The 71,744-nt window shown below is 45.0% G+C and overlaps 1 protein-coding gene across 4 annotated transcripts; it reads left to right on the forward strand.

Moving 5' to 3' along the window:
• The first annotated feature begins 441 nt into the window (after positions 1-441).
• On the forward strand, positions 442-31,701 carry RPAP3 (RNA polymerase II associated protein 3). Of its 4 annotated transcripts, none has more exons than XM_080938829.1 (17): positions 442-509; positions 2,702-2,869; positions 4,529-4,669; positions 5,696-5,818; positions 8,066-8,193; positions 11,601-11,722; positions 12,521-12,591; positions 14,698-14,823; positions 16,907-17,034; positions 21,774-21,895; positions 24,094-24,164; positions 24,275-24,376; positions 26,394-26,614; positions 27,625-27,811; positions 28,654-28,751; positions 29,066-29,166; positions 31,444-31,701. In XM_080938829.1, exons 2-17 carry the CDS (start codon positions 2,714-2,716, stop codon positions 31,527-31,529), a joined length of 1,983 nt encoding a protein of 660 aa, XP_080794955.1. In that variant the 5' UTR covers positions 442-509; positions 2,702-2,713; the 3' UTR covers positions 31,530-31,701. The 4 variants fall into 4 exon arrangements, with proteins under 4 accessions (XP_080794955.1, XP_080794956.1, XP_080794957.1 ...); XM_080938830.1 differs by lacking the exon at positions 442-509 and adding an exon at positions 601-729; XM_080938831.1 differs by lacking the exon at positions 442-509 and adding an exon at positions 616-748.
• Positions 31,702-71,744: the final 40,043 nt, after the last annotated feature.

Genomic DNA, 71,744 nt, shown 5'->3' on the forward strand with positions numbered 1-71,744 from the left:
GTCTTTCTTTTAGATAAGACAGGGTCTGTCTAAAGACAGACACAAGCCTGATATCCACAGATACTCTTACAAAAAGGAAAACGGTTAGTAACAAAAAAGGCACACGGAACCCTTACAGGGGAAAGAGCAGAGTTACCAGCGTAGACGGCTCTTAGAAGTTACAGTAACTTTCTCCTAGGATCCTCAGAGGCTACAAACATCTGGTTAGTGAAAAGCAGGGCAGCTGTCAGAGACACAATCGAGGGGGAGTCAAACGCTTTATGTTTTTGAGGTCAGAATACGCCAGGATGGGCGCACTTTTGGGGATCCTCAAGCTTAGTTTAGAAGAGGGTAAAGCATCAGCCTGCGTCCGCAGCAAGCAGAGCTAGAGCAGCCGGGCGCCTGAGGCGAACCTTCTGCGCACGCTCGAGCGGCGCGCAGGGCCTTGTGGGAAGACGCAGACCTCCGGCGGTGGTGTGGGACGGCACGCTTCTCCCCTGCGCCGTTAAGGGTGGTGGCGGCCGGGTTGGGTGAGCAGGCTTCGCCGTTACCTCCGGCTGCTGGGGTGCTTGGGGCGCGGGGCGGGTCCGGGAGCAGCGGCGGGGCCGGTTCCCGAGTGCGCCCTCCGCGCGCCGCCCAGGGTTCGGCCTGAGCCGGCTCTGCGTCCGGGCTCGGGCCGTCCGCGGTGGCCGGACCTCCGGAGCCACGGTCCGGAGAGGGCGGCGGACTGGCCGCCTCCTTCAGGCCAGGGTGGGCAGGCTTGCCTTGGGTACGAAATGTGAAAGTGTTTCCCCAGGCCCTGGAAGCTTTTGGTTGGCTGTGGAAAGCACCCTGTCCCGTCAGCATGGACTGCCTTAGGACCAGGGGGTGGGTGGGTGGGTGGGTGGAAGGAGAGCTGTAGCCCAGGCTGTCCTGCAATTCGCTGTGTAGTAGACCAGGCTGGTCGGAAACCGCATGCCTCTGCCTCCCTCCCGAGTTCCAGGATTGAAGGCATGCAGTTTAAGGGTTTCGTTTGGCAGGTGTACTGGTCTGTGTCCAGCAAAGCATTATCCTAGATTTGTTGATGAAGGAAATGCATGCGTATAACCAATATTGACTCTGCGTGAAGCTTAAACTGTGTTGTTGAGGCGGAGTCAGAAGATCCGTTTACACTTACAACAGCCTCTTTTTACTGGGAAAAAAAGCTATTATAACTCCCTCCTCCAAGTTTTCCTATCTTAAGGTACCTTTTCGTCTGTCTGACTCTGTGCCCCCCCCCCCCGCTGTCATCAGGGTTGAATTCGGCATCTTTCACTTGTTGGCAAATGCTATGTCCTAGCCCTTTAAAAATTCTTCCTAGGGTCTGCTAAGTTGTCATGTTGACCTTAATTTGTGAGGCACCCTCTGCCTCCTGAAACGCTGGAATCATAAGCCAACTGTGCCCCGCTGTATGTTCATGTGTCTCCAATGGATTGAGTCTTAACATTATTAAAGACAGAGTTATATTTATGTCCCATGTAATGTGATTAATTTAACTCATTTCTATCCTTAGAAAATTCTGTGACTATTCTTAATCTTTTTATGACCTAATGTCTTGAAATGCTCGCCTGGCATTTTGCATTGCTAACCTTTCCCAGACAGCATGTTAATGTTCTCAGGCCATGGGTGACAGCCCTCATATCCCCCCAGATCCTTAGGTACTGATGCCTAGTTTTTCTGACCTCTTCCTGTTCCCTAAGACTGCCATTCTTCAGGTTCTGCCCAGTTTCTACTAGTACTGTATCTAAGCGTGTTCCATTGCAAATGAGTTTCTACCTTTGTAATGGTGTCACCCCACCCCCCAGTTATCTCTAGTCTTTTATCTACCTACTTGATATCTTCTGATGGCCCCTAAACACTGTATTCCACACACTTTTGTCCCCTCCCACAATGTGAATTTTTTCCTTTTAAAATTGCATTTCTTTTTTCAATGGTGCACAGTATCAGAGGACAACTTTGTGGAGTCAGTTTTTCCTTTGCACCTTTGGGTACCAGAGATTGTGTGGGTACCGCCAAGCCTTACGTTGTCAGGCTCGAGTGGTTAGCACTTTAGTCAGGAGCCCTGCCTTTACGGTCCCTCAGAATTGGATTTATTGACTTAAAACCATTTTACCAATTTCTACCAAGCAGAAATCTAGAACATCATTTGTCTTTCTCTTCTCAGTGTCTCAACCTAATCAGCAATCAGGTTATTATTATTTTTTAAAGATTTGCTAATTTATTATCTATGAGTACACTGTAGCTGTCTTTGGATACACCAGAAGAGGGCATCAGATCCCATTTTTGTGAGTCACCATGTGGTTGCTGGGAATTGAACTCAGGACCCCTCGAAGAGCAGTCAGTGCTCTTAACCACTGAGCCACCTCTCCAGCCCTAGGTTATTTTTTTATATTATCAGTTAATACCTTTATGTGGCTTTTAGAATGACAGCCAACATCCCATGGCCTGGTGTGTTAGTCTGTCCCTCGCCTTCTGACTCCTTTGTTCCTCCTGTTTTCTTTTCCTCCCTGCTCCTCACTTGACGGCGCACTCTGACCCTGAGCCTTTTGATCCTATTGGGCTCACAGGCATACGCCATCGCTCCAGGTTTAAATGAAGTTCTCTATTTAACAGTATGCCTGAGTGATGGCGGTTTGATAGGGATGTACCCCCTCTTAAATAGAAGCACCTGCCGTTCTGATTCTCGAAACTCTGTGTGCCCAAGACTCTGCGGGACATGATGACTTCCACAAGTAAGGCGGTCGAATTGCAGCTCCAGGTGAAGCACAATGCAGAGGAGCTGCAGGACTTCATGAGGGACTTAGCACACTGGGAAGAGGACATGAAGCAGAAGGACCAGGACCTGAGGAGGCAGAGCGGCGTCCCCGAGGAGGTGAGCGGAGGGTCTCTGCTCATACATGGGGAAGAACCTACTCACCATCACTGTGTGTGCTCGTACAGTGTACATGTGCAAATGCACACTCCCCAGCATGCCACACCGCGTGCTTACAGGTCAAAGGACAACTCCCCGGGGTTGGTTCTCTTTAGTGGGCTCCAGGAATTGAACTTGAGTCAACAGGCTTGCAGCAAGCGCTTTGACCTGCCGAGTTGTGTTATCGTTAAATTTAAAATATAGAAACATTTAAAAATAATTCAGGGCCCTGAAAAATGTGCTGTGAAGTCTCAAAGTTGCCTGTAATACTGTAGTTGAACAGTGGAGGAAGAAGGATCTAGGTTTGTTAGGTGGTGGTAGCGCACACCTTTCATCCCAGCACTTGGGAGGCAGAAGCAGGCACAGCTCTGTAAGTTTGAGGCCAGCCTGGTCTATAGAGCAAGTTCCTGGATAGCCAAGGCTACCAGGACTCGTAGAAAGTTTGACTCTAGCCTGGGCTATATAAGATCTTGGTAACAAAAACATAAAAATGCTGAGATTAGAGTGTAATTGTAAACATTTTCAGAGATTCTGCTTCCTACTAAGCTTTGAATACTTGTGTGCTAACCTATCATGCGATGTTCCAAGTTTTGGTGGGTATTTAGTGAAAGGATGGTCATGAGATAGTACTTAAAGGTTAAAAAGTAATCTTAAAATATAGGCATGTCTATATCTGAAGATAACACAATCACATATTTAATAATTTATAAACAGTATTGGCTTTAAAATGCAGATACGACTAAGGTTACACTATTCTTATTAAGCGGTGTGTTGAAATCTGGCTAGGTTTCTATGTTTTGTGTAGCCATTGGAGACAAGCTTGGCTGCCTTTGAACTTTTCTGCTCATTCACCATACGAACTGAAAAATGAGGTAGTTTTTGAAGTTTGAATTTATAGTTGTAACTTTAAAGGCACAATTCAGATTTCAAGTTAATACTTTTCTTGTGACGACTGAACAACCTGCAGCATTTATCGATAATGAATTGAACTGATAAACATAATCACTACTTTTTGTGGGAGGCTCTGGGTGTTGATGTGTCCATGTGCCCGTGTGACACTTTTGGAGGTGCCTTCCTCTGTTGCTCAGCTCCTTATGTTTGCAGACAATGTCTTTCAATGAATTGACATACCTGTAGGCTCCTGGGATCTGCTGTCTCTGTTTCCTGTTGGGATTACAGGGCGTGTGGCCATGCGTGGCCTTTACCTGGGCGCCGGGGATTCAAACTCAGCTCCTTTCGCTTTCACAGCAAGTGCTCTTATCCATTGAGCTGTGTCTCTAGTCCCCATAATCAATATTATAAGATGAGTCTCTTGAAAATTAAATTGAAAGAATTTCTTATCTGAAAACATTTAGTGGCAAGTAGTGGTGGTCCAGCCTTTAATCCCAGCTCAATAGCAGAGGTAGGTGACCTCTGAGTTCAAGGCCAGCCTGGTCTGCAGAGTGAGTTCCAGGACAGCCAGGAAACCCTGTCTTGGAAAACCAAAAGAAAATATTATTTCAAACATGGTTAATTATACAGAAGTAACAGAGCAAAATGATAAAGTTGATTTCTTGATTTATTGATTGATTGATTGATTTATAATTTCTTTGTCTTTTTTTCCCATGCTCCCCTGTCTAGAATTTACCTCCTATTCGAAATGGGAATTTTAGGAAAAAGAAGAAAGGTAAAGCTAAAGATTCTTCCAAAAAAACCAAAGAAGAAAACAAAAAAAACAGAATAAAATCTTTCGATTATGATGCCTGGGCCAAACTTGATGTGGTAAGTTTATCTAATTATGTACTTTTTAGTAGTTAGATAAAAACTTCTTGGAGTTAGCTACTAGTCACAGGTGACATGAAAAACAACCATGTCCTTAGGACCAATGCTTTCCTTACCCTGTTTTTATGGTGGGAAAGGGGTTCATATGTAGTCCAAGCTAGCTCTGAACTTGTGATCCTCTTGCGTCAGCCTCAGGAGTGCCGACCTACAGACAGATATGTATGTACCACCACATCAGCTGAAAGTAGGTGTCCTAATGTGCTTCTCCATCACTAATAAAACACTGACCAAAATCTATTTAAGGAAGGACTTATTAACATCATACAGGTTAGCAACTCCATAAGAAAGCAGAACAGGAGCTCAGCCAGAACCTGGAGGAGGAAACTGAGGCAGAGAGGAACATGGCTTACTGACTTGCTTTTGAAAGCTTGCTTAGACTGCTTTCTTATACAACTCTGGACCACCTGCCCAAAATTGTACTTCCCATAGTGTGCTGGGCCCTCTGAGGTTACTAAGAACAATTACCTCTACAGAATAGCCTACAGGACAGTCTGATGAAGGCATTTCTTAAATGAGTTTCCTTCTTTCCAGATGAGTGCCCCAGAATGTCAGTCACTCACAATGTAATCTTTAAACAGTCGTGGGTAGGGCCAGAGAGATGGTGACTTGGCCATTGAGGGCACTGGCTGCTCATGCACAGGGCATGGGCATGTACCCAGCACCTGCCTGGCTCACAACTGTAATTCCAGTTCCAGGTGGTCTGATGTCCTTCTCACTTCCACAGACATCTGCATGTGCACACATGCATGTACTCAGACATGCATGTGTGCTCTCCCTCTGTCTCACTGTCTCATTCTCTCTCACACGCACCACTAAAATCTTTTTTTAAAGGTCCTGTGTAAGAGCTAGATGTGGTGCACAGCTGACTCTAGCCCCTAACTGTAGGAGGTAATTTGGCTTCTGTTCACATCCTAACAGTTTAAGCCCCATCGAGGGTGACTGAACACTGTCTGCTCATGCTTGCAGGACAGTATTCTTGATGAGCTTGATAAAGAAGACAGCACCCACGAGTCTGTGTCCCAGGAGTCGGAGTCAGACGAAGATGGCATTCGTGTGGATTCCCAGAAGGCTCTTGTTCTAAAAGAAAAGGTACTTTAGGTTAGTTTTGGGTTCCTTCAGGGAGGAAGGCTGTGCATAAAATCAAGTGAATTCTAAAATTCTTAGCATCGTTCTAGAGATCTTGACACTTAAGTTGTTGTTGGCTCTCTCCTTACTGAGTGGCGGTGTAGGCAGGAGCATATTCTTTAGAGCCAGATTAATTACCTGGTTCTATCTGTGACAAGTTCTTTAAACTTTCTGTAACTCACTTTCTTAGCTGTTCAAAGGGAACAGAGTGTTGCTAACCCTCGGCGGTTGGTGTTTAGTGACCTGATTCTCCGTGCTTGCACAGCACCTGGATCATCCATGCTATTAGTGGTATTTGGAAGTAACGATGTGTGCGACTGTTGGTGTCAACCTTACCTCCCACTTCTCTGTGTCACGGGCCATCTCTGGCCACCTTTTGTAATGTTCAGTATACATCAGTTCTTCTTTAGAGAGGCAGGCTTTAATAAAAATATTTTAGCACAGGCTTAAGGAGAAGCATGAAGAAAAAGAGGGGGTTCTCGGGAGGAGAGACACAATCCAGAACCTGCATATGTGCTCACCAGTCAGACGCTGGGTTTTGGTGGTTTTGAAGGTGTCTTTGAAGGATTGCTAAGAACCTTAGCTGAGATGGCAAGGTGGTTCCAGAGGGCCCTGAGGAAGTGCTGCTGACAAGGGAGAGAATGGGCCACGCAGGGATGCAGGCAGGTCGAGCATCTCCACTGTAAGCAGAGCAGTGGTCGGTGTCACAGGTAGTTAATACTAGTGGATTCTCAGGGAAGCTACAAGGGATCCATTGTAGGGAATCCTGTCTGGGGAAGGAATCAGACCCCATCCAAGGTCATATACGTTCAGACTTTTCGTGTAGGCCATTGCTATCTTAACAGAAGAGGATATTATTTTTATATTAGTAACCTTCACAGCAAGTGTTAATTGCCCTAGCATTTTTGCCTCCCAGGTAGCAAAAACATCTCTTATTCAGAGACTCTGGGGTAAAAGGTTCTGTTTGCTTCTCATGTATCAGTACTTTTCTTTCCTGTATTTCTGTCTTGTGTCCCCTGTGAGAATGTAATTTTTTAATCTTCAGGGTTTCTGATGCTAAACAGGGACATGGAGGGGTTTTTTTCTGCAGGGACCAGAAGTGTTACCTATGTTTCCTAAGTGGGACATGAGAGGGTCTGAGCTTGTAGCTTGGTGGGTTGTCACTTGAAAGCAGACTAGAGGAGGAATGTCATTACTTGAGACATCCAACTGTCTGAAACTAAAAAAACACAGAGAATTGCTGTTCCTGAGATCAGGACACACAGTGGCAGGGCCTGTGGTCCTGAGAACTGTGATGTTGGTGACTCATTAAAGCAATAGTAGCATCTGGCAGTTTCGAGGACTAGGACACACTGTCCTGGCTGTTGGTAAACACACGGCCTCCTTTAATAACGCATAGGCTCTCGGCACAGTAGGAAGAGCCACAGGTCTTCTAGTCCGTGTGCTTTTATCATCCTTAACAGAGCCCCTGGACTAAAAGGACCACAGTGCTGTTAATATCAGAGCTATGAAAACCGGAGGAACAGTTTTGAGAAGTGGAAAACAGCTTGAGCTTATAATCACTGACACAGCACCAGTGCCTTGAAGAGGACAGTGGGACAAGCCCAGATGTGAGGGATGGCAGTGAGCGCTGACAGGCAGACATGGGGAGGGTCTCTAGTACCGTGGTGTTGCTGTGAGTGCTGCTGCCTTGGCAGCCTACACCTAGGCTGTCAGGGCCCAGATTACCGACCTTTTAAAAGTCTGTCCTGTTGGTTCTTGCTGGGTGTTTGGTCACCCAAACAGGTGGACAAAATAGTTTTTTTCTATAATTTATGGTCTCTTGACTCCCAGTGTTTTATCACTGTGGTTTGTTGATGGCATGGCTTCCCATAGAAGCACGAGGGCATTGTTCTTGGTCCTGACTCTCCTCATTGTAGAGTGAACTGCTCACAGTCCAGCTCTGAAGTCTCTGTGACCTCTTTCTGAAGTCAGGTGACTTGATGGAGCGTTAGGACACTTAGCAGATGTCGTGTTGTCCCCTGGTCCCTTAGGTTCTGGGAGCAGAATCTAAAATACTGAACGTTTAGCCCTGTATCCTCAGCAGCTCTGAAGGGCTCAGTTTCCCTTTCAGGTTAGATTGTAGTGCCTTTGTTAGGTTTCCATGAGCTGACCCTCCTCTGACAGATGGCTTGGATTGTACCCGTGTTGCTTGATTCTTTTTTCTTTCAGGGCAATAAGTACTTCAAGCAAGGAAAATACGATGAAGCCATTGAATGCTACACGAAAGGCATGGATGCCGACCCCTACAATCCTGTGTTGCCAACAAACAGAGCGTCCGCTTACTTTAGACTGAAAAAGTGAGGGCTGTGTGTGAGCTCTCCTGTGTGTCTACACAAAAGTGAGGGCTGTGTGTGAGCTCTCCTGTGTGTCTACACAAAAGTGAGGGCTGTGTGTGAGCTCTCCTGTGTGTCTGCACAAAAGTGAGGGCTGTGTGTGAGCTCTCCTGTGTCTGCACAAAAGTGAGGGCTGTGTGTGAGCTCTCCTGTGTCTGCACTTTGGGCTTCTTCCTACTTGCTTTGCTTTTGTTTTTGTTTTGAGACAAGGTTTCATTCTGTAACCCTTGCTGTCTGGAACTCTGTGTAGACCTAGGATCCACCTCCCTCTGCCTCCCTATTGTGATCAAGGGCAGCACCAGCATGCCTGCCTGGAGGTTAGCTTTCAAAAGGCCTATAATGAACTGCAGAAGAGATTGAAAGCACACCACATTTCTTTTACTCTGCAAATTCTTATAGGTTACTCCCTTATGGAGTAATTTATTTAATTAACTGTAAACATTTGGGGCTCAGAGTTTGTGTGCTAAGGAGTTTCTCCCATGAAAGTCAAGCACTGATGTTCTTTACCTTATTCATTAGGAAAAGGAAACGGAAGAAGCAGCTGTGTCTGAGGATTCCAGGTTACTGACAAGCGTGTTTGTAGCCTGTTCACTCACTCCCAGCACTAGCAAGGAAGGGAGAGGGAAAGCCAGAGAGAGAAAGGGAGGGAAAAAAAGGAAAGGAAAAACTAATTTGTTAAGTTTTTAGCTGTTCGTTTCTTTGTATTATTCAAATAACTGTATTTGCTATTTACTCTGCAGACCTTTCTATGGTAAACTTAATTATATTCCAGTATTTCCTTATCTTTACATTCTTCCAACTTGTAAGTGCACATTTACTGTTGGGGAACATTACATGCACATGAGCTAACCTAGTACGGGGATTTCTAAAAGACATCAAGAAGGAAGACATTCTTACTGCTTTAGTTATTTGGAAGCAGAAATGGTATTGCACTTTGAGTTTTTCTCTTTTTATTCTTTTTCTTTTCCTTTTTTTTTTTTTTTTTTTTTTTTTGAGACAAGGTTTTATTCTGTGCCTCTAACTGGCATGGAACTCACTGTGTAGATGTGGATGCCTTCACAGAGATCTTCCTGCCTCTGTCTCCTGAGTGCAGGGATTAAAGTATTTATCACCAGGCTTTGAGATTTTCTATTTATTGGAATATGTTAATATCATAAAGTGTTTGATAACTATCATACATATTCCCCGTTTCTAAGTCTGGAGAGTAATATAGCCTGTTGACAGGCTATGAGCCCAGGTTCTCTGGGAAGCAGATGCAGAAGGACCCTGAGTTTAAGGCCTGCCTGAGTAAAGGGTCTGGCTCAGCATAGGCAGGAGTGCTGAGCGCAGCTTGTTCATGCTGAGCTCTTCTGCACACCTTGGTAGGGGATTAAGTTGGCAAAAGCCCATGTAGCCTTATGGGCTGATGGGTAAGTAATTGCCACAGGGCGTTGTACTGCTTTCTGTTTCCATTAGTGTTACAGAGAATGTCTGCTCTGACCCCCCAGCAGTGTGGGTACAGACCTGAGGTCTTAATTGTTTGCTGGGTATAAAGTGGTTTTCTTTTCTTTTCCCTTCTTCCCTTTCCTTCCTCTTTCCCCTTCCCCCTCCCCCCTTTTCTTTTTCTCTTCTTCCCTTTCCCTTTCCCCCTTTACCCTTCCCTCTTTTCTCTTTCCCCTTCTCCCTTTCCCCATATCCCTTTTCCTCTTCCCCATACCCCCTTTCCTCTTCCCCCTTTTCCCCCTTCCCCCTTTCCCCCCTTTTCCCCCTCCCCCCCTTTCCCCTTTCTCTCCCTTTCCCCTTTTCCCCTTTTCTTCCCTTTCCTCTTCCCAATAGGGATTTTAACCCAGGTTGGCCTCTAACTTTTTGTGTAGTCTTGTACCTCTGATCCCCTCTCCCCTCCGCTGCGCCCCCCTTCCCCCCAGCTCCCCAGGATTTCTCTGTGTACCCTGACTGGCCTGGAACTCCCTCTGTAGACCAGGCTAGCCTCGAACTTAGAGATCGCTTGCTTTCCAGCTGTCTCCCTTTCTTTACAGGCGTGCCCCATCCTGCCCAGTTGTGGGGTTGGGACTGAACCTAGGTGTTTGTTATGTTTGCTAGGCAGGCACTCTGCAGATGAGTGACATTCCTGTGTCTGATCCCCTCCCACCCCCACCCCAAACATCTCCTGCAAGCTAACTAGGCTAGCACTTTTTTGTTGTGCTATATGTTAAACCTGTTTTTTGTTTGCTTGCTTTTGTTTTTCCTCTTTTGTGGTTTTGAGATAAGTTCCTATTATGCAGCTGTGTTTGGTTTATTATGCAGACCAGACTGACCTTGAACTCAAAGATCTTGTCAGCCTCCTGCATGCTGGGATTAAAGGCGTGCATGTACCATCATGCCTGGCGTAGCCTATGTATTCTTTAAACCATTAATGAAGTTGGACATCTTTTTATATATGTGGTCTTGTTTTAACATTTTTTTCTGTAAAATGCTGTTTTATATTTTATCTGTTTCCTATTAGCTGTATGTTGATTTTTAAAAATTCTTTATTCTGGAAATGTAACTCTTGACACTTGTTTATTTATGTATTTTGATTTTTTGAAAGTTTCTCTGTGTAGTCCTGTTTATCCTAAAACTATCTCTGTAGACCAGGCTGGCCTCGAACTTAGAGATCTGCCTGCATCTGCTTCCCAAGTGCTGCACCATGAGCAGCTCAGTATTTGTTTATAACAACTGTCTTCTGACAGTTTTGTAGTTTGTCTTTTCTTTTCTTATAGACTCTTGAAATCCCACAAAAAACAGAAATTGCCTGGCGAGGTGACACACACTAATCCCAGCACTCAGGAGGCAGAGGTAGGCAGATATCTGTGAGTTTGGGAATTCAAGGCAAGCCTGCTCTACATGTTGAGTTCCAGGTTAGGCCACCTAGGGTTATATAATGAGACCCTGTCTTTAAAAAAAAAAAAAAGAATCACTGCTTCTGTAGACTGGGTGTGTGTTGAGTAGTAGTGTACTATAGTGACTATACATAGTGTCGTCTGCAGTAGTGCGTGTGCTTCGTGTCGTCTGCAGTAGTGAGTGTGCTTCGTGTCGTCTGCAGTAGTGAGTGTGCTTCGTGTCGTCTGCAGTAGTGAGTGTGCTTCGTGTCGTCTGCAGTAGTGCGTGTGCTTCGTGTCGTCTGCAGTAGTGAGTGTGCTTCCTGTCGTCTGCTGTAGTGAGTATAGTGGAGTACACAGTAGTACAGTGTGTAGCAGCGTGTACAGTAGTTGTGTTTCCAAGTCCTGGATTGTGTTTCCTGCACTGGGGTGGGGGAGGGAAGAGATTATTTTTACCTTTAGTTAAATAAAGGGAGGCGGGAATATGCATGTAATTGGGGAGTAATTCGGCCCTTTGATGGTTTTGAATTACAGATTTGCTGTTGCTGAGTCTGACTGTAATTTGGCAATAGCCTTAAGCAGGAGTTACACCAAGGCTTACGCCAGACGAGGCGCTGCTCGCTTTGCTCTGCAGAAATTGGAGGACGCCAGAAAAGGTATTGCTCCTCTCCAGTCAGCCGGAGGAGTTTCTTCAGAGAATACTGTGCCAGTGTAGGGCTCTTTTCACAGCACGCTTGAACAAAGCTTGCTTTTTTGGCAATTTAAATTTTGTTTTTTTTTTATAATTTAAAGAACTGCAGGATGTGTGTGTGTGCCAGTGAACACCCCGAGGGAGTCAGCTATCTCCTTCTACGGGGTGGGAGGGCCCAGGGGTCAAACTCAGGTTGTCAGGTTTGGCAGTTAGTGCCTGGACCCGCTAAGCCCACCAGCCCCCCCCCCTTTTTTTTTGGAAATTTAAAAGATGTCTTATTTTTGGGAAAGAATGTATTGTTTGCACTGGTCAGACTTTGCTTCAGATTTTGACTTAATTGAACATTGCCACAGCGGGTGGCTTCTGACCTCAGTTCTCATCTGCAAATAAAGGTGACGTCATTTTGGTGGCTGTTGTGAGTCAGGAGGCAAGCCCAGCATTTGTGTTTGTTAGTAAACTGTCTTGTTCTTCATAGCGAGACTTGTGTAATAACTACAGAGTGGGACTGGAACTTATGCTGAGTAGATTTGCTCTGTGCTTTGTGACTGCACAAGCACCGGAGCCGGTGGGACATGGCTGGTGGGACGTGGCCGGTGAAAGGGCTTCCTCGGTGTCTTGTCTGCTCTGGGAGAGAGTGAAAAGTGCTTAGGAGCTTAGTGGCTGTCATCAGTTTATTTACCACACAACAGTTGCTGCAGTGTCACATGTAGCTACTGTCTGGCTTTGTACAGGTCTCAAAAATGCTCTCTCCTGTTTCACTTAGATTATGAGAAAGTGTTAGAGCTGGAACCAGATAACTTCGAAGCAACAAATGAACTCAGGAAAATTGATCAGGTAAATTATAACCATTAAAGCTCATTAGGTTTGACTTTTATATCATGAAGGTGAAAGTTTTTGCTTAGATTTTTGTATATACTTAAGATTTTTAAAAAGTTTATTTTTATGCGTGTGAGTATTTTGCCTGTGTGCTTGTGAGCCTGGTACCTGTGGTAGTGAAGAGAGCATTGGATTTTCTGAAACTAGAGCTATAGGTGGTTGAGGGCTGCGATGTAAGGTCGAGGACTTGAACTTACCCACTAAGCTGTTCATCGGCTCCCTGCCTCCAAATAGATTTCTTTTAGGATTTCACCATATATAGCTGTCTTAGTTAGGGGTTTTATTGCTGTGAGCAGACACCATGACCAAGGCAAGTCTTATAAATAACATTTAATTGAGGCTGGCTTACAGGTTCAGAGGTTCAGTCCATTATCATCAAGACAAGAGCATGGCCTCATCCAGGCAGACATGGTGCAGGAGAAGCTGAGAGTTCTACATCTTCATCCAGAGGAAGCCAGGAACAGACTGAGCATGCTCAGGCAGGAGGAGTGTCTCCAAGCCCAGCCCCAGAGTTACACAATTCCTCCAACAAGGCCACACCTTCTCATAGTGCCACTCCCTGGGCCAAGCATATGCAAACCATCACAATAGATCGGGCTAGCTTCAAACTTAGGATTCCACCATATATAGCCCAGGCTAGCTTCAAACTTTAAGCGATCATCCTGCCTCAGTCATCCAAATATTGGAATTAGACGGAAATTGTATAATTTTATTTCATGTTCTATACAGTTTAACCAAACCATTAAGGCACAGGCAGTGTTAGTGATACCGACCCCTAACTGGGAATCGTTTTTACAAATTGGCTTGTTGACCCACTTAGGAAAAGTGATACTTTAAATTTTTATTTTCTTTGAATTCTATTTACAACTCCATCTAAACATTAAATATAAATGGTATTGCTATATAAGATAAAAATAAAATATGGTTTTAAGAAAAAAGTTGGCTGAGATTTCCAAAACTGTTGCTCATTTTTCCTCCAAGGACAGTTTTTAATTTTTTTTCTTATTTAAAAAAATTTTTTTTAGTTGAAAATAATTTTGAAATTTATTTTATTTTCAATTATGTGCATTTCTGTGTTCATTAAAGGACACAAGATCCTTTGGAACTGGAGTTAGATCTCGGTGGTTGTGGACCACTGATATGGGTGCTGAAAACGGAACCTGGGTCTTCTGTAAAAGCAGCAGTGTGACTAACCACTGAACCGTCTCCAGCCCACTTTGAGTTACTCCCCCGACTGTGTGTGTGCTCTTTACCTCTGTGATCAGTGCCTATGTATTGTCACTCTGCTGTGTAAACTGCATGTTAGTACAAGTACACCTTCCTAACAGTAGAGCAGCCAGCACTGGTTTCCAGTAACCCGAACCCGGGAGGGAGGCGGCAGAGCCCAGGTTTGAGGCCAGCTTGTCCTCCACAGTGAACCTGAGGCCAGTCTGAGAGCAAGTCTCCAAGGGAAAGGGGCAGTAGTCAGTGCTCAACTGTGCCCTGAGTGCGGGTGAGTGCCGGGGTGGAACCTCGCAGGCTCCCGTCCCTCGGCTTCCTCACAGCTGTGGCTGCTGCTCTCATGCGAGTTGTGAAAGAAGTGCCTGTGATTGGGGAATCTGATTCTAAATATCATTTACTGCACATAAGTTGTTGGCTAAAATCTCATCTTCATTATAGTTTCCAAGTGTGTTTTCTTATGTATTAGGTCAAATGATAACCAAACAATAAATCTGGGAGATTTAGAAATGTGATCTCAGTTATCTTATGTTTGAAAAACAGCACCTAGAATGGTGCCTGGACTAGATAGAAATTTGGCAAATATTTGTAGATTAAGTAAACACCACTGTATTTGCTGGATACTGCTTATTCTAACTGAAATAGGGAGAATATTGCATTTGTTTTATGGATATACATATATGTTGCTTTTACTTTACTAAGTAGAAAGAATGAGCTACAATACAAAGTATTCCAATTATTCGAGTGTAGCAGAAATTTTAATGTATTTAGTAGTTTTCATTCAAGTCTAATATAGATGCCTCTTGCGTTACTTGTTTTATTTTAGTTGAGTGCTGTGTCTCCTAGGCTTTAACATCCAAGGAAAACTCACGTCCCACGGAAGCTGCTGCTGTGAGGAAACCAACTGAAGGGGAGAACAGAGTCACTGAAGATCAGCGGGGCAGGCAGAAGGCCATCACAGAGAAAGACCTGGTAATCCATCTGATGGGCTCTATTCCCATGGGTTTCTCATCTGTGCGTCTGTCCACCGATGTGACTCCTGCTTTCTTGTATTTCAGTTAAATTTCTGTCTCTAACTTCAAAAACATCTTTTTGAGTAGGAAGTGGAGGTGAAAAGTACACTAGAACCTCTGGTGGCTACTTTTCAACATTTCAGTTACTGATGCCTTAATATATAAGAATAGTCACCTGCAAAATAACTATAAGAGTGTCTAGGTTTAGGGAACAAACTATATATGTAGGTAATTACAAATCTAACATAGAGACAGTTTATTTTTATAATGTGTTTATAATTCCTATAAGACTTTCTGACTGAAATCTATATATTTTCAACTGAGAAGATTTAATGGGTTTTTTTTGGGAGAAAGTGATCTAATTACATTTTAGTTTAATAGTCAGGCGTGGTGGCATATGGCTTTAATCTTGTCACTCTGAAGGCAGAAGCAGTAGGGTGTGTGAGACGGGTTTGGAAGCAGGTCTGCAGAGTGACTTCCAGGACAACCAGTGCTGCACAGAGAAACCCCGTCTCAAAATGAAGTTAAAGACACGTATTTATTTTATAGTTCATAAACATAAAGTACACGTTTGTTTGCATGTGTGTACGTACCACACACACCAAGTGTTATTCACTGCTGAGACATCTCTCTAGTCCCTAATTTAATGAACTTTTGTGGGTCCACAGAAAACTCCTAAAATGTACTTATGAAATTATTGGTTGTAATTTATTTGACTGATTATAAACAGAGGCTCTGGTTCAATCTAGTCTGACTTACTGGAGCTGGAAGATGGCACACTGGCTAAGACAGGACCTGGGTTCGAGTCCCAGCTCTCATGTCATGCCTCAGAACCATTCGTATTTCTAACTTCGGGGGATCTGACACCCTTTTCTGGTCTCCTTGGGCATTGGGCACACACATGATGCATAGGCAGACATGCATTGAAACACCGTACGCATAAAGTAAAGATAAATCTCAGCATTAAAAATAAAATCTGTTCTATTTAGGTATATTAATGTTACTTAAGAGTAGGCTGTGTAATCTAGTATTGTGTTCTTTCCCAAAAATTGACTTTGGAGCTGGGTATGTTAGTGCATATCTATAATCTCAGCTCTTGGGAGGTGGGGGTTGGAGGACCAGGAGTTCAGAGCCATCTTCAGCCACCTAGTGAGTTTTGAGATGGTCTAGTTATAAGAGACCTTGTCTCAGAAAACCACCCCTGTGGGGGGAATTGAATTTGTAATTTTCTTGTACAGTTTTCCCTTCTCCTCTATTTCCTGCTTCTTCCTTACTCCTTTCTTCTTCTCCTTCCCTCTGCTCCCCTCCCCTTCTATCTCCCTTCTCTCCTCCTCTCCTCTTATTTCTCCTTCTGTCCTCTCCTCTCCCCTCCTTTTCTAGCTTTTGAGTGTTGGAGTCAAAACCAGGGCCTTGCACTCAATAGGAAGCTCTCTGTCTTTAAGCCATATTCCCCCAGGAAGCTCGGCAAACATTTTTTTTGATTAGTTTCTAACGTAGTAAAGACTTAGTGTGATGTCTGGGCCTTTACTGTTTAATTAGATTATTAATGAAGTTGTAGAGTAATTGTAGTGGTTTTGTGTTGAAAAGAGAACACTGTCACTTAAGAAATTTATGCTAATATATTCTAGGTGTCTTATAAACTAGATTTTATTTATTTTTGTATTTTTAAGTGTGTGTGCTTGTGTATGTGTGGTATATATGTGTAGCTGGATATAATTGTGTGAAGGCCAGAGAACATCTTTTTGTTACTCTGTGTGACATTGTTGCTGTTGAGACATGATCTCTTCTTAACATGGAGGCTTGATTGGCTGGACCCGCTGGGGAGGCAAGCCTGAGCTCATGTCTGCTTCCCTGGTTCCGGAAGTCAGAATTGTGGTCCTCGTGATTGCTCAGCACTTCCTGCACTGGGCTGACCCCATCTTGTTCCATTAGCAATGAGAATAGCGTATAAATACCGTCTTAATACCACTGTTTTCTCTACGATCTGAATTGAGGTAATGTTCGGCATGTTTTGACTTTCACACACCTCTTCAAATTAACAGGGCAATGGCTTTTTCAAAGAGGGGAAATATGAGCGAGCAATTGAATGCTACACCCGAGGGATAGCAGCAGACAGCACCAACGCCCTCCTCCCAGCTAACAGAGCCATGGCCTATCTCAAGATCCAGAAGTAAGTTCGCCTATATTTTACTGTAGAGTGCAGCTTTAAATAATTAATTAACAAAGTTGACTTTAGTTGACTTAGTATTTTTGTCATCTATCTTCTTTGTTCAAGTCTTTCCTCTTCTTTCTTCTAGTCTCTGCTTTTTTGTAGTGGTGCTAGTTTAGAGCTCAGAACCTCTCATATGGCAGAGAAGTGCTTTAGTGTTCAGTGCGGAGCCAAGCCCCAGGAGGGATCTCATTACAGTTAATGACAGTGGAATGCAGAGAAGGAATGTGTGTGCGTGTGATACTATATGTATCATGTGAGTGTTACTGACTCTCCATTTTCAATAGAATTGTACAGTGCAAGTATATTGTGTACTGTTTGAAGATCTTTAGTGCATTTATGTGTGAGGGTGGTATGTGCAGAGTCAGAGGACAGGTTACAGAGGTTGGTTCTCTCTTTCTCCCACATTGATTTGGGGATCAAGCCTAGGTTGTCATGTTTATGGGCAAAACCCTTTACTTGCTGAGCCACCTTATTTTTGAGGTAAGGTCACATGTGGACAAGCAGTAGGAGGAATTACTACTGTGATTCTGACACAATAATGAGTGTTAAGGAGGCATGTGTGGTATTATAAGTAATAATGTGTGTTTATTGGTGACAGTCACAGGTCCTGCTTTGACTCGGGTGCTTGACTATCTCTGTAATTGACAGAAAGCACATTTCACTTCAAGATGATTGAAACCAAGGCTGTAATCTATTTCCCTTTTCCGGTTTCACACTCCTCAAAGGATTTCAGGTTAGGAAGGTTACTGAGGAAGACCATGTACATTCAACCTTTTTAAAGCAGCACACACAACTTGAGCGTTGTCTTTTATTAATTAGCCAGGAATGGTTTTCTCATCTCTTGAGAGCTTATGAAAAACTGGATCTTGTAGTTAAACAGTCATGTGTTAGTTCAGTCATTAAGACCCAAAATGGTTTGACTAAATATCAAAAATAATTCCTTTGTAGAGGTGAGGCTGTCTGTGAGTACATTGTGTTGATTTTATTGTTTGTGTTCATAAGAAACTGAGTAATGTGTTAAACTAAAGGAATATGCTGTTCTTACTTGTATTTGTTTTTCTGGTACATGCTTTAGGGTCACACATAGGACCACAAGCCTTCTGCTGCACTTGGAAGGTAGTTTTATATCAGAGGCTAACGTAGAACAAAAGGTGCATGATCTAAAGCTTCAACAACAGTCTTGAGTTCCATAACTGTGTAAAGTTAGATGATGGAGTGAAAGGGGAGAACTTGGGGTGGGGAGGGAACTAGTTCAGTTCCCAGCATGAGAGCCAACTTTGCATCCCTACAACCTACGTAAAAGCTGAGCGTGGTCTGGAAGGCGGATCTCAGGCTGCCAGGCTCGAAGTCTAGTTGGCCGGTGAGCTCCATGTTGAGCAAAAGACTCATGAAGGTGGAGAGTGACCAGAGACCCTCCTGCTGACCTCACGTGTACACTTAGTGACCAGAGACCCTCCTGCTGACCTCACATACACACTTAGTGACCAGAGACACTCCTGCTGACCTCATATGCACACTTAGTGACCAGAGACCCTCCTGCTGACCTCACATACACACTTAGTGACCAGAGACCCTCCTGCTGACCTCACATGCACACTTAGTGACCAGAGACTCTCCTGCTGACCTCACATGCACACTTAGTGACCAGAGACCCTCCTGCAGACCTCACGTGCACACTTAGTGACTAGAGACTCTCCTGCTGACCTCACATACACACTTAATGACCAGAGACCCTCCTGCTGACCTCACGTGCACACTTAGTGACCAGAGACTCTCCTGCTGACCTCACATGCACACTTAGTGACCAGAGACCCTCCTGCTGACCTCACGTGCACACTTAGTGACCAGAGACCCTCCTGCTGACCTCACATACACACTTAGTGACCAGACACCTTCCTGCTGACCTCACGTGCACACTTAGTGGCCAGACACCCTCCTGCTGACCTCACGTGCACACTTAGTGACCAGAGACCCTCCTGCTGACCTCACGTGCACACTTAGTGGCCAGACACCCTCCTGCTGACCTCACGTGCACACTTAGTGACCAGAGACCCTCCTGCTGACCTCACGTGCACACTTAGTGACCAGAGACCCTCCTGCTGACCTCACATACACACTTAGTGACCAGAGACACTCCTGCTGACCTTACATGCACACTTAGTGACCAGAGACCCTCCTGCTGACCTCACGTGTACACTTAGTGACCAGAGACTCTCCTGCTGACCTCACATACACACTTAGTGACCAGAGACCCTCCTGCTGACCTCACGTGCACACTTAGTAACCAGAGACACTCCTGCTGACCTCACATGCACACTTAAGAACATTTACCATACCCACAAAGAGAAAGAAAAAGAAAAATAAAGGCATTCAAGTTGTTAGTGTATAAGAAACATTGTAGTCCTAGTTGGTTTCGGGGAGATAACAAGGTAACACTGAGTTAGTGAGGGAAGGGTCTGGGAGCCAGGAAATTGTGCATTGTGGTTTGGTAAGTAATTAGCTTCAGAAGGCAATGAAATGCTAATTAATAAAGAAGTGGCCAGACTTTTGAGGCCGGGCTTTAGTACTTGAAGAGGGTGGTTTTAGAACAACCCTATTTTTGAGGTTACAGACTGAGATAAAACATAAAAAGAACTCAGTAGTATATTGGGTATGGTGGCACACCTTTAGTCCCAGCACTTGGCAGCAAAGGCAGGCTGGTCTCTGAGTTTGAGGTCAGCCTGGTCTATGGAGTAAGTTTCAAAGCAGAAAGCACTACACAGAGAAACCCTGTCTTGAAAGACCACACCAAACAACATCCAAAACAACTCAGTAGTATTAGATACAGGAAACAGAGTCAGAGTTGGCTCCTCCAAAAGGTAGAATCTTGGTTGCTAGAACTTGAAGTGAGCTATGATTTGGCTCAAAAAGGGAGTCACTTCCTGCTGCCTGGGGATGAGACAGACACTTGGCGGTGAAGGATGTCAGAGCCAGCAGACCTGTGGTTAGAAGAGGAGGTTCCAGGGCTGAAGGCAGAGACTTCACCATTGGCTGAACTATATTTTTTATTAGTTGGTCTTTCCCACCATCTTAAAGGTTTTATAAGTTGAACTTTTCTTAATGTAGCTTACATGTACAGTCCATACTTGATATCTAATGATTTTAAATGAATAATATGAGTCTGTTGACAAACATGCTATCTTGTTAGAGATTTTACATCTTTAGACCAATTGCTAGAATTTTTTTTTCTTTTTGTCTTCCTAAACATTTATCTTTTGAGTTTTTTTTTTTTTTTTTTTTTTTGAATTATAGTATGGGTTTCTAGTTTATGTAGACAGCTAAATTGTGTCGTATTGTGGTAGATGTTAAATGTACAGATAGTAAATGTACAGCTGCTTTTAATAAACATGGCCTTTATGAAAAGAGGGAAAGACATAAAGGGAAACAACAATAAATAAAATCACTGTGGTGGTGCCGAGGGACAGCCCTGTGGGCTACAGACCTGTGGTTGCCTGTGGGAAGACACTGGCAGAGGCCGAGCAGGTGTGAGGACCTGGGGGAAGCTAATGAGCAGCTCTGCCAAGGGAAGCCCTGAGCCGGTGAGCTGAAGGAGAGGGAGTCAGCCATGGTTCTCAGCCCGCAAAGGTCCATATCAGACAGTTACATTACAGTTCCTGACAGCAGGACTACAGTTATGAAGTAGGCATGACATAATCTCATATTCGGGAGTTAGCCTACATGAGGAACTACTGTAGAGTTGCAGAGGCCACTGAGCTAGAGGCTTGTGTCCTGACTGTTCAGAATCAAAGACAAGGGAGTAAGAAAGTCTGTGGTTTATGTGACAAGGTGACAGAGGACCAGAGTCCCTCTGTGCTGTGAAGGATTGGCAACCTGGGAACTGCAGGGCCTGTTCATCTTCACATGAGGGTTGGGGCAGTGGTGCACAGAATTCCACTGCTGGGAGCTCAGACAAGGACACAGTTCCCAGTGTTCTACACAGTGAAGTGAAGAAATCAGAGATTGTGTGTGGTGGTCCCAAGCTTGGCAGGAGGACCAGGCATTCTAGTTTGTTTGGTTGTCTGCTCTATGGCTGTGGCCATCTCTCCTCACTCCCCAGTCTGCGTCTCTTTCCTTCCTTTCCAGACAGCCCGAGGATTTAGTGGGAATGAGAAAATTTGAAAGATCTTTCTCTTTAAAGATTGAGTTTTGGGAATTGTTAATTGAAATTATATATGCTAGGCTGAGGAGGGAGGGTAGCAAGTTCTAAGCCAACGTGGCCCACATAATAAGACTGTTGTCTCAAACAAAACAACAAAAGTCTTTTAGTTTGTATTTTGTCTTCTGTTTCCCTCCTTTCTTTCTTATTCATTTTACTTTGTGTGTGTGTGTGTGTGTGTGTGTGTGTGTGTGTGTGTGTGAGAGAGAGAGAGAGAGAGAGAGAGAGAGAGACAGAAAGAGAGAAAGACAGAGACAGAGAGAGACAGAGAGAGAGACAGAGACAGAGAGAGTCAGAGAAAGAGATGGCATGTGAGGGGAGGTCAGAGGACAACTTGTGACAACCTGGATTTTTCCTTCCACCATGTGGGTCCCAGTAAAGGACTCAGGTGATCAGGCTTGGCACCAAGCACCTTTAGCCACTGAACCATCTTGCCAGTCCCAGGATTCTATTTTCTATAAGCTACATGTTGTCCAGTTAGTAATTTTACTGTGTTCAATAGGTATGAAGAAGCTGAAAGAGACTGCACACAAGCTATCTTACTAGATGGTTCATATTCAAAAGCTTTTGCCAGAAGAGGAACTGCAAGAACATTTTTGGGAAAGATCAATGAGGCCAAGCAAGGTAAGGCTAGAAATCCGACACGTGTGCCTCATGAAGGTGAGAACTGGACCTTCCACAGTGTGCTTGATTATTTATAAGTATGGTTAATCACCAAGTGAATGGAAGGAAAATGTGAATTGTACATGAACAGGGAAAACAAGAAATAGTCAAGAGACTATCAGCAGCTGGGCATCGAGATTAACCTGAAGGCTACAGTGATTTCCTTCTTATTCTTCTGTTTTGGTTTTTGGGACAGGGTCTCCCTTGGAGCCCTGGAACTTAGAGTGTAGACGAGGCTGTCCTTGAACTGTCCTGTCCCCTGAGTGCTGGGGTTAAAGGGGTGCTTCAGCATACCCACCAGGCCTTTGTCATTCCTGAAGTGTGGATTGGTTGGTTGGTTTGTTTTCCCTGCCCTGTGACCTTGTCAGTCTTGAGAGAACTGGCCTGGTTTTACCTGTGTGTTTCCCTCATCGCTTCCATCCCTTGTTCCTTCATCTTTGGTCTCACTTGCTGTTTTCTCTCTTTTAGTTTCCTTTGAAATCTATGCTGGGGGAAAAAGACAAGACAACAACCTATTGCTGGCTAGTTTTATGTAATTGGCAAGCCGGAGTCATTTGGGAATAGGAATTTCCTACTGAGAAAACACCCCTAACCATTTGGCCTGTGGGGCATTTTTTGATTGTTAATTGATATGAGAGAGCCCAGCTTCCTGTGGGTAGTGCCACTCCTGCTGGCCTGGAAGTCCTGGGTGCTCTGTGAAAGCCTCTGTGTGAGCCATGGGGAGCAAACCACTAAGCAGCACCTCCTGTGGCCCCCCCTGGGTTCTGTCCTGACCGCCTCAGTGATGGAGTGTGATCTGAGAGCTGAGAGCGCAAATGAGCCCTGTCATCCCTGAGCTGCTTTTGGTCTTGGGGCTTAGTACAGCAGAGACTCGAAGACAGACGCCTGGGTTTAAACCCAGGCCCTGTGCCTTTTTCTTCCAACTTCCTGACATCGCTGGTTACAGAGTGGATTTCAGGCTTTTTTCTGATATGTACATTTACGTCTGCAAGTTGCTTTCCAAGCCCTGTGTAGCAGCAGCCCAGTGATTCTTATTTTATCAAGTCATGGTAAGGTTGCACAGCACTTTGATAGTCTTACCATGTGAAGTGTCTATTTTCAGCGCTGTGCCACCTGTCTGTCTTCTAATCTGAGTACCAGATGCTAATTGCTGATCTTCCTTTTCCCTTAGCCCCTGGCAACTGCTGTTTTTTGTTAACTTCATTATTTTAGTATTCGAACTGCTCAGCCCTCTCAGTGCTGGGATTTTAGGCATGTGCTGTAACAGTGGGCTAAATTTGGTCATGGTAGGTTTGCTGATTGGTAGGCTCATGGCCGTATTGCTGGCTCTATTTAACTTAGCATGTTTTTAAGCGTTCTGTGTGCTGAGGCTTCATCTCAGCTTCTTCTTAACGTTTTTTAAAAATTTTTATTTTTTTACATTTTATTTCATTGAACATGCATTTACATGCATGCATGTCATAGACACAGGTGGAAGTCAGAGGCCAACTTGTAGAGAATTCATTCTTTCCTCCCACCACGTGGTCCTGGAGGTAGAAAGGATCAGTCAGGCTTGTGGCAGGTGCCTTTACCAGCTTCAGTGTTCAAGAGTCTTACTGTGTAGCATTTGCTGTGTAGACCAGGCTAGGTTTCAACTCACACCAGTCCTGCCAATGCCTCCCAAATACTAGGATTACAGGTGTGTGTGAGCACACCTGCTCTCATTGCCTTTCAAATTCTGAGTAATATTCTGGGACGTGGTCTCTTAGGGGAGTTCTTCCCTCATTTATTCAGTGGTTGTGTGCAGTGCTCCTGAAGTCTCTCTGTGTCATCTGCAAATCAAGGTTCGAGAAAGTTCATGTGCGCAGCTTAACAAACACTTGTTCTTACTATTGCTCCCCTTTCAGTGTCCCACGTAAACCTCGAGGAGGTAGGAGATGTCTGTTGGGTGTGGTGTTGTGCTCTCAACCCCAGCACTTGGGTGACAGAGACAAGGTGACTAGGGTTTGGGTTATCTTTGTATAGCTGGCTCAGGGACAGTCTAGGCTACACAAGAAGCTGTTGCAAAAAGCCAATATTATTAGTGAAGAAAATAAGAGGATTATTAACTAAAGACGTCATGCTTTGAATGCCATAGAAGTCATTTTATTCTTTTGTTATTTTTTTTAAATTCTCACTAGATTTTGAAACTGTTTTACTTCTGGAACCTGGGAATAAACAAGCAGTGACCGAGCTTTCCAGAATTAAAAAGGTAGTGTTTTCTTCACCAAAATACATTGCATTTACTGTCTGACACAGACATTTGTTGGATAATATCATTTACTCAAGTATTTTGATAGATATTTCAAATTTGTTTTCAAGGAACTAATTGAGAAAGGACATTGGGATGATGTCTTTCTTGACTCCACACAGAGACACAACGTGGTGAAACCTGTAAATAATCCTCCTTATGGTGGGTCACCTGTAAGTAAAGTGCTTTCATCTCCTTTTCTCATACTCCATTTAGTATCACTGTGGTTACATTAGTAACATTTAGTATCACCGTTGGTTACATTAGTAACATTTAGTATCACCGTGGTTACATTAGTAACATTTAGTATCACTGTGGTTACATTAGTAACATTTAGTATCACCATGGTTGTGTTAGTAGAATTGGAAGCGAACTCTGAATTAGGAAGTTTAAAATGTATTGAAAACTGTACATATTTAATACTCTTTAATAAGTCCCTCATAATATTTATGACAACATTGGGAAGAATTATTTGTAGAGTTGCTTATGTTTCAGTTACACGGTTTAGCATATTGATCTTACATAATGGAATTTGAATCAGTTTGACATTTTATTACTGTCTCAACTTTGTCCTTAGTCTCTGGAGTTTTGTTTGATATTGGACATTGATGATGTTTTCTGATACGTTTTATTCTATTTGTCTTTCCATTTCTGCAATCTCTGTTGGTTCCTTTTTGGTGTTAGTTTCCTGGGTGAATCTTTCCTTAAGTTACTGATTACTTCATCTACGTTGGTCTGTGCCTGAGCTGACATCCTTGTTTATTTGGGTCCCTTTTATGGTCCTTGATCCTTTTAGGGTAGAAATAAGGTTTTTTTTTTCCTGGCATTTCTGGCGTCTCATTATCTTTGTTCTCCTTATTGAGAGGGCGTCAGCCTGCCGGGTGCAGGGCATAGTGGCATGTTCCCGTGGTTTGGGTGTTTAGTTTTACTATGTCTGTGTGGCATTTGGATTTTAGTTTTCCCCAACTGCTGACAGCAAGAGAAGGTGCGCGGCATCACCATGCTTTGGGTTAGGAAGGCCACTAGGGTATTGGTTGGGGAAAATGTAGCTATAGCATTTTTGTTTCAGAGTTAAGAGTATCAGCATTTAGTAGTGAAGGAGGGAGATGGAAAGCAGAAAAGAGGGTAAAGAATGAAACAGAGTGTTGGAAGATGGGCAGTAGAGAAAACAGTGTGTATTAGCTTTAGAGAAAGGAAGGACAGACAGAAATGCCCTTCCAGTGAGACACACAGTACAGTTGACATAGTACAGAAGTATAAATACTAAGAGAGGCAAAAGTTAAAAACAGTTAAATATTAAAGTGGGGGTCAGTGAGATGGCTTCCCCAGTAAAGGTGCTTCTTACCAAGCTGCCTCTGAGTTCCATCTCTGGGATCTACACAGTGGGAGGCAAGAACTGATTTGTAAGTTGTCTCAGACCTCCCCCTGACCCCTCCTAAGAAGTAAACATAGTAAGAGATTAAAGTAATGCAAATAGAAATGGACAGTTGGCCAGGGACTTGGCGGCAAACGCACCAGCTATGCAGGCTTCTTGAGTTTAGTCCCTGGAGCCCAGGTAGAGCAGGATTTGGTGGTGCCTGTGTGTAGTCCCTGCACCCTGGCAGAAGCTGGCCTGGAGACACAGTACAGCAGCAAGAGAGAGACTGACTGACTGGTGCTTACCTGCTAGGGAATGTTGTTTATTAAGCTGGAAAACCACTCCAGATAGCCAACTCCGTGAGTGTGATTGGGCAGATCTGTAGCCTGGACTGGATTTATCCAGCTGTTGCACACCTGGAGAGTGTGCTTAGAGTTTCACATCGGACTCTCATGCAGCGCTGCCCCTGTCTTCCCTTGCTGTACTTCCTCAGCCCACAGAACCGCTCACTGTCAGGAGGGTCCTGTCCTTCCCCCTTCCCAGCATGGACTTCGTGGACTGCCTGTCTGTCCTTCCTGCTCTTGGCAGTTGACCTTTCACCTTTGTAACTGTTACTGTACGTATACCTTGATTCCCATTTTCAGGTGCCTGGGTAGGCAAATGGCTTTTTATTGTTTTATTATATGTTCCGAAGTCTGTCTGGCTGACAAATCGAATTTACTTTTAACTGGGAATATTAGCTGTAAGAATTTAGCAGTCTTTTTAAATTTGTGACCTTAAAATGGGACAACTTTTAATATATTGATTTAAGTAATCAATTTTAATTGTTTTAGAAAGTACTCAAGAAGGTTTTTATTGAAGATACTGGCAATTTGATAGAGACCATTGAGGCACCAGATGGTTCTGCCGCTGTCCCCAAGACTGATGGAGCAACAGCGGCTGTGGGCACTGGAATCAAGAAGAATTCAAGCCAGGGGGCCTCTTTGCCCGCAGGGGATACTCCAAGAGCTAAAGTGTTGAAAATAGAAACACTCAGTGACACTCCAGCCCCACAGTGAGTAGTTCCTGTTTCTGCCTCTGTACCGATGGTAACTCTGACAGCGGTGTGGTGAGCGCCTCCATCTGCACGGCTAGAGCGCTTAAGGAACAACATCCTCACTCCTTTACCGGAGGGCGTTTACAGCCACTTTAGAGATGAGCAACGTGTTCTGATTCTTGACCAGATTGATTTTGCTCATTTCCTTTTCTAGAGTTTTAGTATGCATCTGCTTTACTGTTGAGAGAGAAGCTGATGGAAGCATCATCATAAGAAATGAATTTAAATGTCACCATTATTATACCCACCAGTACTGAAGACTGTGGGACACTCTTTAAGTATAGGTTAGAACCGAGAGCCAAGAACAAAGAGGAGGGAGGAGGGGCTTAGCCAGGAATGCAGGGAAGGGCGGTGGTGTGAGTGGGTGTCCTGATGTGTCTGTGGACAGCCTTCAGTGGACTATGCCCAGTTGTATTCTAACTCAGAATTATCAATTATTATTACTAATAGTAACAATAACAATATATAGTCCACACAGCTTCCTTACTGGTGACTGGGAGCAGGTGCAGACCCACTGGGCTTGTTTGTGCTTCTGGTTAGTCTTACATTGACACTCAGTAAACACACACAATCTGTATTTTAAACATTGGACTATGGTAGAAGTTCATTTAAGATATTGTATGAATTATTCAGAAGTGCCAAATAAAATGAAGTATTTCTTCTTAAACTATCTTGAAGCTGTGATAACTCAGATTTCTGAAAGGCCGAGTTATTCTAGATAGGGATCAGTCTCTCAAAGAGTGGGCCAGTTCATTACCCAGCAGGTGACTGCTGCTGCTTCATAGAGGGAAGCACACACATGTGCGCACACACACACACGCACACGCACACGCAAGTTGAATGAATTTGACACTGTCAGAAAGCAGATGGCAAACACAGTACTAATGAAGTCTGATGTTACCCATTACTTTTATCGGTTTTGGCTGCTCATTCTCTCGCTGGTTGGCTAACGCTCTGACATATTCCAGTGCACAGGCGGACATGAAGCAGGCTGTGTGTCAGTCTGTGAGCGAGAAGGCTTCTGTGAGGGTAGAGCAGACGCCGGGTCAGTCGGCCACTGCGGTTCTGCCTCCACTTCCTGCCAACTCCTTCCAGCTTGAGTCTGATTTCAGACAGTTGAGAAGTTCCCCAGAGATGCTGTATCAGTATGTAAAGGTGAGTGGGGTGTGTGTAGGGCGAGGGGGGGGCAGTGCTCCAGGATGTAGGTCAGAGAGTAGTTTCTGGTTGGTTCAGCAATGCCACATCTGCCTTTTGTGTACCATAAAATGCCTCTCCCCTGCTGGGGTGCATTGTCCTGGACAGACCGGGAGACCTGATTTTCTTTTTGGGAAGTGAGCTGTGTATGAAATTCCAGGGTCTAAAATGACTTCAAGTCTAACCTCATATTCTGCAGCCTGAGCTTTAGCTTTAGTGTTTGATCTGTGTGCCAGGCAGCCAACGGTGTCGGGCGTTTGTTTCCTGAAAGTGATCATGTGAATGTAGCAGTGATAGATGAATTTAGTCTTTCTCAAGTGCAGTAACATTGCCTTACACTTCCGTAACCCAGTCACTTCAAGTGACACCTCAGGCAAGCCTGCTTTTATCTCTGTAGTTGTAGGTTGCAGCTCTCTCATGAGGGCCCATCTCTTCTGTTTAAATTGTGTACATATGTATGTGTGTGTGTGTTTGTGTGTTTGCACGTATGTGTATAGGTATGAATGTATTGGACCCTCTGGAGCTGGACATAGGGTTGCTGTTATGGGGGTGTTGGGAATTGAACCTGAGCCCTAAACCGGACACACTCCAGCTCTAGGCCTTCCTTGCTCCAGGTAAGAGCCAGAGCTATCTTAGGCCCCTGTCCCTTCCATCTTTCTTTCAGACTCGTGTCTAAGTAAAACCTCACTATCTCATTAAATATTAGTGTTTATTAATTATTCATAATATTTTATTTGAGCATTTTTTATATAACACATGTAATATGTATGTTGTCAAATTCAACTTTCTCTTTTTTCCCCAAGAAAATTGAACCATCTTTGTATCCGAAGTTGTTTCAGAAAAACCTAGATCCAGATGTATTCAATCAAATCATTAAAATCTTACATGACTTTTACATCGAGTGAGTTGAATTTTTAATTGTATTCTTACATGCAATGTTATGTCTAATGATTTAGAAATGTAATTCTTTGATTGTAATATTTTGTACATGGCAGCATCAGCTTCCTTGTAAGGTTCACTGTTTCCATGACAGAAGCATGGATGTGGGAAGGGCTGACGAGGGGAAAACTTAGAGGATGTGTGGAGAGGACAGTGGGACAGGGCGGGAGATCCTGGCCTGTCTTCTGTGAAGTCTTTGTTGTTACTAAAAAAGAAAACAAACAAACAAATCGCTGTTTGTGCCTGATCACTTTGTTTACATTTGTGCTGTTTCAGGAGGGAAAAGCCAGCGCTCATCTTTGAAGTCTTAGAAAGACTTTCTCAACTGAGAAGGTTTGACATGGCAGTGATGTTTATGTCAGGACCGGAGAGAAAGCGTAAGTTCTGAGAGCAGGCTTTCCCAGCTCTGCCCTCATCCTCCCGCAAGGATCTGTCTTACCATGCACAGGATACATACAGCCAAACACAAATTATGTACAGTTCAGGTAAACTGTCTGTGAGGTTAGAATGGGTTGTAGTTCTTGGCTGTATTTCAAGTGTAGGCGCTGTCTTTATCCTCCCAACACAGGAGGCAGCCAAGACATGGGGTTATGGTTCTCGGAGTGTAGTCAGTGGTACAGAGGTTAGATTCTGCCGTTGTAGAGCAAGCAAAGGGTCCTGCCACAGAGCAGGGCGTATGTGATCCCTTCTGAGAGGCTGTCCTTGAGTCTTTTAAAGCAGAATTCTAAAGTGCAGAAGTCAGTTAGACAAGGGGGCGGGGCACAGGAGCTTCCAGAGATCAGCACATGCTGGAGGCTCTGCATGGTCACAGCAGCAGCATTGGAACATCACCAGGGCAGTGCACCTGGGCTCCAGGGTTGGGGTCAAGAGTACAGATGATGGCCCTGAAATCTTCCTTACATATACTACAATCTGGCATAAAAATCAAACTTGGTAAAAGCTTCAGTTATTCAGAATTTTGGGTTGTTTTAGTTAGGGTCTCATTGCTGTGAAGAGACGTCATGACCAAATCAACTCTTATAAAGGCAAACATTTAATTGGGACTGGCTTACAGGTTCAGAGTCCATTGTCATCAAAGCAGTATCCAGGCAGACATGGTGCAGGAGTAGGAGCTGAGAGAGGTCTACATCTTGATCCAAAGGCACTAAAAGAGAAGACTGGCTCCCATGTGGTTAGGAGCAGGGTCCCCTTGCCTACCCCCACAGTGACACACTTTCTTCAACAAGACCACACCTCCTAATTGTGCCACTTCCTGGGCCAAGCATAGTTAAACCACTCCAGAGGTCTATTTCTCTTTCTAGGCCAAGCATAAGTCATTCAGTTATAAGTATGCCAATTATTATTTTGCAAGATTTCTTTAATTTTTTAAAAAAATGTTATATGTGTGTGCACCATGTGTGCACATGATGCTAGGGAGGCTAGAGCTAGAGTTATGGCAGTTGTGGGCCTGTGTGTGTGCACTCTGCACTTTAACCTGTGAGCATCTCTCCAGGCCTTGTTTTTGTTTTTCTAGGACATGGTCTTACTGTGTAGCTCTGGCTGGCCTAGAACTTGCTAACTTAGAGCAGTCTTCCTGAGTGCCAAGTGCTAAGATGCTAGCCATGTGCCACATGCATAGCTAAAATGCCTATTTCTTTACCTTTACAGATTAGCAAAAGCTGGGCACGGTAGTACAGGCTTTTAATCCCAGAACCTGGGAGGCCAAGGCAGATCTCTCTGAATTCAAGGGCGGTCTGGTCTACAGAGCAAGTTCCAGGACAGTGAGGGCTACACAGACAAACCCTGTCTTGAAAAACTTAGCAAAAACTTAAGTATGCCTTTCCTAAGGTGCTCCTACACCAAGCACCTGAGCTCCTCTTAGGTCCGTGTTGTGGCCATGCGTGACACAGAAGGTTCTCAGTCAGTGGGTGTGAGGGTACATGCACTGTGGTCTCAGCCCTCTGGAGCCTGAGGCAGCGTTTTGAGTTTGAGGCCAGCCTAGACTAACAGGGAAGACCCTTTTAAAAACAGAACGAACAGCAGCCTGCCTACCTCCCATGGCCCCTCCTCTCTCACCCTGCTTCTGTTTCCTTTCTGATAAATAGTTGTGGCACTTTCATGAATACACGTCTCTTTTCTCAGAGGGAATGAAAGCTCTAGAGCAGGAGCCCTGCCTTCTGCACTGTGTGCACGGCAGATGAGTGTCCTCTCAGGGTGTGAGCTGTGGTGACTGTTTCACCAACATTGACAGTGATGGCTCATTCCAGTTCAGCATGTTGAGTGTTAACTGAGGATGGAGGGAAAGTTTGCTGGTAGCTCAATGGTCTGGAAAGTCTGACTGCTTGGATTACTCTCTGAGTATACAAACCAGTTGGACATGGTGGCACACACCTTTAATTCTAGCACTCCAGAGGCAGAGGCAGGTTGACCTGGGTTTGAGGCCAGTCTGGTCTACAGAACAAGGTCTAGGACAGCCAGGGCTACACAGAGAAGCCCTGTCTCAACAAACAAACAAACACCCATAAGCACACAAACAAGAATTTATAAGAAATGGTAATTATTGGTAAAAGCTGGTAAACATTTTATTTGCTGGATCAGATTAATCTCTTGTATTTATGTTTTTCATAGTGTTTTAAAATGAGGGTAACATATAATCTTTTTTATTTCTTTTTTAGTCACAAATGCATTATTCAGTCATTTAGGAAAATCAGAATTGAAGGAGAATTCTGTTGAAGAACTCAAGAAAAGATATGGCGGCTGACCTCCATGATTGGACACTGTTACCTCTTCTGTGTACATTATTTTTCTTACTGAAATCAAGTGTTTGACTTTTTACAAAAGTAAAGCCTTACCTGGGAGGACTTCCCTCTCTCTGGATGGCAATTGATTTATTGTAAGTGTTCTATAGCCTAACTAGTGAGAAATGCTTCAAAAATAAACCAAGTTTGTATGAGATACATTTGTAAGGGTCAGTTTCTCATTTCATAAATAACTTTAAATGTTACATTAGCTACATTCCTCAGAGTCTCATAATTGTAACATTTTTATATTTTCATGAATTTTTATAATCACAACACACAGCTACGTCATTTCCACATTAATAAAGTGAGAGAGGGTATTGACTAGATATCAGAATTGTCTCCCTCTTCCCATGCACCTAAACTAAACACCCATTTTTATCAACACTGGGGCCAAGACAGAGTCCTCAGCTCCTGCTGTTTAGACTTGGTGATTACACTCCAATCAGACCCAGTCCAGCTTCCATGAATGGTGGGTGAGTCCTGCAGCAGGCATGTTACACGTTACATGCTGTAACCTATGCCTGTTTACAAAACCTTTTCTCTGTGTGAGGTTCTGGGTTATTGTTGACTTTGCTTCTAGACGTTTAATGACTGGGAAGTGACTTGGCCATAAGCCTCTGGTTACCATAAGTATCATGTGGTGCTGCAGGTAAGAAGGGATCCATGGGAAATGCTTAGGAAAGTCTCCAGAGGCAGGAGAAGTGAGTGTCAAGCATTAGGACTTCGGGTGCCCAGGTGTCTTAGTTGGGGCTTTACTGCTGTGAACAGATGCCATGACCAAGGCAACTCTTATAAGGACAACATGTAATTGGGGCTGGCTGACAGGTTCAGAGGTTCAGTCCATTACCATCGAGGTGGGACCTTGGCAGCAGTCCATTTATTCGTGTTACAAGAAAGTTTACTCCATCTTGAACTGCAGCCTCTCACGACTGACTTCAGTCTCAGTAATATACACTCAGGTAATTACAGGGGAGGTATGCAAATTCCCCAGCTGCTGGGTGTACGAGTCACTCCCTAGGGTGAAGTCTGTAACTTTGAGCAACTGGGACCCCAAAGGCCAGGTGTGGAGTAGCTTGTGACTGAGCCAATTAGCACGACAAAAGGGGGCTGGCATCTCTCCCAGAGTTGAGGCATGCAAGTGGGCAGTTTAGCTCACCCTAAGTGGATGGGGGGCTTGGCGTGGTTATTCCAACAATATATCATAAGGTTTTTTGTTTTAAATCATGTCATTAGTGTTAATATTGACCTTGTCCATGACAGAAGTCCAGTTAATGTTGATAAACTGATCTTTCTAAAGCATTACTGCTGAGTGAGAGGCTAGAATTAGTGGGCTATTTTTCTCACTCTGAGTATTTATTGGAGGATCCTCAGTCAATATAATAATTTAGTTTAGAATTATACCCACAACTTTTAGAGAAATCACTTCGGAAAGTGAAGCTATACACAGGACAGCTCACCCCACTTCCTTCTACTGATTGTTGGGTCATTTGGGGCAATAAAAAGGTATGAGTTCTTTTCCACATGACTGTTTTGTTGAGCTTTTATAAAGTTTAACTGCACACACACACACCACACACAGAGCCTTTGAACAGGTACATTATGTACTTGCCCGAGGTTGGGCTGAAACAGAGCAGGGACCCAGGGACCCACCTGGGGACTCAGTGGGTCTGAAGCACTATTAGTACTGAGTTCTTTTCAATCTGTGTTTGTAAGCCCTCCCTCCTCCCTCCCTCTTTTCCTCCTTTCCTTCGTTTCTCCATACATAAGCATCAGCACTGGGAATGGGGTCATTTGAGTGTCTGATGAGCAGTTGTCGAACTCTTGTGCAGCCTGAACTGCCTTGAGCCAAAGGACTATGAGTCCACCCACCAGCCTTGCCCGTCCCCCATGCCAGCACTGGCCATCTGGGATGCTCCATGGAACCCTGGACGCAAGTAAACAAAGGTGGCAGCGGATGGCACAGATTGCCCTGGCTTCTGAAGACACAACCTCCACCGAGGCTGTTAGAAACAGCACGTTCTGCCTTCTGTGACCATCAGTCTAGATGAACCACTTTCCCAGGGACTGTGACTACCAGTGTCAAGCTGTGACTAGTCTAAGCACCCCTTCTCGGACTGTGCGTTGGCTGTGAGGCTTGCTCAGAGGTGCCTAGGGACTCCCCTGTGCCACCACCTGACTTGGTATTGCCACATCAGGTTGAATAGACTTCTCTTTGTGGCCTTTCTATGCTTGCCTTTGGGAGCACAGGCTAAGGTGGTAACACAGGAGAAGGGACAGGGAAGAATGGTTACCATGGAGACCATGGCAATAGGCAGGGCTTGGCAGTGGGATGCCTCTGGTTGCAGGTAGCAGCTTGATGGTTGGAGAAGCTCAGGCCTTGACTTGACAGCTGAGGGGCTTGCAGGTGCCACCATGAACTTAACAGCGTAGATATGGCACACACTGCCTCACAGCCTCTCGTCTGAAAACTGTAGATGTCCGTAACCACCCCATTCTAGGACTTGATGCTCAGCTCGTGAGCCTCATACACCTGGCTCTCTAGAACCAAGTACTGACAACTGTTTGAGTGCTGGAAACCAGGTGGGACAAAAGCCTTGGAAGCCTGTGGTCATGCGGCAGCTGCCAAAGCCTTTGCCATTGGAGGTCTCGGTGCCAGCAATATCCCCTGGGCTCAAATCCATCTGTGGGCTCCGGTGTGGTGCCTTGTATTATATTGTTTCTGCCCAGATATCCCATCTGTCCACTGGGTTCCTATCCCCCCATTCCGCCACCTGTGGCAGAAGATGCCTGACTCATCCCAGCCACGTCCAGCATCCGTTCCTGAAAGGCCCTCTAGATGCCTCAGATCTTGAGCAGAGGCAGGCGCCTTAGCTTTACACCCTGGCTATCACATGCTGTCTAACAACCAAATAGCCTTTGAGGAGCCTGAGAGAGGCCAGGGAGGAGGAAGAGAAACAAAAGCTGGAAGGTGAGAGAGTAGACTGGGAGAAGCCAGAGAAAACAATCTGCATTGCTTCTGGCTAAGAATTCCAAAGAGCTGTGCATCCTGGAGGCTGAGAGCTCAGCCACTGGCCACCAGTAGCTAAGGGTCTCACCTGACGACAGGTACGGAGACCATAATACGTGGGGGGCAAGGGTTCTGGTGCTGGAGGCTGCTGGGCTGCCACATTAGAGGCCACTGCTTGTTCCTACGTCCCTTGCCCACGCCAGTCCCTTCCAGCTGCTAAATATCAAGGGAGTGAGAAAGTTCCAGAAGTTCATATTTGAAGAGTTTCTTGTCCACCTACAGTTTCTCTCCAGGTAGAGCAAAACCCTTCCAGCCACTGACGGGTGAGAAGACCTCAGTACTCAGTGTTCTGCATCCAGGGGGCTGAACACCAGTTCAAGGGCTGGCGAGATGGCTCCGTGGGTGAAGGTGCTTGCTGCCGAGCCTGCGGACCTGAGTTCGATACCCAGGACCCATGTGGTGGAGGGAGAGAACTGACTCCCATAGGATAGGAGTACCTCTGAACCTCCACATGTGCACACTCACACACACACACACACACACACACACACACACACACACACACACGGAAACATAAAATAGGAAACAGACCTTGGTTTTCCTGGCCATAGTGTATTATCGGATACCATGGTCTTCGAAGGCCACAGGAGACTGGTGATGGTTCATCTTAATGTTCAACATGAAACCTAGAATCATCTGGGAGACGGGCAAGCTCTGCACCAGGCACGGGGTCGAAGCTTCTGGGACTAGAGGGACCTTCACCAGGCATGGGGTTCATGGCATCAGTGAATAGAAAGAACTTGGTTGGGGCTGGAGAGATGGCTCAGGGATTGAGAGCACTGACTGCTCTTCCAGAGGTCCTGAGTTCAATTCCCAGCAACCACATGGTGGCTCACAACCATCTGTAATGAGATCTGATGCCCTCTTCTGGAGCGTCTGAAGACAGCGTACTCATATATGAAGAAATCTTTAAAAAGAAAGAAGGACCTCAGCAGGCACAGGGTCTATAGCATCTCTGTCTTTTCTGCTCAGTTTCTTAAACCGCTTATTTATTATTTAAAGCAAGCCTGAGCCAAGGCAAGTGGGAACCAGGAAGAATCTGCTCTCTGTGGTTATGAGGTCACACAGAAGGCGGCTTCCACTACCGTGCTTAGTTAGATGCTCCTGAAATGAGCTAACAACAATGGAATCCAAAGCCCTTTGAACTGGGTCTCCAGACAGAGAGCCTTTGAACTTACTCAAAGCTGTCTTCGGAACATTAAAGACCTTTTCTCGCCGTCGTTAATGAGTATTAGTTCAGTTCACGTATTAGTTCAAGATCACGTTCAGAGAGCCGCTCCTCTCAAACGTGTTCCGAACGAACGGCGAGCGAGGAAGAAGGAACACGATTTGCATTTGTTTTCTCCGTAGGACTGACTCTCTTTTGTGGCTCACAGCACTTCAGATGGACTTACTGAGACCATTATACTGCTCCAGCTGTGGGTTAACACTGCGCACACTTTGCATATAATACTCAACCTCAGAAAAGCGTAGGAGGAACAGGTTATCCTGGGGATCATGCAGGGGCTACTGTGATTTAGACATCTACGTTCTTCTGTTTCACCGAGGGACTAAATGACCTTGAGAAGACAAAGACACAACCGCTAGAGTCCTCTGGCTGGCTGTTGGCATTCTGTTGGCATTACTGCCACCTGCTGGCTGTTCGGAAAATAGCAGCACATTATGTCTGCATTTGTTAGCAACAACGAAAGTGAATTTAATTTCTTAGTAAGATGGGCTGCTGAATTTGTAAGCCTTTAGTGTGTTGCATTAGTCATAATGAATGAAATATATATAAAATATTATATAAAAATATATATTATATAAATATATTTATATAAATAAATATATAAATATATATATAAAATCAGGAGGTTGGATGTCTCTGCCAATCTGATCTGGTCCTGGAGTCCTGGAGGGTCTGGAGAGCTGCTGGTCTTCAGCCTTGTGCTGAAAACGAAAGAGGTTGGATTGAATGACAGCGGCAACAAGATAGGTGAGCTTACCAGGGAGAGTGAGGGCAGGCAGACAACGAGCAAACTTAACTCTTCCTGCCAACAGAAATGTAGCCCAGATTCAGGGCGGGCCTTCCTGCCCCAAATAATCTAATCAAGAAAAACCCTTCACAGAAATGCCCAGTAGCCGGGGTTTTGGTTGATTGTAGATTCAGTCAACGAACAAGATTAGCATTACCTGTATGCAGCAAAAGTTAGGAGGTAAACTTTGTGTTGTTCAGAAATAAGACAGAGTGGGGGGGGGGGTCATGGGAGGCTGTGACAAAGCGGTGAAGGGAATAAAGCCGGAAGTGGGTCTGCTGTGCGCACAGGAAGTGGATCCGGCTTGTGCCAACCACCTTTCGGATTTTGTTTTTTGGTGTTTTTGTTCTCTGAGACATGGTTTCTCTGTGTAGCTTTGGCTGACCCTGAACTCACTCTGTAGACCAGGCTACCCCAGTGCTGAGATAAAAAGCCTGTGCCATCACTGCCCAAGGCCGACTCCTCCCTCCCCCGCCTCCCGCATCTCACGTGTGTCTGCTTCAGTGTGTCCGGGAGGTTTCGTTTTGCCCTCACACACACACCCTATCACGTTTCCACCTCAGAGCCCTGGCTTGGCTAATCCTAGACCTCAAGGCCCCAACCGGACATGCAACTCTACCTGACATTGAGAAGGAACCCGTGCATTCCATATCGATTCTCATAGCATGATTGTCACTGCATGGGATAGATCGAGGCACAGGAAGAAAACTATCATGAACTAACCGTACGGCACACTAACCGTTAACCAGAGAATCTGTTTCAAGTCTGAAGATCCTCTAACAGGTCAATGTGACTAGCTAACCACGATCCGAACTCAGGACTAAGGTTTTCATTCTATAGTGACAGACACTGGTCTTAACTACATTGTCCTTTACGTGTGCTATTATAAAACCAAAGACTCTTATTTTCATTGATTAAATTACTCTTCATAAATCTGGTACTGATTTGTGTAAATCCTGAATTGCACCCTTTAAACAACTGCACTGCTACTTCTGGCCAGGAGATGGCGCTGTGCTTTTCATTTGAGCCATGGTGACGATTCAGGCTGGTTTACTACAGAAACTCTTGAGTACTTACGGTGGTAGGTACATTGTGAACTTCATCTCGTGACTGTCTACAGGCATTACCCTACATTCAAACATTAGGAAAACTGAGTTGTAGTGATGAGATCATATACATTCATAAAAGGGATCTATTTATTTTTATCAAAGAATGAACACAATGTAGTACGATGGTCCGGCACGAAAACAGAAACCTAAGAAAAGACACCATCGCTTAAAACTTATATGTGGACTCACAAGGGTCACAAAAGGGAAACTGTCGAACGAATTATGTTTTGATTTGATACAGAATTCTTGACCGATAGCCTTTTTCAATGCTGAAAATGTATCAGCGCGACCCTCTGAACCGCGGTGGCATTCAAAGATGAGAACGCTCTCGCCTTTCCCAATGCACGATCTACCATCTTCTTTGGTCGCTTTCAAGTAGATTTTTGTTTCTTTTAGTAAATTTCATTAATTCAGTCAGTCATGGGAGGGGGGAACATAGCGTCTGCCTTAGCATGTTTGATGATTGATTGTATTTTTGCATTTGAGAGTGTCTCTTGCAAAATTTGGAATGAAGTCAGCCGTTATTTCTTTGGGGACCTTTTCAGCCTCGCTATTTTTCCCTCTCCTTCTGAAACCTCCCAGAATTTCCTTTGGGCTTTTTCTTGTAGTCCCCCAGGTCTGGTTCGTTGCCGGTGCACCGCCAGGGACCGCTTTTATCTGGGTGGGGCAGCCTGAACGCAGGACCTCGTGCTGGTGAGCACCTTGCTGACCAAGTATTTCCACAGCCCACTTCGCTGGCTCTTAAAAATTTACCAGTCAATTCATTTGTTTTACGTGGCCGGGTATTTTGTCTGCACGGACCTCTGTGTATCACATGTGTGCTTGGTGCCCACAGAGGCCAGAAAACGGATGGATCCCCCGGAACTGGAATCACAGAGAGTTGTGAGCAGCCATGTAGGTGCTGGGTTTTCGGCACTCCTCTTCGGGAGGAGCAGCCAGTGCGCCTAACCACTGAGCCACCTCTCCCGTCCCTTTATTTTAGCTTTTATTTTCAATTTTACAGTATTTTTTTTATAAAGTATTTCAATCGGCTCAAGGTGGACATTTTTTAACTGTCTTTTTATCCTATGGCTTTAAACATTTCTCTTTGTTTTTCATACTATAATAGGATTTTGAATCTTTAAACTTTATTTAAAAATCTGTTTTAAGACTGACGAGGTGGCTCCATCAGTAGATGTGCCAGGGTGTGAACCCACATGGCAAAAGATGACAACCAACTTCAGCACACTGTCCCTTGACTTCCATACACTCTCTGTGCCATGTGTAAGTGTGCTCACACATGAGGGCGTGTGTAGGGGGGCATGCGCGCATGTGTGCATGGGCACACACTTCTTTTGTCAAGGGAGGAGGTGGCGCTCCCTGAAGTCGCCAGATTTCTCTTTCAGAGATTATTGTTTATGTCCCTTCTACACAAATCTGTGGAATCCCGAAGGTGACAGGCTGACTCCGGGAAATGTTACAGTTTAAAAATGTGATGTTTTGGAACATTTGGCCTTCATCTTGTGGCACCGTTCTGGGGGGCTGTGTAATCTTTTGGACGCCACACTCTGCTGCCAGGCGACGGTATACAGGGGTGGGTCTTGAGGGCTTTGGGCCAGCTGTTTCCTGTTTGATGCCATGCGGCGGCTCCCGCTGCCAGCCTGTGGACGCTGCCACAGTGGACAGTGTCCCCTCAAGAGAAATCCTTCCTTCTCCGAGTTGCTTCTGCCAGGTGTCATCACGGCAACTGGGAAGGCGAAAATCTAGGAAGAGATTAGAAGATGAAGCCCTAGAGACTGCCTTGCTCCTTCCATACCACCAGGGGGCAGTAAGAGGGCACCATGTGAGAAAACAGGCTCTCAACAGACATTGAATCTTCCAGAACTTCCCAACCGGTGGTATTTGGCCCGAACGGCTAGGGATCTAGAGATAATCCTCCCTGTCCTTGTTGCCATAACCCCCCACTCCCACCCCACTCCTCTCCAAAGTCCTCTTGGTTCCTCCTCTGAAGCCCACTGTGGTGTGCTCCCAGCCCTTCGCTGTACCAATGAGGTAGAGCCTATAAGTCAACATCTCCCGAGTCTGCTGTAGAATGCTATCTGTTCTCTCTGCCTCTAGCCTATATAATCTGTTCTCTATAGCAAAAGTAAACTTAAAAATATTTATTATTAATGTATGTGTGTGTGTGAGGGGGGAGGGAGGGGGAGAGGGAGAGAGAGGGAGGGAGGGAGGGGGAGAGGAGGGAGGGGGGGAGGGATGAGAGCATGCATGATGTGTGGTCATAGAATAACTCCATGGTACTCCACACTGGGGACAGGAAGGAGCTTCAGGCTTTCCTGACAAGCATCTTTCTACCTACTTCAACTGTCAAACATCTAAAAGCACAAATCATTTCTTGCTGCTGCTGAATTAAGAATCAGAAAGTTAGGTCTTTATTCAGTCCCAGGGCTCAGGAGGCAGAGGCAGGCAGCTCTCTGAGTTCAAGGCCAGCCTGGTCTAGAGTGAGTTCCAGGACAGCCAGGGCTACACAGAGAAACCCTGTCTCAAAAGACAAATCAAAACAAAACAGAAATATCTGAAAATGATATGTCATTGCACTTTAAGTAAAATATAGCATCTTTTAAGAGTTGTTAAAATATTAATTAAAACTTTTGTATATGAGAGTTTTGCCTCTATGTGTGCATGTATGTGTGTGTGTGTGTGTGTGTGTGTGTGTGTATACCATGTGTGTTTTTTTGTGCCTACAAAGGCCAGAAGAGGGTATGTCCTCCCCTAGAACTGGAATTATGGGTGGTCATAATCCACTAGGTGCTGGAAACCAACTTGGGGCTCTCTGCAAGAGTAGCAAGTACTTTTAACCATGCCAACCCCCAAATATGGCTTCCTACTTTTAGTCTACTATATCCCCACGTGATCTACCTGCTGTTTCTACCACTAATGCTTGTCTGTCCTTCCTGTGGTCACTGTGTCCCTAACATCCTTGCTCCTTAGCGCTGTCTTATGCTGTCTCAGGACCTTTGCACCTACCTGCTGGATCTCACCTCCTACAAGAGGGCCTGGGTTGTGGATGGCCTTGGCACCCTACAGAGGAAACACTGAGGCCCGGAAATCATTTGGAAACCGAGAGCACATAAATGCCAGGCAGAGGGGCACAGCACCAGGGCTACAAGCACGAACGGAGCAGGACTCTCCTTCCTGTGGATGGTCATGAGGTATGGTTGAATAGAGGTGGGGAGCTGTCAGAGGAAGAAAGGAACAATGAGCCTCCTGGTGGATGATGGGATGAGAGTTTTGAAAAGCTTTGCATGGAGGATGGTTTGTGAGCAAGGCCTTCCAGGATGAATAGGACTTTTCCAGGTGTGGAAGGGAAGATAAGAACCCTCGGGGAAGGAGAAAGCAGAGACCGAGACACACATTCGGGGCTGTCAGCTGTTTGAGAGTGGGCTGGACTGTCACAACATGTATTAATGCGAGTATAAAAGTGAATTTGGCTAAGGAGCTAGATGAATAGACTTAATTTTCTCAGTGAATGCATTTCTGATCTATCTCCAACAGTCAGTGGAAGTTTTCTCTGGCTTCATGTGCTTTTCTTTAATTAGCCTCTCCACTGGAAGGAACCGTGACTGACTTGTGGAAGGGGAGAGAAGGCAGGGTAAGCTCACATCAGCGCCTGTGTGCTTGCTTGCTGGGCTGAATGTGTGGCTGACACATTCAGAAAAGCCTTTCACCCAAGGGCATGAGTCGGGCAAACTGTGTGGAGTAGGAACTGGCTAAGGCCTATTGCCCATTGTCCTTGGAAGCTGGCATCCATCTTCGCCTATTCCCAGCCCGCTCAGACCTGGGTCCCTTAGCAACACCAAGCATGACTCCTGAGAATTTGTTACCCGAAAATGAGGACCACAGTCCACAGGTGTAAGGGTTCTTTTGTGTTTTCTATGGGTTTTGTCCTTTAGCAATTGAAGAGATCTGTACCTTCAGCCGATTGAGGCGACTGTTAGTAGCTAGGGTACCCACCCCAACACACGTACACACATCACCCAGTGAGGGAACTGGGGTGGAGCACCCTTTGCCCTGGGTGTCTGGATGTGTGTGTGTATGTGTGTGTGTATGTATGTGTGTATGTATGTGTGTGTATATGTGTGTGTATGTGTGTGTATACATATATATGTGTGTGTGTGTATACATATATATGTGTGTGTGTATACATATATGTGTGTATGTATGTGTGTGTGTATATATATATACATATATTCATTCTGTAGGGTGAGGCCCAGGGCCAGGTCTTCTTTCTCCTTCTTGAACTGAACCAGTCAAGATGCTCTTTGTGGGTTGAGGTAAAAGTCAGGCTCTCTGAAACTCCCACAGAGGAAAAAAACCTACTACTGAAAACAAACCCTAGAAAGGTGGGCTTCTTTTGAGCAAAAACTGGAGAGTAGGCCACCTTGGATGAGATCGAATGTTGGCCTGCCCCAGCCCAGGGTCCTAGCTATGGACCGATTGAAGAATGAACTCTCTCCCATCTTCCCTCATTCATAGCATCGTGACTTGGTTTATCTTTTTTTTTTTTTTTTTTTAACGCACCAGGGTATTCATTTTTTTTTTTTTACATTTTCCCCCCACGTCAGAAATATTAACTCCTTTCAAATAACAACTCTGTGTTTGCTTACTGTATTCACCCACCAAGAATAGTCTGTAGTTACCCAGTAAATGCTTACTGAGCAGACGAATGAATGAAGGCGTCACTCTGGCTTTTATGAATCTCGTCTGGAGAGGAGGTACAGTGCCAGAACTTACACCGAGGAATCAGATGTTTGAGCTCTGTCTTAGTCAGGGTTTCTATTCCTGCACAAGCATCATGACCAAGAAGCAAGTTGGGGAGGAAAGGGTCTATTCAGCTTGCACTTCCACACTGCTGTTCATTACCAGAGGAAGTCAGGACTGGAACTCAAGCAGGTCAGGAAGCAGGAGCTGATGCAGAGGCCATGGAGGGATGTTACTTACTGGCTTGCTTCCCCTGGCTTGCTCAGCCTGCTTTCTTATAGAACCCAGGTCTACCAGCCCAGGGATGGCACCACCCACAGTGGGCTGGGCCAGGGATGGCTCCACCCACAACGGGCGGGGCCCTCCCCCCTTGATCACTAGTTGAGAAAATGCCTTAGAGCTGGATCTCATGGAGGCATTTCCTCAGCTGAGGCTCCTTTCTGTGTGATAGCTCCAGCTTGTGTCAAGTTGACACAAAACCAGCCAGTACAAGCTCCAACTCTGGGACTAGTGACCCAAACTTCCCAAACTGTCAATTACCATAAATAAATAAATAAATAAATAAATAAATAAAGCCACTTCATAGAGTAAAAAATCTATTTAACTAAAATAAAAGCTTGGCATTGGGTTTACAACACAGCACACTGGTTAGTTTTTGTTTTTCTCCCTAATTTGATGCAAACTGGGGTCATCTGGGAAGAAGGAATCTCAGCTGTGAAAAATACCTCTTTCAGACTGGCATGTAGGCAAGCCTGTGGTGTGTTTTTTTGACTAATGATTGATGGGGTGGGGAATGGGTCCAGCCCATTGTGGGTGGAGCCATCCCTGGCCCAGCCCATTGTGGGTGGTGCCATCCCTGGGCTGGTAGACCTGGGTTCTATAAGAAAGCAGGCTGAGCAAGCCAGGGGAGCAATTCAGTAAGTAACATCCCTCCATGGCCTCTGCATCAGCTCCTGACCTGAGGTTTATTTTGAGTTCCTGCTCTGACTTCCCTACAGGATGGACTTCATAGGTTGAAATAAAGCCCTGTTCTCCCCAAGTTGCTGTGGGTCATAGCAATAGAAAGCAAATTAAACAGCCGGTGAGAGAAGTTGTTGTGGTTTATCCCGGGATGTGTGTGCTACGGGGTCGGTGCTATAAGATCAAGAGGAACTCCATGAAATGCCCAGAGGGGTTGGTGGGGCTGGGCCAACCAGATGAACATAGAAAGCAAGACGCATCTCAGGCCAGACTTAGGAAGCTAAAATCATCGAATTTTGCCGATGACCCAAATCAGCAAGGCGACTGAAGGAAGGATCCTGGCGATGACCGTCCTCACTGACCTGGCACCCGCAGGATGTCCCCAGTCTCTTACCTCCACTTGAGCAATAGGCACACTGGTAAGGGAGCGCTGGCGAATGTGACAATCTGTCCTGGTGGAGAACCACTTTTTCTCATTTAGAGTCTGGGTCACGTCCTGGAGGAAGCATCCCAGCCCTTTGCCTGCTGTCTCCTCCGGTTTCACGCGTCTTCACACCGTGCTATCTAAATTAAATCTCTGCTTCACTCGGGAGCCCTCTGGCTTTTAGGTCCTATTTTTGGAATCGTTTTCAAGGCGCGAATCTGCTGAAAAGGAGGCTCCAGGGCTCCTGCCACTGTCTGAGCTTCTCGGTTCCCCCGGCTCCGCACGCTCAGCCAGATCCGTGTGGCTTCGAGAGGATCCTTCCTCTCTCCTGCCGTGGGGAAATCGCCCAGTCACAGACACTAGCTGGTGTCTGTGAGGCCGCCCCCGCCATCAGTCTGGTACCTCTCCCAGCCACAGTCTCAATAACAACATTGTCAACTCTTTGTGGCCCGCCAGGGAGAGGAGTGAATGGGGAGGTCATGTTTGCTTGTGATTTCGAGCGTGCCCGGGAAGGCTAGCCGCTACCTGCCTGAACCCGGGCTCTGACACCATGTGCAGTAATATTGGTTGAGGGAACCCTGGGGGAGGAACTGCCGGTACCTCCACAGGCAGCATGAGCAGAGACCTTCCTATGGCACCGAGAAGACCTGACAGATGGGGGAGGGTGGAGGGACTCAGGGTGCTTGACTTGATTTCCCCTTGGAGAACTCATGCCTCTGATAGTGATGAGCCCGGCTCACATGGGGGTAGGGCGGGATTAAGCACTGAAACGCTTCTTTTGGCTACCCTTTTGCCGACTTTGGATAAAGTTGGCATTTGTTCCGAGTCCTTGTCTTGATGCTACTGTGATTCCCTCTTGGGATTCCCAAGCCGGTACCAGCTGCTGTGTCTCGGACTCCCCCGTCTTATTCTATTTTCTGCTACGACAGCAGAGACTAAGTGAGTTATTACCAGGAGATTATTTAGCTCACTCTTAGGGAGGCTACAAATCCATAATGAGGATGCCACATGGCCAGAGCGCATTAGATGGTGACAGAGCATGCGCAAACCCTCATAGTTGGCCAGGGCGCATTAGATTGTGACAGAGCATGCGCAAAGCATCATAGTTGGCATTTGTCCTTTGGCTCCTGTATTTTTAAGTTTCCATTATGTCTTTTCCTTGTTTGGATTTGCATTTCCCCGATTTGCATTTCAAGTGAGCTTGAAGTTTTCATGTCTATTAGACATTTTTGTTTCATTTCTTGAGAATTCTCTGTATCGTTAGCCCATTCACTGAGTTTACTTAATGTCTTGTTTAGTTTTTCTGAGTTTCTTGTATACTAGATATATACTCTGTCACGTACATAGCTAGCGAAGATTTTCTCCCATTCCGTAGGCTTTTTGCTCAGTTCATGGCTTCCTTCGCCGTGCAACAGCTTTTGAATTTCATACAAACTCACCTGTCAGTAGCTGGTTTTATTTCCGGGAAGTGAGCCCCAGCCTGGCCTGTAACCCGGAAGTGTTTCTCCTGCGTCTTCCTCTAACAGTTTCAGAGTTTCAAGCCTTTGATCCAGGTCTTCCATCCATCCGGAGATGAGATTTTGGTACAGGGTGAGAGAGAGTTAATGAGTCTCCTTCTCAAACGTGGGTACCCAGTTCTCAGCACCGTTTGTGGAAGATTTGTCTTTTATCCGCTGTGTCTTTTTTTTTTCCTAACAACTTTGTAAAACAAAACAAAACAAAAACCAAAACCTAGGCAGCTGTGAGTGTTTCAGTGTGGGTCTACTCGTTTCCCACTGAAATGCGCATCTGCTTTGTGCCAGTGCCATGCTGGTTTTGGTAGGATGGCTCTACAGTATGATTTAAAATCAGGCATGCCAATTCCTCCAGTGTTATTCTATTTGCTGCAAAACACTTTGGCTCTCCAGGGTCTTTTGTGCTTCCATATATGAATCCTAAGGGTTTTTTTTTTTTTTTTTTTTTTTTTTTGGTGGGGGGGGTTTGTATCTATGAAGAATGGCACTAGAATTTTTATGGGATTGTATTACATTTGTAGGACAGCCTTTATCACAATATTAATTCATATGATCTGTAGATATGGGAGGTCTTTCTGTCTTCTAGTGTCTTCTTTAATTGTGTGTGTGCGCGCGCACGCAGATGTTCAAAGTTTTCACTGTAGAGGTCTTTTACTACCTTGATTAGGTTTATCAGATATATTTATTTAAAATTTTTTATACAATATATCTTGATCAAATTCTTTCCCCTCCCTCAGTTTCTCCTAGTTCCTCTCTAAGTCCCTACCCACTGAACTTCATTCTCTCTCTCTCTCAACAAAAATAAACCCAAACATGAAAAACAAAAAGAAAAGTAAAATTGGAAATCAAAACAAACTAAAAACACCCCCCCAATCAAAACAGAAAGCACACACAAATACATTAATATGGAGTTCATGTAATGTTAACCATCTACTCCCAGATATGGCATCTCCTCTAGGGTGTGGTCTGTATACCCAGCAACACTCCATTGGAGAAAACTGCTTTTCCTTCACAGTAGGCATCATTTCTAAGAACTTCTTGGTTCTATCTGGGGCTTTGTGCCCACTTCCTTTTGTCAGTGTTAGAGTTTGTGTGGTTTGTACGTGTGCAGGTTTTGTGTTTGCTTTCTCTCTGAGTTCTTATCCCCTTGTGTCAGGAGGACGCTGTCCCCTTGGGCTCTTCCGATCTTCCAGCCCCCTCTTCTGGATGCGGGAGGAATTTGATGCAGACATCCCCTTTAGGACTGAGTGTTCCAAGGACCCTGACTCTCTCCAGATTGTCCAGTAGTGAGTCTCTGTGTTGGTTCCCATTGACTGCAAGAAGAAACTCCTCTGAGGGTTTGTGGAGGTTCTGATTTGTGGATATAGCAATATGTCATAGTCTGTTAAAGGAACACAGTCATTTTATGTCTGTGTTAGATACTTGGCCAGTTTTCTAATGCTGTGTATAGGTTCCATACCAAGGAGTGGGCCCTAAATACAATTAAAAGAACAAAAGGTTGGTTACTTCCAAAACATTTTTTGCCACTATTTCTTGCAGGCAGGTCTCTGTGGTGGGCTCAGGGATTTGTTTTGTTTTTGGGTGAAATTGTGTGGCTGTGAGTTAGTTAAATACCCAGCCAGTACTAGTTGGCTAAATACCCAGCCAGTACTAGTTAGCTAAATACCCAGGCAGTGCTAGTTAGTTACTCCGAAGTTGTACATTTATGGTGTAATAGTATCAGAATGAATCCAGGAGCTTTGAAAGCAGATCTGAAGCAAAGATGACTTATTGAGGGCTAGGTGCTATGGGCAATGTGTTTTGCCTCTAGTCAGTTATCAGAAGGGGACAGGGACTGTCAAAGTGTATCTGGGGAAGACATTCCCCCTGAGAATGTTAAGAGACAAAAATAACGCCTTCATAAGCGTGTTTGAGGAGCCTAGAGTTTTCTTGCAGATTTCAGTCTATTTCTATCAACTCAAAAGAAACCAACAGCTGATGCCTGATTTACCGCAGGCGAAAACATCCTTTATAAACAAACCACAGGCCCCAAAGCAGCCTCAGATGGATTGAGAGCCCGAGGCCGCGACTCTCCCTGTTTATTAAATGAAATAGGCCCAATCTAGGTCATAGCATTAGTGAATGGGGAGCGGGGCCTCCCCAGATTTCTCTAGATCCCTGAGCTCAGAGGCAGATAAAAGAATTAATCAAGCAAAGCCTGGCAGAGGGGCTGGGGAGGCTCTGATACTTTAAAAATAGAAGAATGTAAGAAGTAGCCACATAGATCTGCAGAAAGAGGAGCCGGATATTAGGCACATTAGCAGTAATTTTAAGTAATTTTACTTTTAAAATGCAAGTACCTGTCTAGCGGCTTCTCATGGACCATCATAAATAGCTTTTCAGAGACCTTAGAGATTTCAGGGACCATGAAGGGTCAGAGCTACCAGGAAGGGAGCTGGTCCCAGGACTGCACCGGCTGACAGATGAGAAGCCCCGCCCCCTCCGCAGTCCTGTCCTGCACTGAGGCTCAAGTCCACCCTCCACTCCTGTTGCTGGGTTTTTCTGTTGCGTTTCTGGTCTCTTGTCTCTCAATCTTCATCCCGGTTGTTTTTCCCCATCAAGTATTTATCTTCTACATCCTTCAGAATCCAATTTCCACGTGGCTGCTTTCTAAGTACTTGCTAGGTTTAATTGCTGAAATAATTACGCACTTCCCCGAACTGTTCTTGCGGAGCGTGGTGGCTGAGACAAGTATTTGTGTACGGCACTCGCTTCGCATCAATCAAACTGAGCAGTCTCCACTGACATGAAGACGCCCCTTGGGAACGGCTGAGTTTTATTTCAAGTTGTTTTTGGTTTTTTGTTTTTCTCACTTGAGCCCGTCATTTCTTTCTCTTCCCTACATCTTCAGATGCAATCAAGACACCTCGATGACTTTTAAAAATTCGCAAATCAAACATTTCTTTAAAAAGCAGTTGCTTTGAAGTGTTGTGGCCCACAGAAAGTGGATCGTGTATTTTCTTGACTAATGACAGATATTTTCAAATGCAGAAAGTTTAGCATCTAAAACCTTTCGGAAACACTCAATGGTGTCATGGGCTGAAATGCTCCCAACTTGACAGTCATATCTGGAAAACTTGGTTCTAGTGAGTGGGGTTAGGATATGGGTCTCAGGGAGGTGATTTAGGGTATAAGGGTGGGGCCCCCATGAGTGCCATTGATATTTATGACAGATCAGAAGGAAAACAAAGAGCTCTTGCACTCCTAAGTGATGCAGTGGTCATCTCTGGCCCAGGAAATGTGCTCCACTGGACCCTGTGTTACCAGCCATGAATCCTGAACATTCAGTATGCAGAACTTTAAGAGATGAATTGTTTTCTTTTCTTTTTTTTAAAGTTATCCACTGTGGTAGGTTGAATTGTTAATGTTCAGGTAAGGTAGTAGCAGACTGCCACACAGATAAAGCCAAATTAGAATCCTTTATTAGCTATCAATGGAGAACAAGCCCTTCCCCTCAACAAACTCTCAGCACCAAAGCTCGGAGGTACAGTAGTTGTAAAGGTGAGACCCACAATGACATGGTTGACAGATGTAGGTTGAGCAAACCTGGTAACATTTGTTTTGACTATGTATCTGGCAGAAATGTTGGTTATGCCATGATCAGGGTCATGGAAAATCCTGAATGTGTTACCAAGACAGACATGACTGGGGTGTTAGAAGCTGAAAATGGAGTCAGAGTGAAACCAGGGCAGGCTGGTGTTACCTCAGTCACTTCAGAATGAGAATGGCCTACCTCCATAGGCTTCTATGTTTTAATCTTGGTCCCTAGTTGCTGGAACTGTTTGGGAAGGATTGAGAGGTGTGGCCTCTGGGGAGGAAGTGTTTCATTGGGAATAGACTTTGAATTTCAAAAACTTTTGCCATTGTCAATGTATCTTTCTCTGCCTTCTACTTGAGGAAGAAGATGTGAGCTCTGCTGTTTCTGCCACCATGCCTTTGCTTTACCATCACAGACTCTAGCCCTCTGTCAACCCAATTAAATGTTCTTTTATAAATCAACTTGGTCATGATGTCCTATCACAGCAATAGGGAAAAAATAACTAGGACACTTCTAATAGTTTTTTATAGCTCCTTAAATGAGCTGAGACAGAATATTGGTACCAGAAGTGGAAAGCCATTCAGACAAATACTTAATATTATTGAATAGTCTCAGAATTGGCTAACACAGAGAGAGACTAGAGACATTTTGATTGTTGTGTAGCAGTTTCTTCTGGGACTGAAGCAGTCTGTGTCCCAGGGAAGTTCCTTAAGACAGAAGACAACTCAAAATACCTTTAGGAAGTCCCTGAAACTGACCAGATTTAGGTCCCGCCCTCCCAGGGTAAACAATAGAGACTTCTCAGAGTTATTCTTAGACAAGCAGAGCTGCAAAGAAGACTGAGCCTGTAGAGCTGCCTGGAAGAAGTTTAGAAAACCTGAGCCACTTAGAAAGGACACCCTCTAAAGCACTGAGCTGCCTGCAGGCTGCGCAGCATGCTCCAGGTTCCCCACTTTTGTGAGCTGTCACCCATGTTGGGGTGGGCTTTGGTGATATAGTCACTTTTAAATAATTTTCCTCCTGTCTGTAACACCTCATGTTATCCCTGTAAATAAAACTCTTTGGTTCACCAAGTTGGACTTTGGTGGTTTCTATACTGTGATCTGTCAACGGATCCCTGTCTGGGATGAGACATGTGTGTGTTGTCCCCAGGAAGTCTTTTTGAAGGTGATTTTGGTGAGAGCTAGAGAGAAAGGGAAAGCAGAAAGGTTTCTGTCTTCCAAAGAATCTATCTCTACCTCTACCTCTACCTCTATCTAATCGATAGACAGACAGACAGACAGACAGATAGATAATACATGTCCACACAGGGATGGTAATGGCTTCTCCCATAACATCTCAGAAGGAAATAAGGACATGCTACCATCTGAATAGATCTCCCTAAATTTATGTGCTGGAAACTTAAACCTCAGTGCAACAGTGCTGACAGATGTGGCTTGTGGGAACGTGTGGGTTAATATTCCCCCTAAGAAGGGCCGATAATCTGGAGATGCCTGTCCAGCTTGTTGGCCGTGTGGGGACATGGTGGTCTTCCCTTTCAAAGGACACAGCTGGATTCATGAAGTGCAGAAGCAATGAAAAGGGATGAGAGGACTCGGCAGGGAAAGGAATTTGTTGCTACGCCTAATGGCCTGAGTTCAGTTCCTGGGACCTCAGATGATGGAAGCAGAAACTGACTCCCACAAGTATTTCTCTGACATCCAAACATATGCCATTGTGTGTGAACACACACATGCGTGCACACATACACACACACACACACACACACACAGAGAGAGAGAGAGAGAGAGAGAGAGAGAGAGAGAGTCAAAGCTGGGATGATAGAACAGTAAATAAAGAAGTCTGTCCTGGCCTCTTGAGGTATATGTGCCAAAATTTGTGTCAAGTTCCCAGGGAGAAATCAACAGAAAGCCAAACTATGCTAGTGAGCTGCTAGAAGCCTCTGGAGCTAGAGCAGCAGTTCACAGAAGACATGCATAATATAGTCCACAGTAAAAAAAAGATCAACCTTGACCAACATGACCTTGCAGTATATGATATAAACTGTATGGGGCCCTTTCACAGTTAAGAGGTTAACCTTGACCAACATGACCTTGCAGTATATGATGTAAAGTGTATGGGGCCCTTTCACAGTTAAGAGGTTAACCTTGACCAACATGACCACACAGGATCTGATGTAAAGTGTACCGGGCTCTTCCAGTGGCTCCTTATCACTGATGAGAAGACAGGACCACAGACCTGGGAAGCCAGTTCCAGCGCCATACACAGCGGGTTCCAGTGCAATCTTTGGGCACGGGCTGGGCCAAATTGTGCAAGGTAGTCTTTCTAAGGTATACATACTCTTAGCTGCCCAAGAGCAGGTGATGTTTACTTGGATGAGAAATCCTGTTCACCTTCTGTAAAAACATTTCCTCAAATGGCGCTAATGCTATATGATCAGTCTTACGATTCTGAGGCTTTAGCACTGTGAGAAGTCAGTTTCTGCTCTACCTAGACTACCCAGGTGACTCGGTCTGACACCACAAAATGGACCGAGATACTGCTTGTCAGTCTGGACATGGAGCGTGGGATGGAAATGTCCACTTCTATTGGGCATCCCAGAATCCAGAATTAGGTTTTATTGTTTGTTTCAGAGATATGATTAACTTCCACCCACGCTTTATAGATGCTCGCTGAAATGTAGCTCTCAGTGGGATAAATTCACCTAATTCAGAATCAGTAATGGTTAGTTTAGGCTGGGCAGGAGGAAGGAAATTAGGCAGCTTTTATTTCATTAACAGGAAAGAGGCTCCACTTAAAAACTAAAGGAAACAAACATATTGGGGGAAGGTAGGATCAGTCTCAGGGGGTGCCTGCTCTTTCAAAAGCCACTGTCATCAATGTGGTCTTCGATGGAGGCTGAAATCTGAACCACCTGATAAGGAAGTCCACAGGGCAGAGATTCTGGGGAGGATGCTAAGGCCTCTCACTAGGGAGCGTCGGATTCAGGTGATCTTCCAGGCTAAAACACTCACACTCGTGAGGAACTCAAGATAGGAAATGGGATAGGAATTTATATGAAAAAAATGTGTTAGGGAGGAAACCAAGAGTTGGCTTTGCATTTGTTTTCTGGAATCAGGCTCCAGTTGCCAGATAATGGTAGCTGTTGACTTCCGCTGACTAAGCAGATCTGTCTGAGAGACCTGGAATCTGAGGACCTGAAAAAATAGGGCAGACTATAGTCTGAGGCTGTTGACAGCTTCCTTTGAGTCTCAATGTGCTTTTTGTATTGACTGTGACCAAGAAAAGCAATGGTTTAAGGAAGGTTGTCTGAGTTCTGAGAAACATGATCAAAAAACCATGTAAGTAAGCACGTACTAAATTTGAACAGAGCAGCCCTTTCCTAAAACTCTCTCAGAACAGACCAACCTAAATAGAATTGCTAGGCACATATTATATAGATCATATCTAGAAAAGCACAGAAGCGAGGCAGAAGGCCAAATCTGGATTCAGGTTACACTGACCAGATTGGGTTCTATAGCTGTGATCTGACATCCAATAAGAATAAACATGTCAGAACTGGAGAGATGGCTCAGTGGTTAGAGCACTGACTGCTCTTCCAGAGGTCCTGAGTTCAAATCCCAGCAACCGCATGGTGGCTCACAGCCATCTGTAATGGAATCCGATGCCCTCTTCTGGTGTGTCTGAAGACAGTGACAGTGTACTCACATAAAATAAATAAATCTTAAAAAAAAAGACACATTTTATAAATTGAATATAAATGTTTGTTGTAGGAGGCATAAAATTACATCTAAGAAAAATTCAGGAAACAAAATGTACCTGAGGTAAAAGGCCCTCTGCCTTTTTCCTGGAGCCACTCTCAGAGTCCCCTAAGGCATTGTTTAGCATGTGTCATTGTTTGGATCATGTTCCAACAGTGGCCTTATAGAATTATTCTCCAGAACCTGATCAAGAAACATGGACCCATCTATAATGGGAACCGCCGCCCTCCTCTTCTGTTGTGTTCAAAGACAGCTACAGTATACTCATATAAACAAAATAAATAGATAATTCCTTTTTAAAAAAGAATAAAAATGTGATCTAAGCAGCGGAGGCCATGGAAAGGATTTCTCATATAGAAACAGACAGCATGGGTGAAGGCACTGAGCCATTCATTAATTTCTTGTGAACAGAGCATTCTAGGGATGCTGAGAGCCATTCCCCGATCTGACAATACAACCGTCTGTAAGGCAGATACATCCCTGCTCCTGCTACCTCACTGACTAATGAGGGGAGGCAGAGTATAAAGAACTCACAAATAAAGACACAACACAAAACATGACAAAACTGTGTTAAGGGGGTCACTGGGGAACTGCATGTTTTTAAACAGGCTTAGGAGAGAATGCGTGTTGGAGGTGAGGATGGAAAAGGTAAGAAATAATGAGACTTGAAAGAGAGGAAAGACCAGCCAGGAAAACAATCTGCCATGCAGAAAGGGACAGTGTGGTGCTACCTCGTTGCTGGTTGTCTTGGTTAGGGTTTCTATTGCCGTGAGGAGACACCATGACCGTGACAACTCTTACAAAAGAAAACATTTAACTGGGGCTGGCTTACAGTCATGGTGGGAAGCTTGGTGGAGCAGCACGCAGGCAGACATGGTGCCGGGGAGAAGGAGCTGAGAGTTTTACATTTGGATCCACAGGCAGCAGAAGGGGACTGTGTGCCACACTGGATGTAGTTACCGACTCATAGATCCACTCCCTATGAGCCAAGCATTCAAACTTAAGTCTATGGGAGTTGAACGACCCCTTCGCAGGGGTTGGGTAGCAGATACTTACAATTCCTAACAGTAGCAAAATTACAATTATGAAGTAGCAATAAAATCATTTCATGCTTCCGGGTCAGCACAACCTGCAGAAGTGGATTATAGGGTCACAGTCTTAGAAAGGCCCAGAGCCACTGCTCCAGAGTAAATGTTCTCATTGGATGCTTTCTTAAGTCTGTGAGAGTTATCCTTTGTAGCTTCTGAGACACCTTTCCAGGTACAAGAAACACAGTAAGATCTTAGGGGGCCTTGTCCAGGGTTTTCCCAGAATGCAAGTTAGAATGAGTTTCTTTCTCATTTAGCCCATTAGGTTTCTATGGCATGTCCCTGGAGCTTTATGGGACTCTTCTGCTATTTAAAAGTTTGTAGTGTGGTAGACAAACCGATGATCAGGCATAAGGTTCTCTGTGGATGGTTCTGACCAATCTCCAGGCCTCCTCTTTAGGAGGAGCCTGGAACATTGACCAGCTGCCAACCTGTTTCCATTTCTGACCAGTCTCTGGATGTAGAAACCTCAAGAAAGCTTCAAGGCGATGTTAGAGTCTGGCTGAGGCTACTTGAAGTTGGAAACCAGAAAGCCTTTTGGAGGGACTCAGACTTCAACCATCTGATCAGGCGTCTGGAAGAAAGGTCAACTGACTCCTGAGGACTCTCCCCTGGGATAGAGCATGTCCCAGTGAGACTCTTTCAGGAGTGTGTGGCTCCACTTCTGGAGCTACCAGCTTCCAAGAGAGACTCAAACCATTTCTAAGAATAAATAGGACCTTGGCTAAGGAGACTGTTACAGAGCTTGGATTCCTAAGGTAGATTGTAGGTAGATAGAAGTTTTGTGTGTAAGATCGTCCCTTTCTTGGGGAAGAAAGGCAATCAGTAGTCTAGACAGATCTTACGTTGACAGCCCCGTGGATCCAAGTGTTCGGGCTCTAACATGACATAAAATTTCAAAGATGAAATAAGTTATCGGATGTGCATATTCCTAGATGGGAAAGAAGGAAACTTTAGAGAGATGACCTGCCTGTGATCGCTGTTTTGGAACAGTGGTTCAGATTGCAGGACTGTCTTTAAGAATAGCACCGGAGAGTGTCTGTGGAGGAGTCCAGGATTCAGCCATCACTGATTTAGAAAAGGTATTAGGAACTTGCCCTGAGACCAGAGTCCTTACAGAGTTCTAGAAGGCCAAGAAAAAAAGTGTGTCCTTTTGGTTGTGTTTGTTTTAAAGAGCAAGGACATGTTTGCTTTTGCGTGAGTTTAATGCTGGCTTTAGCTGTTAATCATCACTAATTTGAACACACTTAAGGAATACCTCTTATGTACTAGTAATGAGGCTTAATCGAAGAATCTGAGGCTGAATTCGGTATAGTGATTTATTTCCCAAGGGTCAAAAACTAAGTGGTAAATGTCATTCAAACAGGTAAGACTTATATCTTAGGATCAATTTTATACATATCACTATTGGGTAATTGCTCTAAGGCTAGCTTGAGGATGCTGGAGAGTGTTTCATTGGAAAATGATACTTTAATTGGCTAGAGTCTTATACTAAATGTACAAAAAGCAATAAACACAAACCATATTTATTGTTTCCCCCCCCTCGTTGCTGTGTTATAATGCCCTGACAAAATCAATTCCAGATAGAAAGTATACAATGTATCTTGGAGCAGAAGTCAGGCAGCCAGAGCTTAAAGCATCTGGTTAGATCATATTCCTAAGTAGGAAGCAGAGAGCTATAAATGCTTATGCTCAGTGCGGCGCGCTCCTCGACCAGCGAGGAAAGACGACCACCACCAGAGGATTCTTCTCAGATCACGCTTTATTGTGGGAGCCTCTTGATTGAAGGGGAGAGCAGGAAGCGAGGGGCCCCAAACTACCCTAGCTGTCCGCTTATATAGGGAGAAGCGCATATGGGGCTTGCCATGATTGGTTGTCACCAGTCTGCCGACACCAGAGGCCTCGGGATTGGCCGGAGATAGGTTATGTACTGCGCATGCGCAGGGTGCAGCACCTTAGCTGACAAGAGCATTACTATATATGGAGTTGTTTACCTCAAACCGTGAGGGAGCCAGCGCCATCTTGTAATGGCGTCCGCATTCGGCTCCCCACAGCTCAGCTCAACTCAGTTTCTCCTTTTTATTCAGTCTGAGCCCAGGGAAAGTGCCACTCAAAGTGGACCTTCAAACTCCTAGAGACTGAAAAGACTCCTGCTATACCATATTTAACCTTTCCACCCAGCCATATCTACCAATTCTCCAGGCTTGGACCAGGAAGCACTTCTTATATCCCACCTCAAGCCCTTCTTCCCACATGACTTCATTCTAGCCTTGCCATTTTCAATCTCTAGGTCCAATCCCTTCACACATCCTCTTCGGCTCTGACCTTCTCTACCCATATCAGATTTAGGACCAACAAAAAATTCTACATGTCCAGATCACATCTCTCAAAAAATATACATATACATATTCATATACAGCATATACATTGCATACATCATATACATCGTATACTACACATACTTATACATCACACACATACTTATACATATACATCACACACATACTTATACATATATGTCACACACATACTTATATGTATACATCATATACATCATATACTACATATACACATACATCTTACGCATACTTATGCATATACATATACATTGTATACATCATATACATAACACACATACTTATACATATACATCATATACATCGTATACTACTTATACACATACATCTTACACATACTTATGCATATACATACACATCACACACATACTTATACATATACATAAGTAATAGATCAAGTGATCAAGCTAGTGTCTTCTCTCCAAAACCTACCAGTCCTGTAGAAATGTTCACTAATGAGAATCACTTGCATGAACCCCAGGAAACAGAATTTAAAAGAACAATCATAAATGTCACCGAATGCTCAGTGACATTAAGGAGAATAAATGCCTGGGCGATGCCTGCGGAAACACAAATGTAAGGCTGAGGAATCGACGAAGACCATCTAGGACCTGGGAATGGAATTCAGGCAGGAGACAGAAACACTGAGGAGGACTCAAGCAGAAGTGAAGGTGGAATTACAAAATCCAGTAACTCAGCTAGAAAATCAAAAGGAAGGCCTTACAAACAGAATGAATCTGGTACAAGATGGGATAACAAGACCTGAAGACACGGGCTGGAAAGATGGCTCAGTGGTTAAGAACACTGTCTGATTTTCCAGAGGTCCTGAGTTCAAATCCCAGCAACCACATGGTGGCTCACAACCATCTGTAATGAGATCTGCTTCCCTCTTCTGGTGTGTCTGAAGACAACTACAGTGTACTCATGTAAATAAAATAAATAAATCTTAGACTTGAAGATAAAGTAAGGACCAACATACAGGACATGTGGGGCACCGTGAAAAACATTCAACCTTCCATAGATAGGCATAGATGAGGGAGAAGACACCAAGTCAATGGCATAGACCACATCTTCCACAAGATCACAGAAAAAAGCCTTCCCCAAACCACACACACACACACACACACACACACACACACACACACCACACACCACACACACACACACACATACACACACACACCCCCCCCACACACACACACCACACACACACACCACACACACACACACACATACACACACACACACATACACACACACACACACACACACACACACACACACACGTGCACGTGCGCGCGCCAGAGCCAAATTCAGTAAATCAGAAACTAAGAAAACAATATAATCAATCAATCAATCAATTAATGGAGCTAAGAACTGGTTTCTTGAGAAGATAAGATAGGCCCAGCTTACCTAAAGACAAAGAGAGGACCCAATTAGAATCAGAAATGAAGAAGGAAACATTACAACAGACACCAAGAAATTCAGAATATTATAAAAGCATATTTTAAAAACTATACTCCATGAAGTTGGAAAAAGAAAAAGAAATAGCGGGTATGATGTGGTCCTGCATACCTTTAACCTCAGCACTCAGGAGGCAGAGGCAGGTGATCTGTGAGTTCAAGGTCAGCCTGATCTATGAGTTCCAGGACAGCTAGGGCTACACTGTAAGAACCTGATGAGGGGTGGGGGGATAAAAATTCTTCTAGCTAAGAAAAGTCCAGGGCTAGAGGGCTTTTCAGCAGAACCTTAGAAGACCTACATGCCAATATCCTTGATGGGCACAGACTCAAAAACACACACTAAAATACTTACAGAGTATACATACATACATACATACATACATACATACATGCATAATACATACATACAAAGATTATATAATATGTGTAAGCCAAGTGCAGTGAAGCCACTAAACTGGTAGAGGTCTTAGAACCAATTCAGGCTGCTTGATGAATCAGGAATTAGATGTAGTTTTCCCCTTGATTGTCTGTCAGAGGCAAAGAAGGGAAGTCGCAGTTTCCCTAACAGACAGAAACCAGCATGAGGAGGTTCCTGGGGAATGCCGAATTTACGTTTCTGTTTACCTGGCAAGAATGTGGCATAGACCATCATCTTAGGACACTGTCTGCAGTGCTGCCATCTTGGGATCAGCTTTGTGACCTAAAACCATAATTAAACTTCCATCTGCCCTGGGATTCTGCTGGTTTAGTGGTGGCTGTAGGTTCCCTTCCAAGATTCATGGTTTTACCCCACTAGCCCTGAGTAGCTGGATATGTTTCTAGTACCAGGCATGGCTTCCCTCTTGTTGATTTAGTCTTAAGTCCAACTGGAGAGGTGTTGGTTACAACCGAGGTATGTGTGCCACTACCACACCCCTAGGGTGACTGTGTCATTCTGATCAATGATGTGGTTCATAGGTAGCTGCTGGCTAGGACTCTTGGTTACTTCCCTCCTTTGGAGGCTTGTAAGGTGCCTTCTGATACCATGAGGTAACCTTCAGGGAGGAAACTTTTAAGTAAGTTGCAGCTCAGGGTCCTCTGAGATGCTTGTGTGAAATGCATCCTGTCTTCAGCAACAGGGACTTATCCCATCTCTTGGGTGGGGCAGAGGGGCAGCCTACAGCAATAGCAGGAAATGGCATTTTGTTAGGTGGAATTTGGCTGTTGGGTGGAGCATTGTCATTTCAGATGAGAAAATTTCATTAAAAAAAAATATATTTGTATACAGAGTTACTTGAATTATAGGTTTTTTGTTTTTTTTTTTAAAGATAGTCAATACTATAATTCCTTATAACTTTTTTACATGTCCTTAGTGGTATTTCACCCTCCCCACACCTTCTATGGTAAGTTCCTCCCCAAAGATCCCTCCTCTTTCCTGTTCCTCAAACAGATCACCTCTATCCTACTCAGAGGCCTGCCTCTCCTCTATGATGTTCTGAAAAGCTGATGACACCTTCAAGTCTTTGTCCAAAGCATAAACACAGGAGCTGCTCAAACAAGGTGACAGCTTAATGACATATCCGAAAGTATCCTGCTCCCGGAGAAGTCCTAGGACCCTGGGAGCCAGCCAGGATCTTTTACGCAGCACCCCATCCCACCTCCCCCGAAGTACGTGCTGTGGAGTGCCGTTGTACCATCAGATGTAAATTCAGGACCTCCCCTCAAATTCTTCCATCTAGTCTACTCCCCAATGGTGAGACTTTATATTTGTTCCTTCATTCAAAAGGTTTTTAGCCTCAAACTTCAACTGGAAGGAACATAATGGAGGCGGGCTCAATAGACAAGTCACTATCACTTTATAACTTGGGGCAAATGGATCAGCTGGAGGGCATCTTGTCCTGAGATCAGTGTCACAATGAATGCTCAGACACCTAACTCTGTCACGGTGGGTAAAGGATCTAAAATATTCTGAAGACAGCCTCAGTGCTCACGTCCTATGATGAAAGTTCTGATCCCAGGGGCTGAGTGTAGGCCCCATTACACCACGGTGAGAAAAGCTGGGCAAGGCACGGGAGCTACCTGTGCTGTGTGAGTCAGAGGAGAAATGGGATTTCTCTGTTTTAAAATTTAAAGAGCCAGACAACTCCAATTTTCTGCTCATTTTGTATGATTTTCTGCCTCTCATTCTAACTGAACTCTTTTCAGACCCAGAACTGAAATATTGTAAAAATGGACACAATGATCTCTACCGCCCAACTGTTCTCCGAGTACCTGAATCCTGATAACCACACAGAGGTATAATGGATGTGTACTTCATTTGGAAGTCTTATGGCTCCAATGCCAGGAAGCCTTTAATGCACACTAATATAATACTGTCTTCAGCAGGGTGCTGGTATATGATGTGACAAGCTTGTGGTATCTTATGGGACATGTGGCAGTGCAGGAGGAATCTAGAAGGTTCTGAAGTAGATTGGGTGGGGTCTAAGCTGAACAGGAAATGGCTAGTTTGCAGCGACTTACTTCCTGGCCTCATGGCCTGGGGGTCACTTAGCTGGGTGACACATCCAACTCTGCCCTGGTGAATGAGATGGTGGCAAAGTCTAGAGCAGTGGTCCTCAACCTTCCTAACGCTGTGACCCTTTGATGCACTTCCGCAGGCTGCACTGACCTCCCCCAACCATAAAATTACTTTTATTGCTACTTCATGACTATAATTTTCTACTGTCATGAATCCTAAAGGAAATATCAGTGTTTTCTGATGGTCTTAGGCAACCCTCCCCCTGAAAGCGACATTAGAATTCCAAAGGAGTCATGACCCACAGGTTGAGAACCACTGGTCAACAGAAATGCTGTGTGATTTCAAGGTCTTACATGCCTCCTTCCAACGTCTTGCGTACTTGAGAGAAAGTAGACATTGCAGAGAACATAAGCTCACTCATTTTGAAAAAGAAGGCACAGACCTCCTGTTTGAAAGCTAGCAATTTTGTCATTTCTGTTGTCCCTATCAAGACAGGAGGCACATCAGCTGCATCCTGTATATGCCCCTGTCTAAATAATTACTACTGCATGTGTGCATGGTGTGCATGGGAGCCATCTGCCTTGACACACGTGTGGCCAGAGAATGTTGTAGAGCTGGTAATCTCCTTCCACCTTTCCACGGGGTTCAGACACCCAACTCAGGTCACCAGGACTGTGCAGCAAGCACATTATTTAATATTTTAAATTTCTTTCCTTTTACTTAAGCTCCCTAAACCTGAATTGCTCACATATCAGTGGTGATTAAAATTGTGTAGAGATGATATAAAAGTTTTTATGGCTTCAACTCTATCATGATTTTTTTCATTCTCTCTCTCTCTCTCTCTCATTAACAACAAACATGTAAAAGAGAGTCTTCATTGCTTCAGAGCAGCCATTCTAACTGTATAGAAGTGTAAGACTGAGTCTTATCTATCTGAGGCTCCCCTGAATGAGACGAGAGATCAGGGATCGATGCAAAAGCAAAAGGTTTATTAGTCCAGTGCACTGGGGTGACCTACATCCAGAGGAGAGGCAACCCCAAGCCCTTCATTGGTACAGTTTTTATACACTTAGTAACGGTGGGCTACAGTGATGGTGACTAGGCGTGCAAGCATTGGTGGGTTTAGTTGACTTTTAAGTCGATTGGCTGCTGCCAACATGGGTTGCATCTCGGGACCAATGCCCTTCATTCCAGGGCTGCCCAGATAAGACACTTCCCCCTGGGAAGGAGTACTGCTTGGGGCCTGCCTGGGTCATATATTAAGGTTCTTTGCCTGCATTCCAGGGGCTGCCCAGATAAGGTTGAAGCACTCCTTCCTGGAGGGTACGGGACTGCAAAAGCCCTTAGTGGGAGAGGAAGCTGTAAGACTCTCTCAGTGGGAGGGAGAAGCTCAGAAGTCTAACCAATATGTATAGAGTTTGGGGTTGGGCCAGTGTCTGTGTAGCTCCTGTGTTAGGTACTTTTCTATTGCTCTAATAAGATGCTGTGACCAGGAAGGGCAACTTATAGAAGAGTTAGAGGGTTAGAGCTCATGGTGATGGAGTGAGGGCATCACAGTTGGAGCAGAGGCTGAAGGTCATATCTTGATACCAATAATCTCCAGTGATACCCCACCTCCAACAAAGCCAGGGCCCCCAAACTTCACCACATTGCACCACCACCTGGGGACCCAATGTTCAAGTGGTTGAAACTGAAGAACATTTAATTCAAGCCACCACACGTTCTTAAACAAGCTTTGGGTTGCTTTTACTTGTGGGCTAATCAGAAGAATGTATTTTATTTTAAAAATAGTTATGTGCCCCTTTCTCTTTAAGTAAGAATTTCAAGTTGAGACATATTCCTAAAATCATAATCTGAGTCAGAAGACTGTCATTTGTCAGGGGGTTGTGACAACAGTCATGACAATAGCTAATCTGTCTCCCCTCTCTCCTTGTCCTCCGCTGGCCCCTCATAAACATCCAGTCTTCGGTTTGCTGTGCCAAACACAAAGCAACTGTCAGAAATCCCAATGAATGCAATTTGGGTTCTTACGGTGACTCAGAGTTTTGCCAAGCTGCGGGCTCATTACTCGCATGTGAATGATGATTATTATTGATTATATAACAGGCAGGGCGCGCCGCTGAATGCCAGAGTCAGTCAACAGGAACCACACAACTGAACAGCATTGTTGTTGCATTTAAACATTTTTAATGTCTGAAATTAATAAAAGCTACTTTTTAAAAAAAGATGTATTTATATTTTATATACATTGTAGGTGTCTTCAGAACCACTAGAAGAGGGCATCAGATCCCATTACAGATGGTTGTGAGCCACCATGTGGCTGCTGGGATTTGAACTCAGGACCTCTGGAAGAGCAGTCGGTGCTCTAACCACTGAGCCATCTCTCCAACCCCACTTTGAAACTTCTATTATTCTTTATATCAGTCATAATTCAATGCCAGACGCTGTGTTAGTTCTGAGGCTTTCCAGCACACCAGCTCCTGTTGCCCAGCAGAGGACAAACTCTGAAACTGGAGCTATCATCACAACTCCGGTGGCAGAGGTGAGGATGGCTGCGGGCTCAGGGTTCTGCTAGTGGCAGGAATCAGAGAATGGCTCCGGTCAAGTTTGCCGCTCTGCTCAGGGGCCCACAGAAGGGCAGAGGCAGGAAAGAGCATCCAGCACAGCGTCTGCAGTATGGTGAGAAGCCTCCCTGAAAGACGTCGGATGCAGCGAAGCAGGGGCTGGCTCGGATTTATGGAGAAAGGGTTTTTAGTTTTTTTTTTTTTTTTTGTTATGAGTGGAAAAGTTTTTCTTTTTCCTCTTGAAAAAAAAATTCATGTTTCTGGACATTTTGCTGACAAATATGGGTAGAAGTAGAGGAAGAAGAGAAGCACTCCTCTCTGCTGACACTCCTGTGTCTGGAGCAATGGGTTGGTGCTTTCGAGAGGAAAAGCTGTGATGTTTGTAGTCAAGCACATTTGATCCTAGCCAGTAAGCTGAGAAGTAACCGCCAGGAACATACACACACACACACACACACACACACACATATGCACACACACAAACATTTACACATACACACATAAACATACACACACACATGTATACATGCATACACACATATACACATAAACATATACACACATATACATGTATACATGCACACACATATATACACATATACACACATACTCATACATAAACATATACACATATATACACACATATGCAATACATATACATAAACTCAAACATAAACATGTACACAATATACACATAAACATACACACATATGTGCACATACACACACACACACACACACACACACACACACACACTCAGGCATATGCCTGAAATTTCAGAACTTAAGAGGCTGAAATTAGGGATAGCCCTAAATTCAGAGCCAGCCAGGTCTCAAAATAACCATTAACACAAGTGTTACCGTGCCTAGTGCAACACTCCTCTTATTTCCCCAGCTTCTCCCCGCTGAGCAGCCCCTTTCCTCTCCTCCCCAGCTCTCCTGTCTTTCCAAAGCTTTACAAATGGATCCTAAGCCGTGATGCTTTGGGGATGGACCATGGTGACCTTTGACTTCTGCAGGAGTTTAATCTGCAGCTGCTGATTATTTTTTACTCATTGGATTTCCCAGGTGTTCATTTATCAAGTAGGACATTGGTAAAATAGCAGAAAAGAAAGCTTGGGAAGCCATTGCCTGGTGCCTACCTGGCACAGAAGATGGCCCAGTGTGGTCTGGCTTCACCTCTCCGATTTGCCTCCTGCCCACCTGCAGCGGTGCCCTCTCCTCTTTGGACCGTTTCCAGGGTTTCGTGTTGAATACGTACCTCGTCCATTTCTTTCCTTTCCTTCAGTCAAGCCCGCCTAGTGCCAGACTCTTGAGCACAGGCCCCCATCCTGACTCTGCCCCAACTGTTGAAATTCTGTAAACCCCACCCCTCAGTTACCTGGCAGTAGCAGGTATGCTCTGCCCCAGTGACCTGACACTATAAAAGGGGCTGCTTGCCCCCTCCTCTCTCTTTCGCTCTCTCTTATTTTCTCTTAGCCTCTTGCTCTCTTTCCCTTGCCCTTCCTCTCCCCCTTCCCTCCTCCCCCTCCACGTGCTCATGGCCGGCCTCTACTCCTCTATTCCTCTCTTCTCTCTCTCCTCTGCTACCCTCCTAACTCCCCCCTGAATAAACTCTATTCTGTACTATACCGTGGTGTGGCTGGTACCTCAGGGATTCCCAACATGGGTCCCCCAGAGGCACTCCCTTGCCCCCAGGCCTTGCCCACACCTCCATGGGCCAACCCCCCTCCCACACTCTCTTTATCTTTTAATTAACATTGGTGCCAAAACCCAGGACATCATCTTTTCCTTTTCTTATATACACATCACCAACCACACTGAGGTGTGAAGGAACTTTCTTATGAAGCAGTTCCCTCACAGTTGGGGTGTGACAGTGGCTGTGACAGAACCAACAGTGACCAAAAACAACTTATGGTAGAAAGAGTTTATTTTGGATTATGGTTCAGGGAGATGTGTGTCCATCACAGCCTGAAGGCGTGACAGCAATTGCCGGCCATGGTGGAAGGGGCAGAAAGGCGAGAGCTCACATCTTCAACCACAAACATAATGCAGAGAGAGAAAACTGGAGGTGGGGGTTGGGATGTAGACACCCAAAGCCCATTCAGTAGTGTACTTTCTCCATCTCGAGCATATCTCTTCAGCCTCTCCAGTCAGCCTTGGGAACCAAGTGTCAGAATACCCAAGCCTGTGGGAGACATTTTCATTCAAACCACATGAGATTGTTATGAACCAATGCTCATACAAGGTAGGCTCACCTGAATAGTAAGGACTTGAACTCTGAGTTCTGAAACCTTGTCCTTTTTTACAGTATATGACCTGGAGCAAGCTCTTAAGCCTTTTCACCCCAAACTGGAAAAGATAATTATTCCTGCTGATGAAAATAAGAGCTAAAAATGGGTTGGGACGTTCAGGGAAAGGGGCCTTGATTTGTGTTCTTGGCTGGACGATGAAAGCATTATTGATCTTGTCCTTGCTGGAGGATAGAGGTTTTTGGAGGTGCTGGTCTCTGATCTGGGTCCTGAATGATTTTAGGGTCTCAGTTCTTGAAAGGGGAATGTTACAGGAGCTTCAGAAGCCATTGAGGGTAGACTGTGCCTTTATGGTCAGCTTTGGATCCCACTTTCTATTTGTCTATTATCACTAGCAAAGTAAACATCAATCTTGTCATTGCTTGGGCCTTTGGTCAACCTCTGGCTCGGGTGCGGTTAAAGGTGGGGGCGGGTAGAATTGAAGGACCCTAGAGGCTTTCACCAGCCTTACACCTATTGCTGCAGGTCAAGACTAGGCCAAGTTCCATTCTCCACCCACAGTTTTTGGGAGGAGCAGGAACATTTTTGAAAAACCTCAGAATGTACTGACCGATAGTCACCTGACCCTCTGGTCCCAGATAGAGTTCAAATGCATGTCATATGCTTGCTAGCCTACAGATTCAAAGGTCAATATGATTAGCCAATAACTTTAAACTGTAACCTTGCTGATCTAACCTGTACCCCTAAAAGTATAATTGCTTGTTATAGCAATTTGGGGTCGTCTTCCAGTCACTTGCCACTAGGGGCTGTTTGGGAGTCAACCCCAAAGCGCCAGAAAATAAACCTCTTGCATTTACATCAAACTCCATTCTCCTGTCTCACTGGGGGAGGGGGGTTGTCTCCCAGTAGTTAAGATGCATTTTCTAGTCTTACAGAATCATAACTTCTGATCTGTTGCAATGATAGACTATTACATACTGTCACTATCTGCTTGCTTGACAGTTGATCCTGCAGCATCTGTTAGTCACCTGTTCAGGAGATCTCTCTTCAGGAAGGCTGATTCACCTAAGACCATACTTAGGAGATGGGAGGAATAATTATCCCCTTAATGAGAAAACGGTATTCTTCCTTTTGGGAACAGAGTCGGGTCATAGTAAACAAGCCGTAGTAGTCAGAATTATTTTACGATTAACATTGTTAGGATCCCGGTTTCTCCTGTTTTTCTTGGGAAATGAGTTACACTGCTGTCATTCTAAGTCACTGGGGAAACTGGAGTTCCATCAATGTTGCTCTCCTTCTTCTGTATCCTTAATCAAAAGGGAGCTCTTTGAGACAATTTAATTAGAGTTTGAGAGAAAAAAAAACGTCAGAGCAGACAAGCTGTCAATCTCCACCGCTGCTCAGAGGAAGGAGATGGGAAAGAGAAGGTGTAAAAACCAAGCCTTTTGCAAAGGAGGTTGGGAAGCAGTGAGGGAGGGTCACTTTAGAGAGGGACGGAGGAAACCACGCCCAGAGCTTCCGGGGAAGCGGGCCCAGGCTTTGGCCTGTAGCTAAAAAGGGCAAAAGGGTAAGAAAAGTTAAAAAGTGGGTCTGCTGAGCTGTATCCTGAAAGGTCTGTAAGCATCTTCGTGGAGGGCGGAGCTCTGGGCGAGACAGGTACATTATCTTGTTAAGGGGACAGTTACTCCTTCACTTTCCCTGCAGGACTTTAGGGAGGGGTTGTCTCCTAGGGAGGTAATTGCTGGTCTCAGCTGGATTAATTGTTAAAAGGAAAAGAGAACCATTATGTAGCTTTTAGGTAGCTTAGATTGTCAGAGCCAGAGGTGCTCCATCTTTTCATATGGTAATTTAAATCTTAAAGAAGGGCTTCCCTTTCTAGTGTTACCAGGGTAACAGGAAGGAGGGGTCCATTCTCAACAGCCTCCAAGCCTGCTTATTGCGTTCCTAGTTAGCTAGCTGGCATTTTCATCTGGTTTTGGAGACAGGGTCTGTGTATCTCAGACTGGCCTCAAGCGTAGTGTGCAGCTGAGGATAAGCTGCTCTCACGTGGCACCTCCTGCTTCTACCTCTCAAGTGCTGAGATTACAGGCGCGTGCTCCCTGGTCTGATTCATGTGTTGCTGGGGAAATCCAGCCCAGGGCTTGCTGCCGGAAGACTGGGTTTTTGTTTGTTTTGTTTTTTGTTGTTTTAAAGATTTATTTACTTTATGTATGTGAGTACACTGTCTTCAGACGCACCGGAAGAGAGCATCAGATCCCATTTCAGATGGTTGTGAGCCACCGTCTGTACAGATGGTTGCTGGTTAAGAAGTCACAGTGGGAAATTCTCTACCCTTTCCCCCTCTACACATCCCTTAAATTCTCTTTCTTCTCCCTGCCCCCTGCAGAAACAGTGGCCCAGTGGCCCACCCTGCCTCAGCCTAAGGGACTTCTTTGAGTGAATAATTTTCAGGAGAATTGTAAAATGTGCTGCCTGATAGCCACCTGACACTCTGGAGAGTCCCAGTTAGGATCCTGACTGGATGCTCATTAACCACCAGGTTTAAAGGTCAATATGCTTAGCCAGTGAATTTAAATTGTAACCTTGCTGATGTAACCTGCACCCCTAAAAAGTATAAAAACTGCTTGTAACAGCCTCTCGGGGTCGCCTCTCCTCAGGATGTAGGCCACCCCAGTGCACTGAATTAATAAACCTTTTGCTTTTGCATCGATCCCCGATCTCTCCTCTTATTTAGATAAGACTCAATTTAGGTCTTACACTGGGAATTGAACTCGGAACCTCTGGAGCCATCTCTCCAGACCCTTTTTGGTTTTATTTTTTTAACTGACTTGTCTGGACTTGCCCAGTTCTTAGGCCTTGTCTTCTAGACTGCCAATTTGAAACCTGTCATGGAGTCAGTCGGTAATGCAGAAGGAGCAAGAGCCTGCCTAGATCAAGCTCAGGGGGGACAGGGATGAACCTGAGGTGAGGTTATAGTCCCCCTCACCAGAGTCTACTGCCACGGGAGAACACAGTAGGGAAGAGGGTCAGGAGAGACAGCTGGTGGGGGTTGGATATTTGTTTGGACTGGTCTCATTTTACAAGATCGAGAGACAGAAGTGCTGCCCAGAGTAGGATTGTAGCACAGGATGCAGGGAGTTGTTACAATGTTTCCTAAAGAAAGAAATGATGGGCTGGGAGGCAGCTCAGTCCTTATTCGGGTCTGTCCTGGGCCTTTTGTTTATTTTATTAAGTACAGCATGTAGTAAAATGAGGAACTGGGTAAAGCCGGTGGGTTGTTGTATAGAAATCGACCTCCCAGTGTACAGAACCTCAGCTGGCTGGTCAAGAGGTTCCATTGCGCTCCTGCATGTGTAGGCCTCAGCTTTGGTCTGAAGAAGATTTTGATCAGAATAGCTGAGTGCACAGGTGGCTCTCTGCAGTGGGCTACCAGAGGTCCACATGGAGTTCCAGCCACTGGGAGTTCCTTTCCTAATAATGACAGCTTCCCCGGGCACCCAGAAGCTCTGCAAACACAGAGGCTCTGCCTGTTTGTAAAAGACCTCCTTCACAGAGGGCTCACCTATTTGGTGACTTTGATGTAAAGGATAAAGAAACAACAATAAGGATTTCCTGGGGGGCAATCTTGGGCATCTGAGTCCCCTTCTTCCTCTCCAACACTGGCCCATGTGGCATGGGAGGCCTCACTATTGTTTGCCCCCTTTATAGTGTCAGGTCACTGGGGCGAGCATACCTGGCTGTTGCCAGGCAACTGAGGGGTGGGGTATACCTGGCTGTTGCCAGGTAACTGAGGGGTGGGGTATACCTGGCTGTTGCCAGGTAACTGAGGGGTGGGGTATACCTGGCTGTTGCCAGGTAACTGTGGGGTAGGGTTTACGGAATCCCTACAATTATAAACTCTGAACTCTTGAGATAGAGCAACTTGGAAGACAGAAAGTCTGTCTCAGAGTAGCTTTGAGTCCGTGACGCCATCCTGATATTCGCCACACCCTGGGCTCAAGAACAGACTCTCAGTTTAAGGATTCTTTCTTTATTATCCCCTGAACATCTGCTCGTGGGTGACTGCTCGCTCTCTCGCACCCTTTCAAGGTCCTTGTGTCAGCTCCTGAGACTGACCGCAACCCTAACTGGTTAGAAGCATTTTCCTGCAGTGAATAAAGTTACTTTTGGTTTAATTCTGACTTCGGTGGTCCTTTCCTCATTATTTGCATCCTGTGACCCCAACCAATGGAAACAATCTATACCATGGCCTTTCGAGATGTCCCATGAGCACCCATGACAGGTTTTACCATGGTCCAGACGTGGTCACTGCTTTTGGTTCTTGGGTTACATTCAGTTCATTCGGGACCTAAGGAGCACTCCTTCTGCAATGTAGAAACAGAAAGCATCCAGTGGAGAAATGGAGAAGAAAGGATTCTCAGCAAACCATACTGGGTCTTGGGAGACAGGGTGTGTGCCAGGAAGTTTTGTTCCACTACAAGGCAACTTGGGTGACACACCTTGGGGATCACTTTTTGTACTGGCTGGTTTTGTGTGTCAACTTGACACAAGCTGGAGTTATCACACAGAAAGGAGCCTCAGCTGAGGAAATGCCTCCGTGAGATCCAGCTAGAAGGCATTTTCTCAACTAGTGATCAAGTGGGAAGGGCCCAGCCCATTGTGGGTGGTGCCATCCCTAGACTGGTAGACCTGGGTTCTATAAGAAAGCAGGCTGAGAAAGACAAGGGAAGCAAGTCAGTAAGTAACATCCCTCCATGGCCTCTGCATCAGCTCCTGCTTCCTGACCTGCTTGGGTTCCAGTCCTGACTTCCTTTGGTGATGAACAGCAATGTGGAAGTGTGAGCTGAATAAACCCTTTCTTCCCCAACTTGCTTCTTGGCCATGATGTTTGTGCAGGAATAGAAACCCTGACTAAGACAATTTTTTACTCTTTGTTGTTGTTTCTAGGAAATACAGAGCCAATATAAGACATAATGAGACCCACGGTATATCCTTATAGCAATATTCGTATATTTGTGCTAGTGTCTCTGACTACTTGGAGCCCAGCTTGATTTCCCACTAACAGCTATTTTGACTTGTCTCAGTTCCGTGCTTATTCTTTAGTACGCTGAGATATATGTGCAGGCATTCACGTAGCATGCTGCCTGGAAGCCTTTTAGAACAAGGCAAATGATACTCATTAATAAAACATTTCTCAGGACATCCCCTCCGTCAAATATGGCAAAGGGCATAAATAAACAGTCTCTAGACGTCCTGTGCCCCAAATGTCGTGATGCATTTTGTCTTTCTATGTCGAATCTGCTAAAGATACGATTTGTCAGCAGTTGCACAGCAGCCAGCTAGGAAGCACAACCACCTGGAGGGAAGAAAGGCTTAAAGAGTTTTGAGTTTAGGTCTCAAAAGATCACACACTATTTTCTCTCCCTCCCTCCTCCTTTCTTTCCACTCCTCCCTCCCTCTTTCCCTTCCTCCCTTCTTCTTCCTCCCTGTTTGCTCCCTTTTATTTATTCTTCCACCTCCCCCCTACCCCCCTCCCCCGTTCTCATCCTCTTTTCTCCCTGAAACCTCCCTGGTCCACCCTCCTGTGTCACTCACTGGCTTACTATTCCCTCCCTACCTATGAAAACAACCTTAGAGTGATTGCTTTCTGAAGCTAAGTTCTGAAAGGAGAGACCCATCGGGTAACCGCAGATGGCTATGTAAACCAAGCTGAGATCAGCTGAGCCCAGATCTTAACCACTCTCAGCTGAGCCATTGGCTTAGCACAAGATGAACACTTTTTTCTCTTAAAGATTCATGCATTTATTATGTGAGTACACTGTCTCTGTCTTCAGACACACCAGAAGAAGGCATCAGAACCCGTTACAGATGGTTGTGAGCCACCATGTGGTTGCTGGGATTTGAACTCAGGACCTCCAGAAGAGCAGTCAGTGCTCTTAACCACTGACCCATCCCTCCAACCCAAGATGAACATTCTTATGCAAAGAAGAGCCATGTAAATTTTGGGGAATGGATCTCTATTTTTGAAGATGATCAAATAATCCCAGACTGTTTGTTAACTAGGTGGCGCCGCCTGCCTTTTCATGGACTTTTTTTTTTTTTTTTAAGAATTATTTATTTATGCTTATTAGTACACTGTATCTTCAGACACCAGAAGAGGGCATCAGATCCCATTACAGATGGTTGTGAGCCACCATGTGGTTGCTGGGAATTGAACTCAGGACCTCTGGAAGAACAGTCAGCATTCTTAACCTCCGAGCCATCTCTCCAGCCCTTCATGGACTATTTAACTGTCCATCTTATAGGAAGCATTCCTCTACAGCGCTACACCTTGCCGTCTAGTCAGGAGAAGCATGAGCCACAGACATCCTGGATATTCACTGCCCTGTTCCTTTCCGTAGCCTGATGTCTCACTGCTGACTAGGCTACAAAGATGTCAGTTCCAGCTTCTGCTGGGCTTGGCAGCTAACACCATGTGAAGTGTTTATAAAAAGAGAGGGGCCTGGCGAGATGGATCAGTGGTTGAGAGCACTGACTGCCCTTCCGGAGGTCCTGAGTTCAATTTCCAGCAACCACATGGTGGCTCATAACCATCTGTAATGGGATCTGATGCTATTGCCAGGTAACTCTGGGGCGGAGCACACCTGGCTGTTGCCTGGTAACTGTTGGGCGGAGTTTAGACAGAAGGTTAACACCGTGCGCATCTTCTGACTTTGTAAAATCTTCTGGCAGCATAGTAGGAAAGGTCATCTACCAGTGGGACAATTAACATGTTTCCTCCCCGTGAA

This window comes from Micromys minutus, assembly GCF_963924665.1.
Source record: "Micromys minutus genome assembly, chromosome: 27".
NCBI classification, from domain to species: Eukaryota; Metazoa; Chordata; class Mammalia; order Rodentia; family Muridae; genus Micromys; species Micromys minutus.

Excerpts from the sequence above, each read along its gene's own strand:
- RPAP3 (XM_080938829.1), top strand. The coding sequence starts at position 2,714 with ATGATGACTTCCACAAGTAAGGCGGTCGAATTGCAGCTCCAGGTGAAG. Across the intron at positions 5,819-8,065 it reads CTCTTGTTCTAAAAGAAAAG|GGCAATAAGTACTTCAAGCA; the intron begins GTACTTTAGGTT and ends TTTTTCTTTCAG. Across the intron at positions 27,812-28,653 it reads TGCTGTATCAGTATGTAAAG|AAAATTGAACCATCTTTGTA; the intron begins GTGAGTGGGGTG and ends TTTTTCCCCAAG.